General features: G+C 50.0%; 8 protein-coding genes across 8 annotated transcripts in view; 6 read left to right on the top strand and 2 right to left on the bottom strand.

Moving 5' to 3' along the window:
* Positions 1-4,410: 4,410 nt before the first annotated feature.
* Positions 4,411-6,405, top strand: ETH_00009930 (uncharacterized protein; the record flags this gene model as incomplete). The annotated part of the gene is made up of 1 exon (XM_013377063.1): positions 4,411-6,405. One exon carries the CDS (start codon positions 4,411-4,413, stop codon positions 6,403-6,405), a length of 1,995 nt encoding a protein of 664 aa, XP_013232517.1.
* A 3,435-nt stretch (positions 6,406-9,840) lies between these two features.
* ETH_00009925 (uncharacterized protein) lies at positions 9,841-11,868 on the top strand (the record flags this gene model as incomplete). The annotated part of the gene is made up of 1 exon (XM_013377062.1): positions 9,841-11,868. The coding sequence occupies one exon, from the start codon at positions 9,841-9,843 to the stop codon at positions 11,866-11,868; it is 2,028 nt and encodes a 675-aa protein (XP_013232516.1).
* A 4,290-nt stretch (positions 11,869-16,158) lies between these two features.
* ETH_00009920 (uncharacterized protein) lies at positions 16,159-18,168 on the top strand (the record flags this gene model as incomplete). The annotated part of the gene is made up of 1 exon (XM_013377061.1): positions 16,159-18,168. One exon carries the CDS (start codon positions 16,159-16,161, stop codon positions 18,166-18,168), a length of 2,010 nt encoding a protein of 669 aa, XP_013232515.1.
* Positions 18,169-21,120: 2,952 nt separating this feature from the next.
* Positions 21,121-26,468, top strand: ETH_00009915 (RNA recognition motif. family protein, related; the record flags this gene model as incomplete). The annotated part of the gene is made up of 9 exons (XM_013377060.1): positions 21,121-21,822; positions 22,203-22,397; positions 22,763-22,848; positions 23,031-23,117; positions 23,440-23,600; positions 23,787-23,964; positions 24,069-25,727; positions 25,824-26,078; positions 26,207-26,468. The coding sequence occupies 9 exons, from the start codon at positions 21,121-21,123 to the stop codon at positions 26,466-26,468; spliced, it is 3,585 nt and encodes a 1,194-aa protein (XP_013232514.1).
* A 1,096-nt stretch (positions 26,469-27,564) lies between these two features.
* ETH_00009910 (uncharacterized protein) lies at positions 27,565-29,481 on the bottom strand (the record flags this gene model as incomplete). Its single annotated transcript, XM_013377059.1, has 1 exon — positions 27,565-29,481. The coding sequence occupies one exon, from the start codon at positions 29,479-29,481 to the stop codon at positions 27,565-27,567; it is 1,917 nt and encodes a 638-aa protein (XP_013232513.1).
* Positions 29,482-32,323: 2,842 nt separating this feature from the next.
* On the bottom strand, positions 32,324-34,014 carry ETH_00009905 (zinc finger (CCCH type) protein, putative; the record flags this gene model as incomplete). The annotated part of the gene is made up of 2 exons (XM_013377058.1): positions 32,324-33,295; positions 33,616-34,014. 2 exons carry the CDS (start codon positions 34,012-34,014, stop codon positions 32,324-32,326), a joined length of 1,371 nt encoding a protein of 456 aa, XP_013232512.1.
* Positions 34,015-48,850: 14,836 nt separating this feature from the next.
* Positions 48,851-52,140, top strand: ETH_00009900 (uncharacterized protein; the record flags this gene model as incomplete). Its single annotated transcript, XM_013377057.1, has 6 exons — positions 48,851-49,031; positions 49,221-49,283; positions 49,766-49,851; positions 50,090-50,160; positions 50,323-50,422; positions 50,611-52,140. 6 exons carry the CDS (start codon positions 48,851-48,853, stop codon positions 52,138-52,140), a joined length of 2,031 nt encoding a protein of 676 aa, XP_013232511.1.
* Positions 52,141-62,213: 10,073 nt separating this feature from the next.
* Positions 62,214-63,302, top strand: part of ETH_00009895 (folate/methotrexate transporter FT1, putative) — a gene marked incomplete at both ends in the record, with an annotated part of 2,646 nt that continues 1,557 nt past the window's right edge. Inside the window, 2 exons of the mRNA XM_013377056.1 lie at positions 62,214-62,290; positions 62,491-63,292. Coding sequence (XP_013232510.1) covers positions 62,214-62,290; positions 62,491-63,292 — 879 coding nt within the window. The remainder of the gene's footprint in view (positions 62,291-62,490; positions 63,293-63,302) is intronic.

Here is a 63,302-nt window from a genome sequence, read left to right as displayed (position 1 = left end):
CTGCTGCTGCTGCTGCTGCTGCTGCTGCTGTCAGCCAAAAGGGGCCCATAGGGGCCCCCCCACTTACACAGCCGCCTTAGTGGGGACGCTGAGTAGAGCTAGCTGTAGGGCTTGCTGCGCTTTATTACCTTTTGGCCATGCGTGCGGCCAAAAGGTAATATATTTGAGTAATAAAACATATTTATAAATTCTGAAGGCCACGGGCCCCAAGAAGTGCAGCATAGGCGCAGCTAGAAAGAACTTGCTAGGAGCACCGGAGTGGCCGCTGGCGGGGTTATTGGCACGAAATGGGGGTTTTGAGGTGGCACAAATAAAGAGAAGAATAAAAAAGGAAGTCAAGAAAGAAGATGCTTTGGAGGCTTCGCCGCTTCTCTGAGCATGCAGGGCTCAGCTGTTGACTCTCTGGAAAGATATAAAAGACTTTAATGAAAATGGAGAAACACATTTTGGCTTCATTTGGCTACCCAGTGTGACCGGGCTGCTCGCTGTGGCGGCAATCTGATCTATGGAGTTATTCTACATTTCAACATTTCCTGTTTTTTGGACTGAAGAGGCGCTAACGGCTTCTCAAATTTCTTCGAAATCCCGTTTGCCAAAGCAGGCCAAAAGACCCATTCTGAGCTTCTAATAAAGTCGCTTTAGTTATGTGTTGCTAGCTTCGTTTTTTCCTGCCATGCCTAGAAGGCCTGGCCAGTGGGACCTTACCCCATTATCAACTAAATGCAGATCGAAGGCTTTTCCTCCCAGAATGTGTTTATGTACATATATAGACTCAGACATTCTCGAACACCCTTGGGCCAAAGAATGTTGCTTTACTACTTGGCTACGCATGCAACAGGTCGCCGGAACCAGTGCTCACATATAGTACTGTCTAGGGCTATTAACTGAGGGGGAGAATACAGCAGTTGCGAGCTGGACACGAAGCACCAGGCACCAGTGGTCATGGGACTGTAGACTGACTGGCCCGGAGAAGATGTACACAAGAGCACAGAGATCCCACGAAGACCGATAAAATTTGGCTGTCTGCATGCAGGCACAGGGATGATTTCCTCAATGCTTAAGATCAAGATTGGGATACTGGTAGGGAGCCATACACTGGGAGGCCTGACTGGCTTCGGGAGCAGGAGATGCTAACTCACCCGAAAAAAGACAAGCTTGGTAAAGATAGGCAAGCTCACATCAACTGTAAGCTCCGTCATTTTTTGCCAGCTTGAAGCAAGCTTTTTTCTCCTTTGTCCAGCATGCGGCTACTGCGACGACTCCGGAAGCACAGAGGCTTTCATTTTGTGCGTAGCACTACAATGTGTGACCAGTACAGCACCACAAGGTTGTCAAGTTTATTAGCCTACGTATAAAGCACTATTAGAGAGGCTGTAGCTACCGAAAGCTGGCTACTGCCGCAGACTTAGCCTTGTATGTTCAGTTGGAGGTCCAGGGGCTGCAGCTAGCCGAATTACCGCTGCAGTGTGCGGCATACATCCATGCAGAGGAACACGAAAACGTCGAAGATGCCTAATAGAAACACTCTTGAAACCTCATGCTTCTAATGATCTACTTGAGCTTCTTTGACCTTATTGGGCCCCTACGTACCTACGTAATGAAAAGGAAAACCCATGGAAGAGTGAGGACAGGCAACACTTGCTACACCTCGTGCCGCTCCCTAGTGACAAGCCACGCAGGCAGTTCCATCACCTTAAACATTCGCAGACCTAGCATTTGTTTTGAGGGCGTCGCCCCACTTAGGACTTTGCGACTTTGAAAATAAACAGGTCTAATTCTACGTGAGCGGGTCTGAAGCGGCGTTGGAATATCCTGCGAGCTAATGGATGCCGGGCCAGCTTGGCAGCCCCTACGCTGTTTTATAGCCTTTATGCTGGGCGTAAACTGCCATGGGCTGTGCAATATGTCAAAATGCATTGCAGCAAAAAATGTACATACGGAGAAGGCCCAGACTCAGTTGGCATGCACGCCGCCCACCCAGCAGAAGCGCAGCGCCCTCTGGTAATTTGCTGGCTTGATTAAACTACGCCTGAAATGCGCTGCAAAAGCAGTCTGCAGACTTTTTCTCTGCTAGCTAGTTCGTCCGAATTTTTGAATAGCTACGCTGTGCGTTACCTGTATAATGTGGTGTGGAGTTGAAGAAGATCTTGAAGCACGCTAAAACTCAGTCGGATGGACTATGGCAAATTTCCCGCAGCAGCCAAAGCTCGGCAGAAGTATACGTCCATGTAGAGCTTCCGCAGAACACGGGGGCTAGTCTTCTGCTGGAGAAAAGCGTTCGACCAAATAAGTTACCTCTACGCAGACTCTGGAAGTTTGAGACCCGCTTAAAACAAGAGCATGCCGGTTACACAGCAGCATGAGTTAGTACCCCTTGACACTCTGTAGACACTGGAATACGATATCAAAGATGTCTTGGAAAGAAGACTTTATAACTCATGCTACTGAGGAGCTAAACTGCTAGTATTCGGGGCCTGTAACTTGCTGGAGCCAGGTCCGGTATACAGCGAGCTGCGGGCAGGCATCAGTAGCTTGGGAATGACCCGACCCCGCCGTTCATTGCAAAGCCTTTGCTTCAGGCTCCTAGCTAGGGAAGCCTTCTATAGAGTCAAGAGAAAGTGTAAGCCAAAGGACCGACAGGTTCTAGCGGTATTGTAGGGAGTTTTGTTCTCGGGAACAGCAGATGCATTGTGAGTGGATGTGGCTAATGGCCGGAGCTTTACGAGCTTTACGGAGTAATGGCGCTTTAGGCTCTTCCCAAATATTTGTTAGAGCACTTCAGTTACTTCCTCTACTGATTAGGTAATTCTTTGGAAGAATCAGACCCGGCCAACTGCTGCAGTGTCTCTAGACCATTTCATTCTTTACGTGTATCCGCAGTAACGGCTCGCTGAAACTCTACAACGCCAAACAAAGTAGTATTTGCATTTTTAAAGTCCAAATACTTAAGCTTAGAGGCACCGGGAGCCTTAAGGGGACGATGCATAAGAGTGCTCGCCAAGTATCTTCTTACTCCTTGGCTCACAGAGAGCAAGAGAGTTGTTGCTGGCCCCAGATCGCTTGGGGACGCATCTCTCAGGCTGTAGCCGCCACCTCTGCCATTCAGGACAGCTTTGGGCTAGTTTGTGCAATGGATGCGACTTGCCGTGTGCCCTGTGCTGCCCCTAACGGCTATTTTTGACCTCCACTGTAGCTTGCACCACCGCTATAGAGGCATTGATTCCTAGCCTTTGCCTTGTTCCTCTCTGCTACCTCTCCACGAAGAGGCAATAAGAGGCGTAGTGCCTGAGTTTAGCATGCTCCTGTCCTCACGATCAACTTGCAGTCCCATGGGTCAGCTGCTCTTTCAGGTATGCTGTGTACGCCACTGCACTTAGTTTATCTGGGATAAGTTCTAGGTGTTCCGTTTATTAAATGCTTCTCAGCTTTCGGAAAATCACTTAACAAACGCTATCGAGGTTGGCACCAAGCGGTTCCTCCGTTAAGCAGAACTTCAAGGACTGAAGGTTCTATTGTGTGTGGCGGGGCCGGTTGCGAGCAAAGCCACAAACAAAATCCAGAATCACCCAAAAAACATTAAATGCATCAGTTTCAATGGCATACTTCCAAATCATCAGTGGAAGACATGTGTAGCAAAGCGCTACAGAGGCGCTACAGCATGAGCCTTCAGCGCAAGACACAGGAGTTGCTAAAAATTGGCATATTCCTGTGAACTTCTTCAGGAATATTATCAGAAGGATGATCTCATCATATAGGAGTAACACAGATTATGAAAGTGTCCAACACCCACAATGCGTTGTCCAACGGACACAAGACATTCTCATGCTTCAAAGAGACTCTGCTGTCCGTTTTTGCTCAAGCAGCATGCGTTTCTTGATAGAAAGAGAACATTAAGTAGCAGAAGAATACATTATGGGCCCTTGGCTTTTGCCAAAATGTGCCAATAGTGCATTGGACACCGCTCTGTGTTTGAGACATGATCGAGCAAGGGCTGAACAAGTTGCCACTGGCGTGCTAAAAGTGCAGATTAGCCTTTTGTTTTTTGCATTTTGTGTTTTTTAAAGAAGGACATTTTTGATACAGAAGCCGTCTATGCAACGATGTGTCTACGGAGTCCTTTTTTGTGAATCTGGAAACTGTTGTGTGGACGGTGTGCGCGGGGCGATTACAATCCCGCAGTGCTGAGCTCAGCAACGCAGAATCTCCTTACTAAGCGATTTAAGTTATGTGCCCAATCATAACTATGAGCTCTAGAAGGCTGCCGGCATGAGTAGGCTGGATTTCTGTTCACATTTGCTGTGAAACGGGGTCGTGCTGTTATCGCCGGGACACGGGGTGCTCCCAGGTTCTGTCCTGTCAAGGCGCTCCGATGCAACTCCGGTGGAGAAAATCCAGGAAAGTACTATAAAGATGACAACATGGACGAAGTCACTGCCTGATGAGGATCTACAGTCGTTGGACACTGCAGCCTACAGTGACAGCGTCCACACAGACAATGGAGCAGTCGAGCCGGGAGCCCTTGATAACCTTCAGCTGCAGCTCCAAAGTGCTGAAGCATCTCAAAAGGCCAAAGTCAAAACGAGTGTAGGCGTCGTGCTGCTGTTGCTGCTCGCTAGCGGATTGCTTGCTGGCAAGGCGATCTTTTGTCCACTGCCGGGGAAATATGTCTTGGGAGAAAACGAGCCGCCTCTGCACCCTTCGGTGGAGAGTCGAGAAGCATGCCAGGCGCTCAATGCAGTGGGAGCAAGAGAGGAGGAGCAGCGGAAACCTAGCGATCGAGCTCGAGAAGAAGCTGCTGCAAAGGATGCACTGGCACCAGAGAAAGCTCTAATGCAGCTGAAGCTGGAGAAAATCCAGGAACTTTTTGCATATGCAGAAAGTTTCGTGTATGTGATTGGTACAGAAGAAGCTGAGAAGCTGGCAGACAACGTGGAGCAGCAGCTTGGGAAAGCGCAGTCGTTGAGCAAAGAGCCAGGAAAACTGGAGGCCATAGAAGAATGCCTCCAAGACGCAGTAAAAAACTTGCGCAATTTGGATCGCCTCGCAGGAAAGCACTGTGAATTCCTTATTTCGGTAGAAGGAAAGTCGGGGGAGTTTCCCTCTCTCTGGGACACAGAGCCTGCAGCAGATTTTGCGTCTTTTGAGGACGGCGGCCTTGACCCAGTAGACACAGTGCACCGCATGGTGATCATGTTCAACTCAATGCAGCAAGCATTTCAAAAAGTGGGCGAAAGTTTCGAGAAAGTTAGTCGGGTTTTGTTGGCCAAGAAGCATTTCAACACTGAAGAAGACACCCAATTGGTGGAGGACAAACTGGACGATTTGCACTTTCTGAACAGCAGCATCAAATCCAAAAACGGTTTCCACGAGCTTGCGAGGAAACTGAAAGCGGATATTCATGAGGGCATCAGGGCCAAGGAGTTGAGGTCGCTGGAAGAAGAGATGCTGCTGCTGCTGAGGGATTTCACTCCAATACAGTTATCTGCGAAGCTTGCCCGAAAGGCGAACGAAATGAAAGTGAAAGCTTCCCTTGTCGAGGCCTTTGAACTTAGTTTCGTGGAGGAGAAAGCCAAAGAGGTGAATGGCTTGCTGGCTACTCTGCACCAGCAGGTCACTCAAGTTGAAACTACTTCGGGGGAAAATATGTTTTACGCTGTCAACAAAGCTCAGGAAACAGCCCAAGAGGCCCGAGAACTTCTGCACGCCTTGCGCGAACAAGCCAAGACACTGCTGCCCGTGCTGCCGAGCAGCCTCTTCAGCCTCAGAAAGCTCATGTTTGTTGAGGAAACTGAGCGCATTCATGATCTATGCATCTTGGAAGGCAAGGTAATACTCAGCATTTTGGAAGATGCAAGATTCAGGGCCCAGAAATGGCTAGATCCTGAAGACTATTCTCCAGGTCACTTCCACCAGCTAGGGAGTGAAATCTTCGAGGGGCTCTTGTCAAACATAAGACAGCTCAAAGGCGAAGTTGGAACTCGCGTCAGTCGATCCCGAATGGCCTTTATAGAGTCTCAGGAAGCAGAAAACCCAGACGCTGCTTTGACTGCTATGAAGTCGCAGGCAAGATATTTAGTCCAGCTGGTCAAAGTTAAGGAGGAGGCGCGTCTAGTTCTCCTTGACATCAAGTCTTTGGAGCTGCTTAGGAAGGACATAGATCTGCTTCAAGCAGCGGGTTTAATTGCGAGGTTATGCAAAGTTTCAAATACTTTTGCTGCAATGAAACTACTGAGTTCTGTTGCCAAAGACTACAGCAAAGCCCACAAGTCCGTCATGGACGCAAAGACACTTGTCGAAGTGTCAGACAACATGGTCAGGTTGCGGTCTGCAGTGACTGCAATGTACAGCGCCGTCGCCGCGCACAAAACTGGTGAAGATTTCGAAGAAGCACCGAGCCCACTTTGAGGTGGTTTATGCCCCGCTGGTGAACTGCTTCATTGACAGATTATGTTTCGGAACTGCGAGGCTAATCAGCATTCTTTTGTATTCGCTGCGCACAAGACAACTGTGTGCAGCTCTTTTGTCGGTTCTGAAGCCTCCATTTTCTCCGACAATTACACAAACGGCATAATGCTGTTTCCTGGATTAGTCCCCAGGGAAAGAAACAACGTTCAGTTGTTCAGAATCTTCTGACCCTGCTGCATCGTCGACGCAAAGGCGCCCCGGTTTTCTACTTTTTTTGTTGGGAGAAGCGCAGGTAAATAATCTGTGCGGATTCACTGACGAATCTCGAGAGGAATTTGGTGCCTTTCCAGAGGGATCGTACCGCCTTGCAACAAAGTACCAACCGATCAATTTGCCAGGGAGAACAAGGTTATTTATTCTGTCTTCTCAATTTTTCCGGGGTCGTGCCCGAGCTGCACAGGAAAAATAATATTTACCATGGCGACGCCCATGAAAAGCTTTGGAGCTTACAATTTCATAGCTGATGCAGAATGCAAACATCATCGGTGCAATCAGTGGGTATATCCTGATGATCCTGCCTCGTGTCGTGCAGCCACAGCAACATAGTAACGGCCAGTGGCGCCACAGTAACGAGGCTCAAGATCAAATTGGGAAGGTTTCAACAATGTTGCTCGATTTGGCCGCTTTGTTTACCATCGACGCACGGAGCTTTGTGTGACAGAGCTGGATTTTCTTGCTTCCCGCTGCTACGGCTGCTATGAGGCGTCGGCGGATTTGGCCTGATAAACTTTTTGTTTTTAACACGTTTTTATCTTTCGGTTACCAAAAGTGTTGCTGTAAGCTCAAATACAAATATTTCGGACACATACACAATGTGCCTTTGACAGAAGGCCTGTTCTAGGTTTTTCGATTCTGCGGCCAAGTTTTAATTTGTGACATCAAAGGAGAGAAAGGTATATGATTTTTCAATTTGCAAAATGCTGCTGCAGCCGACAAATTTGCTCTCTAAAGGTGAAGGGAACAACTTGATCTTACACCTGCAAAAACAGGCTTTCTTTAGCTAAGAAGCGTAATGCACTATCTGTTCCGAGACCCGCCTGCACCACTTCATCTGCCAATTAAGCCTAGCTAATTCGCATTTTTGGGTCCTTTACTCCAAGCCAATCGCATGCACTATCTGCAGAGGCGGTCATTGGCCGCCTTACCTCGGTGCGCCCTGATAGATAAGCCCGTCCTCCACAACGGATAAATATTCGACTTTTACGGCGCATGGGCACAGCCATTTCCACATTCACTTTTTCTTTCCTTATGCCATATTGCATGCGGACTTCGAGCTCACGGGGAGCAGCGAAGAGTGCGTGCTGGAGGCAGGTGGATCCTAGTAAGCATAAGACAAGCCTTCTGCTGTTCAAGAAGATGACGCCGCGTTCAACTGAAGAACTTTTCCAGACACAAAGGGAAAAGAAATGCTGTGGAGGACAAAAAATTCATGATGATATTCTTAGCATCATTTCCCGGCGCGCTTGTTCAGATATGAAGACCCGCAGCAAATTTGTGAATTCCAGGCAACGGGTTCTGCGCGAATGGATGCTGAACCTGCCTTTGTGGCTGTTCTTGTGCGGTGTTGCTTACTTGTGATAATTGTGATGGCTTGTTTAATAAATAATAATACAACCGCAGCTTTACTGGGCGAGATTCCTAATGAGGCTGAGACAATAGCAGCATGTGAGGAAAGGTGTATTTGGATCAAACCCGCCAATGACGGGGCTGTAGTTTCTACACTTTCGGCCCGTGCGTAGTGTCAGCTGCAGCAAAAGTGGCAACATTATGATTATAGCAGCATCGCCAGCAGCATTCATCTCCGGAATGAATGATGAGCAATGCTTTCTAGAAGTTGCTGTAGCAAGAGTGCACGACTAACTGGAGTTGAGCAGAAGCAGCAGCCTATTAGGAGCCAGCTGCTTTGCTTGGTTTTATCGGAACGACAAACAATTTTTAGACCTAATTAGGTCGAGCTAAACTCCTAGAGATTTTACGCACATGTCTGCACAGCTGGAAATATGACAAATGACGAACTTAGTTTGCCGCCCAATCTCCTGTGGGGATATAGAAAAGGCCCTTTTACAGATATTGCCATGAGCCCTACGATAGACCCCGACATAAGTATTGCAATCCAGTAGGAATACTGCATGTAGGTGGGCATTTTATGAGTATTGGTATTTCTGCAAGACCCTGGCTCTCGCGTTATCCAACACAGTTGTCCTTGGGCGCTCGCTTGAGGTCCCGCCTTCGAGGTTTCTGTTTCCAACCTGGGGAAGCGCACTGGACACGGTAAAAGAACAATTTATGTAGAGTCCTTTTGGGCTCTGTTACGGCAAGAATGTACTTGGGTTCTTAGATACTGCCCATCTGGTTACACACGCCGTGAAATTCATTGCCCGTTGATGACGGCTACCACCCTTAAAATCTAGCTATAAATGGTCTATATGGTACACTCCACACTAGCTGCACGTGTAGTTTAATGACTTTTAGTACCTCTGGGACGGTCAAGCTGCACAGAACAGCTGCATTCTCTAGAGTGCTACGGTACTGAGCTGGCGTCGCTCAATCTAGTTCGCGGTTGTACTTATTTTGAAAAGTTGACATCCTATTCCCTTTCCCTGAGGTCTCCGGTTGAAAGTACTTGGAAAATTAGCAGGTAAACTCATCCCAGGATGCCACACTAGCTTCTGTGTGGCCAATACTCGATGCCAAGACCCTCATACTGCGGGGTGGTGCACTGGGGTAGCGTATATGTAGAAGAATGCTGCATCGATACAAAAATTTGGGGTGAAACCAAATAAAAAATTATGTACTTCTAGCAGAGTACATCCTTCTTCTAGTTTTCAAACTTTCGCCAAATTGGATTTATTGTGTAAGCCTGCAACGTCATGTTCGAAATTAAAGAGATCACGTGAAGGCCCCAGACAAGCCTCACAGACTGGCAAAACGGCACGAAAATCACACAGTGTCCAGGACCATCACTGCTTCTTCCCCCGAATTTCCAATTTTGCGATTTGAAGAGAAAGCTTTATTTGTACATTCTCTGTGGGTCAATAACTACCCGGAGGCTTTGCGACCACGGGTCTTCTGGCGGGCGCCACACAAATCGTCCCCATGCTAAAATATGACTGTTTGGTGCGCTGTAGACGGTTTTTAGTTGCAAAAACGCGAAAAGGTACCCTTTATTCGTCTCTTATGGTTTTCTAAGGAGGCAAGTTTCGCTTAGCTGCATTTCTTCGCTCCCGTTTCACCGAGCGGTTGCGATACCGCTTGCTTGCCAGGCACCCCAGGGGCCCCGGCACACTCTTCGTGCGCCATAAACCCTGAATTTGTGCCCGCGAATACAGCTCGAATGCATGTGCCCTGAGCACATTCGTGAAAAGCGCAGAAAAGATGATTCCATGGACGAGTTCTCTTCCCGAAGATGACCTCCAGTCATTCGAAAACAATACGGATGATGGAGGACCGCCGTTAAGCACCGAAGAAGAAAAGGAAGCAACTCTCACCGCCGAGTCTTCGCAGCTGCAAACTGCTCCACCTCCACGTAAAACCGGGTCCAAAGTGGGTGCGGGCCTTGCGGTGCTGCTGCTGGTGGTGATGGGCGCGCTTGCTGGCGCAGCAGTGCTTCCTGCAGCGCGAGAAAAGGGTTTGTTAGGAAAAATAGCGCAGCCGCTGCACCCCCCGGGAGAGCTGCAACGTGTAGCAGAGGCGAAGAGAAGGGAGGAGCGGCCGGGCGCGCAGGTGGGGAGAAAACCTGGAGAGCGGTCTCGAGAAGAAAGTGCGAAAGCTGCACAAAAAGCGAAGGCCCCGAAGCCAGTAGTCACGGCTGAAGAAAGGGCTCTAATCCAGGCGAAGCTGAAGAAGATGCTGGAACTCTCTTCAGCTGCCGAAGGCCTGGCTTGCGCAATTCAGACACAAAAGGCCGAGAAAGTTGCAGACGCCGTGGAGAAGCAAGTCAAGAAGGCAGAGGAACTCAGCAAAAAACCAGGAAGAGAAGACAGCGTTGAAAAGCGCTTGCAGGAGGCTTTGAAGCAGCTGCGCTCCTTGGATCTCATGGCCTTGGGAAGAGGGGAATCCCTCGCGGCTGCAGCTGCGAAACTGCCACAGTTCCCCACTGTGTGGGACGCCAGATCTGATATTGGCCAGCACATCTCCCCTACCGGTATGCTTGATCATGAAGACACGCTTCACCGGCTGTTGATCATGTTCAACTCCATGAGTTCTGCTTCTGTGGAGATGCGCCAGTACTTCGAACAGACGAAGGAGGCGTTCCTGAGCAGGAAGCGATTTGAAGGTGAAGACGACGCCGAGTTGCTGACAGAAAACACAGAAAACATCTATTTCATGGACACCTTCATAGAGTCGGAGAGGAAGTTTTGCGCACTTGCTGGAAAGCTGAAAGATTGCATATATGAGGGTCTCAGGGCAAAGGGGTTGAAAGAGCTCGAAGACCGACTATTGCCACTTCAGGAAGACTTCACAAACACCCAGATACTCCTGGAAATGGCTAAAAACAAATATAACGCGGGAGATGAGATTTCACTCGAAACGGAATCGTCACTGCGATCCGCAGAAACGAAAGTTGAGATGGCGCATGACTTGATAATTGCACTGCGCGAACAGGTCGATCTGGTTGAGACCAAATCGCACGCGGAAGCTTTGAATGCTTATCAGGCTGCTCAAGAAATGGCCGAAAAGGCCCGCGCACTTGTGGACGACCTAAAAGCTGTAGCTGACGCTGTAGACGGGCTCTCAGGTGACCCCGAAAGCCTTAGCAAAGATACGCTTATAGGCATGGCCAAACACATTCATGACGCATGCATTATCGAGAGTGATGCAGCGAGCCGTTTCCTGGAAAGCGTAAGATGCAGGGCCGCGAGAGGCGTGTACGTCGGCAACCAGTCCTTGACAGAAATGTTTCACGTGCTCCAAGCGGAAGTTTTCGACGAGGTGCTAAGCCAAATGCGGTCAATCAAAAGCAAAGTGGGAACAATCGTGAGCCAGTCTTGGGCTGCTTTCCATCAGTCCCAGGGAGCAAAAGACTCAACAGCTGCTCTGGATGCTCTGAAAACACAGGCAAAAGTTCTGGCACAGTTAGTGAACGCAAAAGCAGAGGCCCGTTTGCTTGTGCTCGATAGCAAGTTATTGGACTTGTTGGAGGAGGATATGGACTTACTCCAAAAAGCGAGCAACTATGCCAGAGTACGCGAATTCCCTAATCAATCTCGTGTTGCAGAGCTCATGGAATTCTACGATGCAGACTTCGAGAATGCAAACACCGCTGCAGTTGAGGCGAAGACAATAGCAGGAGTAACGAGAGGGATGGTCAAAATGCGAATGGCGATGATTGCATTGTACAGAACCATCACCGCCCAGAGCATGGGTTTGCAGATTAGTGATAATCATGGCATTTTGTTCTGAGCGGATGAAACCTTGAAAACAGCGGCTGCTTCTTGGCGCATCTTGCTGAAACGGTGAACTGCAATGCGAGAGAGAAGTGCATACTTCAGAACGGCGTTCGTGCCTCTATTTTTGTCGGCAATCGCATAAGCGGTATGGCACTGTCTTCTCAAAAGGGTAAAACATCTTCTGATTCATTCACGATGGCGCCTTTGCACACGAGAACGAGATCCACGTGTGAAGGCTTACCGTGTTCTATTCTCCTTCCTTGAGATAAATCTGTAATTCCTACGGCTGCATCCGGGTCTGCCAAAAAAAGTGAGCTTGCCAACGCAAATCACATGAAGCTGGCAGCTGCCTACTTCCCTAAAGGGGACAGCTATCCAATTTTCAAAGGTCTTGTGAAGGAGGCATTCAACATGCACAATATGGCCAAAAGAATTGCCTAGAGAAGCTTTGTTGCGGACAAGCTTGAGTCTGCAGATCAAGCTGGGATTTCATTCTGCTGTTCACAAGTGAAGCCCTGGGATGTCCTCTTTCACGTAATTGGAAACTAACTTCAGGCTTTCTTGTAGTTTCATTATATTTGCATGTCCTATTGGCCTAGCAGCCGCTTGTGCGCTGCTCTTGGCCTGAATAAAACCTTTGTTCTCCGATGTTCCACTTCATTGTGCTCGAGCTGAATGGTATCCGTATAATTCGGCTATGGCTGCGGTCTATTCATGGCATTCAATTTGTTTTTCCTGTACGATATGTTTTCGGTGACAATAATGCTATACGTGATTTTTTAGAACAAGGTGCATCGAAAAGGCATGGGTTGCAGAGATCACGTTGAAAATGAATTATATAGGTCCTTAGTTGAGGGTCACGGTACTACAGAAACCCGTAGCTCGGCAAATACCGACCACTTGTGCTGGGTGGGTATTTGCTCCTCATTTGCCTTCCGTGAAAGTAAAAGTACGATGCTCGTTTCCAGCCTTTCCATGCTGCTCAAGCACACGAAATCGTTGCTTCTCTGCAAAGCAAGGGCCATGGAGTCTCTGCTGCACAAAGGCAGAAATGCAATTCTCTAGTTGCTTCTGCCTGGAAGAAAAAGTCTTCCTTGGGGTTTACGTATTCAAGACTACCCCTCAAGAAAACGAGCACATCTAACTTCGCTACTTTTGGTTTCCTTCAGGTGAAAGCCTCGAACGTAGTCCAAGCAGTGCTATGTCACTTGAGTGTACAGTATTACTTTGAGGAAAAACGGAACGCAATGGTTCCTATTCGAATTTGGAGTAGAGTCTCTGTGTTAGATAAGAAGCATGTTGTACAATCTCTTACTAGCCTTAGCTAAACTATTTGGCCTGCCTACACGAGGGTGCAGTGTTGCATGAATTCTTTTGGTGGCTTTTGAAACTGTTTCGGTGAACGCACGTTTGGCAAACGCGCTCAACCTTATACTTTCGCAGAGTGACATAATGATGGCCGTAGTGAGCCTGCGTGATTAAATGCAAATCAGCGCATTCCGCAGAAGCATTTCCATGATAAGATGCCCCTGCCAACGGGAAATGGAAAGAGGCAGAATACCAAACTTCATTTTATGCTGAAAGCAGGGCACTGTGCAACAATTCGCTGACAAGGCTTCTGCCAATGCAGCTTGCGCTGTTAGATACTTTGCCACTTTTCAGCACAGCCAACAGTACCAAGAACTTCAGCAGAGCCACCACCAGCATTCAACTCAACAACAAGGAAGGCTTGCATGCATCATAATTCGAGCAAATATCTGCGCAGCGGAGTTCTGCAGTGGAATGCTAATGAACCTAGAAACCTGGCGAAGTTGCTGCTTGCTTTTTGCTTGGCACAAACTCTTGGATACCAGGACTGCGTTGAAGTTGCCGCCAACTCTTCACCAAAAGCGACGAAGTTTCACTTAAGAAATGCTTCGCTTGCTGCTGCTGCTTGCCTAGTGGGCCCGAAATGCTTATGCTATGTGAATCTGCTCGATTGTTATTTAAAGCCGTCGTAGGTCACACCGGCGCTCAGCTGCGGCACTGTAACGTAACGGATGACCCATAAGGATAAACTCCCTACAGGCCTGCTGCAGCTGCAGGCTAGCGGGAGGCTTTTGGTACTGAAACTGTTCCAATATGCGCTGGCAGGCGGACAAGACGCTGCAGTGACTAGGAAGGGCTACAGGCGGCGTCTAGAACATGCTATGGCATGGCTCTGACCGAGCGAGCCACAGTCGACGTCGAAAGGCTCAGTCAGCGGTCAAAGACACACTTATTTTTGTTGAATGCTCTCACCAAGTAAGGCAGCTAAGCAAATTCATGACTGGTTCAATATCCGATAGACCAAACACCAGCTGCTGCGTGGATCCTCCCCTTTGAACAACGCCTGCACTAAGGGGTCGGCCCCGTGAGCCTCGATCCCATCACGGAAATTGCGCAATAATGGTAATGGAATGTGCCTTTTATGTTTCCGTCTTAATATATAGTGTTCAGATGCTAGGGTTTGCAGTGGAACAGCCAAATTCCCTTCTTGAACTCTGCACCTCTGTGCTATTCCTGCTGCTATCCCCTGTTCACATATTAGCCACATCCAGCGTGGCTGAAGAGAAACAATTAAAGGCTTTCCAGCCCCTCCATGAGCCATTACACCAGGAAGTAATGAAAACTCTAGGGAAATTAGTCTTTTAAAAGGAAGCCTTGGCGACGGTGACCTGTTGCGGGACATGAGAAAGCGCGGCCACGGTCTCGACGAGGCGGTGCCAGAGGGACTCAAGGGATCAGTCCAGTGCCCTAACACCACTGTAACCTCAATACGCTCTTCAAAGGGGTTGGTTCGCGTTTTGTGTAAGTATTAAGGGCTTTTTGCTCCAAGATAGGCCGGCAAAGGGAATCGCAATGAGGGTCCCGCCCCTGGCCACGGAAAACAAGTTGTTATTCCCCACAGTGTGCTGAATGGGGCGGGCTACGCAGTGCCTTATAAACCAACGAGACTGCTTAAACAGCACCAGAAAACATATGCAAGCGACTCTTAAGCCCCAAATATCGCCTGTTTTTCGTTACAGTGTCGGGTCCAGCTATCCGAATCCTGCGTGTACGTACAACCCTATCCCCTTGCAGTTTTAGACACAAATTTCGCGCTTCTTTAGTTGATACACTTCACTCTAGAAGCTCTTGAGGAGGGCTGCACTGGTTTGCGTATTGGTTTGAGCGGGTGGGCTTGTTGCTGACCTCCACGCGAAAGTGAATATCAAATTTTCTGCCCCGCAGGCCCTGTTCCGCCACTCAACACTAAATAAGCCTAGTTACGGCCAAAAGGACCTTAACTATTTATTTATTTAATTGTTTTTTGCTCACATTTTTTAGAGAAACATGTTCTAGCAGTTCTTGAATTATGCCCGTGCTGCAGCCCAACGTGTTCGAACTCCGGCGGGTCCTGGCGCTAGAGCGAGAGCCACCTCAAGGGCGGAAACTGGAGTGTGGTATATGTTGTTTGAAAACACATAATTATTTCATGGAATTGGAGCACATAGGTGGAGGTTTAGGTCATCCCAGGTAGCGAACCTTACAAAGGTACTCTGGAGAAACAGCGCGGTCGTCGCCTAAAGGGACCGCCCTGTTCTGCAGAAACAAACCCGACTCCAGATTTTTCTGCAAAGCTTCATTATATTTATCCTACTGCAAAGAAAATTCTCGGATCAAAAGGTAGACAACGCGTGGGCGTGCCCTGCGTAAACATTCGGTAGCGAGGGGACGCCACGAAATTGTTGTAGTTGGCCCACCAGCGAAGTTATATTTCGGGGCCTGAGCCTCTGTTTTCTGAATTTGCTAATAAGCATCCTACAGAAGATCGTTGCAGCCCTTCAAGACGCCTTACCTTTTCCTGCGGGATGCCATCTGGGCCTTCCAGCGCTGGTGAAGTGACTAGGATCGACAGCGCCGGGTGGTGCAGCGGAAAAGCTTTTTATTCAAAACGATAAAATTGGCCTCTGTCTTTTTGCTTGATACAACTCGAATGCTCTGAGTTATGTTTCGTGGTTTTTTGCCACTCCCATTTCACGGAGGCACTGCCGTTTCTCCCACTGTCTTTATTACGGCCTTGGGGTCTCTGTTGCATTTCATTTCCTCTTTTCCATAGTTTTCAAGACCCGATTCGTACAAACTCTAAAAGGGGTATATATTTTTCGTGTCGAATTGTGGATTTTCGATTCTGTGAGTGAGGAGCTTTCGCCGTGGTCTGCGTCAGACTGGGCGTGAGCTGTTGCCCGTGGGAACGCTCGAATGACTGTGCTCTTCCCCAACTTGTGCAAAGTACAAAAGGATGATCCCATGGACCAATCCTTTTCGAGAGGAAGACCTACAGACATTTGAGTCCCTGGCAGAGAATGGCGGGCCACAGCCCGGTGACGAAGTGTCCGAGTATGAAGCCGTCGAAGTAGTTTCCGTGCAGCAGCAAGCCCTGGAGGCGCCGGCTAAGTCCAAGTCCAAAACAGGTGTGGGCCTCATGCTGCTACTGTTGATGGTGAGTGGCGTGGTTAGTGGCACAGTGTTGTTTACTGCAAAGACAGGAAAGAATGCGCTGGAAGGAGAGCTCGAGCCTTTCCACCCTCCCCTAGAGCCCCACTGTGTACCAGAGGGGAAAAGTGCGGAGGAAAAGCAAGTCAAAAAGCAGGAAGCATCTTATGAAAAAGAGAAACCCGGCGAAGTTGCCGAAGTGCCCGAAAGTGCACAGCCACCGCCTGTGCAACATGCAGCAGCAAAGCAGCCTTCGATGGAGGAAAACCTCGAGAAAGCGCAAGAAATTCTCCTAGTAGCAGAAACTGTTGCTGAACAGCTAGACTCAGTGGAGGCCCAGGAGCTTCTAGATAGCGTGCAAGAACAAGTGCGCGAAGCCAACTCGCTGGGCGTCGAGCCACGTTTTGCAAATGTCGTGGGGGACCATCTTCAGGCGTCACTGAAGCATCTCCGCCGCCTGCACAGCCTTGCCGTGCAGCGGGGAAAGCTCTTGATGGATGAAGAGGCAGAGGCGGATGATTTTCCTGAGTTGTGGGAGCCCCAGGCGGGGATAGATCTGTCGCCTTTTGAAAGGGAAAAGCACGATCCTACATCTCCAGTGCACCACATGGTGATCGCTTTCGAGTCAATTGAGAAAATGTCTTGTGGTCTGCTCGAGTGTTTTGGCAATGTCAGCCAAGCCTTGCTGAACAGCAGGCCATTCGGTGATGAAAGAGATATCACGTTGGTGACGCAGACTGCAGAGGACCTCCAGTACCTCAGCCACAACATCAAGTCACAGAGTGCCCTCATCTACCTTGCTACAAGCATAAAACACTGTATTAGTGAGTACCTCAAGGTTAAAGATTCAAAGAAGCTTGAGGATTTGCTGCTGGCCTCAGAAATCGAAATGATGCAACTACGGGTCCCCGTGAAATTGGCTCTAATCGCATCTAAATTGAAATGGCACGTCCCGCCCGAAGAAGCAAATCGAATCAAGTCCGCGAAAGAGAAAATTGCAGAGCTTGATAGCGCCATCACGGTGCTGCGCGAGTATGCCCATGAGGAGACCAACTCGTGGATAGATACATCTCAGATTGTCAGTAAAGCTCAGGATCATGCCGAAACGGTCGAAGCACTGATAGGCGCTCTGAAGGAACAGACAAAGGATATTCTAGATGGCCAAGAAAGCTTTAGTAAAGGTCCCGTTGCAAAGGAAGCCGAGAGGATCCAACTTGCCTGCATCTTAGAGAGCGAGAAAGTGCAAAATCTCCTAGAAAATGCAAGATGGAAGGTCGAGAGGTGCTTTGACGGTAGCCACAACCTCCTAGTGAGCCGCACACACGAGCTTAACATGGAAGTGTATGAGCAACTGATATCGAAAATACAGCAGGTCAAAAGCGAGGTTGAGATTGAAATGACCCATTTTCAAATTTCATTTCGAAATTCCCAATATGAGGATGATCCCAAAGCTGCTTTGGATAACCTTAGGTTTCACGCAGAAACTCTGATAAAGCTGGCGACTGCTAAGGGAAAGGCACGTCTATTCCTGCTTCAGAGCACGATATTGGGGTTGTTTGAGGAGGAGATAGGCCTGCTGCAAGCATCAAGTGATTACGCAAGGCTTTGCGAATTCCGCAGTCTCACTGCTACGGAGCAGATGACAATCAGCGGAAAGGAATACGACAAAGCATATAAGGCTGTCGCAGAAGCGACCACACTAGTAGAAGTGTCAAAAGGTTTGGTCAATTTGTGCTCTGCTGTGACTTCAATGCACCGCGTCATCGCTGAGCACAGGATGGGTCAGGAGCTTGAAGCGCTGAAGCGTTCGCCCTAAGCTGTTGGATCTTCTTTAATGAATTCATTTACTGTTGCCTCAAACATTTGAAGCGCGACTTAGAAGACGTAGCTCCGTGCAGTCGAATGCAGTCGGATGGAGGGGCCAGCATTATCGGTATTCAAGCTTCTTTCCCGTCCGTGAACAAGGAAGCGACGAGGTTCAGTCCTCGCTAACGACTACCACTTCAGCATATTAAAGTTTACCCACAGAGGACTGAATGTTTTATTTTTTCCTTCGCAAAGCAAAGGGCGCTTGGAGAGTTTTGTGCGGCTGCGCCTGACGTGAGCCAAATCAAGTAAGGCATCTACTTGGGTCCATGCCAGCAGCACCCATTTGTTTCCTTCCACAAAGCAATAGCATCACTTCTGAGAAGCTTTTGGGACTTATCCTGCAGCCACAGCGAAGGCAAAACGTTTGTTATGGGATCTTCAGAACGATGCATACGCTGCACACAGGATATTGAGGTGAAGTGACGCTTCAGTACAGAGATGCAGGGCCACCCAGCATCGTAACTGAGCATAGGTGGATTGATTTCATTAAGTTGTTTCTCGCTGCGTATTCCAGGAGGCACGGCGACGCTGTGACACAGTTTCGGCTACATGTTATGTTTTTGCTGCACTCTTCATTCAGGGCCTTCTTAGACAGTAACAGAGCTATTGTTTTTCTTGTTTATAGTTACGGTGCCTCATGGTATACTTGGAAGAATCGCTTGCGACTCTGCATTATCCTCTTGAATGTAATACACTGCTTTTTGTTTTAGTTAAGGCTTTTTCTTTTGGAAGCCACTCCGGGAAACTGACGAACTGAGCCTTTAAATAAATTGGAAGGAAAGCGCTTGATACTGCACAGCTGCGCGACCGTGTAGTTGCCAACTCTGGCATCGAAACTCCTCCACCCATTTAGGCAGCACCCCTTCTGTGCCCTACTAGAGCAGCTCTAACATCTTAGCTTATGATTTAGTCGGCTGATGATGCACGAACGATTGCAGAAATAGCCGGCACCCCGTGTGAGCCGTTTCAGTCAGTTATGTTGTTGCAATTTTTTCGTACGTAGCTTCGCTCCATAGAGGTGGGGCCTACAAAAGCAAACCTTTTGAAATCAAAAGTAATGCAAGTAGCCTCGCTGAAATGCGTTACTTGTTTTGCACCTGTAGATTGTCGACGCGTAGTTTGCAGCGATTGTTCGCAACACTCCATGGTGAAACTTGAAGGAATTGCAGGCAACAGCATCTGCTGCCTTTATTAATGAAGGAACTTTGGCAATTCTTCTGGAACTCGCAATCTTTCGAGATGCAAACCAGCTTGTGTGGTTCACTTGTAGCTTCTCCTCTCACCCAAACCTAATGTATTCCAACGAAAAGCATGGCGTCTTTCGAACCTATGGCTCTTTGTTTTTTTTTCCAGCGCAATTCACAGGATGCCACTAGCCTTCGCGCACAATTAATGATGAGCTGCTGGGATATGCTAGTCTTTTGTCACTCAAGTCGTCATTTTGGTTGAAGAAGCAGCAGTTTATTTCGCACATATCTTTCCTATGATTGATGTTTTCGCAGAAAATAAGTCCACAGAAGCAAACACCAAACTTCGCATAAAATAGAGCGAGTCAGGGAGAGCCACAAGCACTCCAGTGGACGTCGATGATCCTTAAAACGACTGGCAAGGTGTCAATAATCGAAAAGGCGCAAAGTGGGTAGGGAGCGACCTGCGCGCCGATACAGGCGAGCTTTCAGCAGCCAGGATGCAGGGATCCAAAGTGAAGTTAGCATTTCTACAAAAAAGAAAAAATGGTTCAACATGACTGAAAAGGGAGTTGCCATTGGGGGTTCGAACTGTAACAAAGCTATCGCAACGAGCTGATCGTCGGTTCAGATTGGAGCGCATGGGCCCAAAGTAGCGGCTGAGCTGCTTCAGGCTATGAGTCTTGTTGAAGGGTTTGTGTAACTACTTGAAAAAAATCCGAGAACTGCAGTTAAGTAGAGTTCGTTCTCAACTTTTAGAGGCATTCCTATAGCTCACTCACTCGGCTACTTGCCACCTGCAGCCGAATGTACTTCAGGTCTTCAAGCAGACCTAGTTGCAAAGCTCGCATGAATAGAGATATAATGAACACTAGCTGGCGCCCAAATGCTCCTTCGAACTTTACATTCCGTACATATTGCAGCACCAGCTTTTGGGGGGATTTGCAAAGTAATGCATCTTAGTTGCGCGCCCGTAATCATAACAATTGTACAACGCGTTAAACAGGTAGTTGCATGAAAATGTGAATAATGCATGCAAACGAAGCCGCATACTTCTGGTCTGTTCACTGAGCGTTTTGACTAGAGATGTTAACGGCCGTGTCTGTGCGTTTTGTGGGGACTTGGCGCGGCGCCGGCACTCCCCTTATTAATCCACATAGCCTAAATAAAGCATACTGCGAGTGCAAAAATCAAAAATTATTATATTCCAAGCAAAAATGTGGCGAATTGCTTTCTTTATTGCTTCCCCGCACTCCAGAAGGGCTGGGCTGCGGGGCTGCGGGAGTGTCACTGGACATGCGCGAAGGTGGAGAAGTCTTGTGAGGGCCGCGTCAGATCTGTTCTTTCTGTCCGTTTATCACTAAATTAATTGAAGCGAGGCGTAAAAAACAAAAGGTGGATTGTTTCAACCCAGCACCTCTCTTCGCGGCGGGGGCAGCTCCACCCCCGCGGTCTCTGTCCTTCTCTGTCCTTCCCAACCTGTCCAAACCCCGAGCCTAGACGCCGAGGGTTTCCTTAACCTGTAGTGAAATTTGTGTTTTTCTCGTTTGGTGCCGCTGAGGTTCTTTCCCCGTTTGTCCACTCTGCAGGGGCCCCCATTTAAGGCTACCCCCCTCTTTCCTTAGGGAAAAGGCTGTCGTTAGTCCCTTCCTGCATGCATTGTGTAGGTCTTCCCTTCCGCACTTGTTGTCTTTGCACCCTTCACTTTTCCGATGCTTTCAACGCCGGGGGCCCCTTCGGCCCCTGTTGCTGCTCCGGCCCCCTGGGGGGCCCCTGCAGGCCCCCTGGGCCGTGTCTACGGCCCCCGCAACGTCTTGTACGTGCGCAATCTGTCCCCCCTGGTTACAGAGGAACATTTGAAGGCAATTTTTTCGCACTGTTCGGAGCTGCTGCGCGTGGAGTTTAAGGCGCTGCCGGGGGCCTCCGGTCGGTACTGCGAATTGGAGTTTGCAGACAGCGCTGGAGTCACTGCAGCTTCCCAGCTAAACGGCACGGAGCTTCTTGGCCTGCCCATGCAGGTTTCTGTGCTCAACCCTGTGGGCCCAGCAGCTGCAGGGGCTCCGGGGCCGCCCGGGCCTGCAGAGAACCTCATGCGGCTTGCGACGCCCTTGCCCGCGCCCCCTGTTGCTGCTGCTCCCGTCGTGATTCCTCCTCCCGTGCAGCCGATAGGGGGGATGGCAGCAGCAGCAGCGGCGGCTGCTGCTGCTGCTGCTGCAGGAGTGGCGGGAGCTCCCAACCCCTTGCTGGGGGCCCCGGCGGCCTTGGGGCTCGCAGCGGCAAATCCTGCTCTCGCTGCTGCTGCTGCTGCTGCACTCCCCGGAGCTGCTGCCTCGCTGCTGCCTGTCGCTATGGGAGCGGCTGCTCCCGTCACTGCTGTTGAGATCGCCATGCAAAACCACCTAGCGAACCTGCAGGTGAGCCTCTGCTGCTGCTCTTGCTGCTGCACAGAAGTTGCTGCTGCTGCTGCTGCTGCACAAGGTATATGCGTTTTGGCTTATTTTTGCTGTGGCTTTGCTTTTTGCCTGCTGCCTGGCCCACTCTGGGACATCTACCCTTCTGTTCCCGGGCAGATGAGCAGTTCCCGCTTATTCAAAGTTTGCTGCCTCGCTCTTCACTGCGAAGGAACAGAATGTCTTTGCAGAAGTCTATTTATCTCAGCAAACGCCTGTTCACTGAGCTTTCAATGGCACTTAGTGGCGAGTTTTCACTCGTTTTCATGCTTGCTCCTGTTTTGTTGCTTGTCTTCATGTGTTTCCGAAAATCCTCCCCGCTCCCTGTGCTCTTTACGTCTCAGGCAGTTCAGGCAGCTGCAGCACAGGCGAAGCAGCTGGCAGCTCGTAAGAAAAGTGAATTGGGAATTGGAGTTGCAGTGACGGCGGTGGACGGCCGGCTTCCTCCCGCCCAGTCTCTCGTTTCGGGGGTGTTGGTTGCGGAGCCCGAGGCTGACCAGTTAGAGAGGACTTGCTTTCTGCAGGGATTTCCTGATGAAGTGAGCGACACCTCAAATGAAACTAAACTCTAATCTTTTGAAATTAGGTGAAGGAATGGAGCTGCGCTTCACACTGGCCGCTGCAGCCTCGAGTTGACTTTGCTTGTCAATGTGTTGCTTCCCGTAGTTGTTTCCCTTCGTCTAGCTTTTTAATTTCATTTCTGCCTTGGCGTAGCTAAAGCTCCCTTATTCTTTTCCTTCTTTACTGAATTTGTCTGACTCTCTATCGTGTCGCCTGGTTTCTGAAAGTATTGAATTTTCAGCTGTGCAGGTTTCGTGAACGGCGCACACTCAAGCCGTAACCCTCTAAGCTGCAGCTGGCTAAGCCAATGCATTGCGGGATTTTCTGATTTTGTATTGTGCAGTACGACGAAAATGAACTCAAAATGCTGCTGGCTGACCTTGCTAAAGTCGTCTCCATTAGGCTTTCAACGGACCGCAAGAAACCAAAGTAATCCCTGACACAAACTCGAGCTCTTATTTCAATTCTTGCACCCTCACACCCGATTTCATATTCAAACAGCATCCGCAGCCTTTTCTTACGAGATTGCTTATTAGTGCTTCCCGTGGAAGACCTTTCTTTAATCAGCTTGTCAAATTTCTGCTGAGTAAAGGTCGAATTTGTTTGCTCAGGTTTGCGATCGTTGAATTTGAAAATGCACAAGAGGCGACGGGGATGCTGGCGCTAGATGGGAAGAGCATTGGGCCATCTGTTCTCAAGTACGACCTTAAACTGCAATTCAATGGGTCAACTTCTTTTCAGTTTTGTTTGATACCAAAGCATTACCTGCTATTGGCCATCTTCTCTGATATTCATCAAGTTTTCTACTCCTCCGCGTGCCTTAGCTCCTCGGCATTTCATGTGTTATTTCCTTCATGTAATAACTCTTGTTTGGCCTACCTTTTGGCGTCGCTGGCCTTTGTGCGCCCATGCTCGTCTTTGCGTTGCACTTCATCCGTTGTGATTGATCCCTTTTTTTCTTGTTCCTTTGGTCTGATTTGTCTGATTTCTTGTTGATATGTAATGTGCTGTTTCCTTCAGGGTGAAGAAGTCATCTACTCTAGTTGAGTTCAGAGACCCCGACGGCGTTTTGTTCGAAGTGCCCGCTCCTCCAATCCTCGCCCAGATAAAGCAGCAGCAGCAGTTGCTGCAGTCGCCTGAGCAGCAAAAAGAGCAAATAGAAATACGAGACAAAAGAATAGGTACGACGCTATAGGGTATTTTCTGCGTCTTTCTTTTTCTGTAGTCATCTCTCACCATCCGTTTGTCTATTTGCTTTTGTCTTACCGTGTTTCCCTTGCTTTCCTTCCGCTTTTCAGTCTCCATGTGTTCATCTTTCTATTTCTCCAAACTCTCTACCATCATTTGCCTGTCTCGTGCGTTTGCAGCGGCTGCAAAGGAACAAATAGAACGGAGGCTGCGTCGGGAGCGGGGCGAGCTGGAGACGGAAAGGGCTCGAGAACGGTCCGCCGAAAGGCAGCGGCAAAAGCAAAGGACTAGCCGAAGCAGCAGCAGGCACACCTCCAGAGGCAAAGAAAGAGACAGAGGAGCGAGCGAAAGAAAAGCGTAAGTGGAGTTCGAACGCCGCAGCACAGGAGAGAGCGAGCAGCAGCAGCAGCGCAGCGCTGTGCTGCATTTTCTTATTTCCTTTTTTGCCCTTTTCGATGCAGACGCCTCTCGCGCTCGCCGAGCGCGCCCAGTCGCTCTTTGTCTCCTGTTGGAGGCGCTTCGAGGAGTTCATCCGCTGCTGGGGGCCGCAGGGGCTCTGGGGATGGAGGGGCTGAGGAAGAAAGGAGGCCACTGTTGAGGTCCATTGGGGCTCAAGGAGCTGCAGCAGCACTTAAAGAGAAGCTGCGGAATGCTGCAGAGGCAGAGGCGAAGGAGGGGGGGGAGATGCAGAGGGCAGATCGCTCAGCCTCACCACAAACGCGGTCTTCAGTGCAGCGGAAACGATCCCGCAGCATCCGAAGCCGATCCCAAAGTCCCGGAAGACGATCCCATAGCACCAAGGGGCGCTCCATGAGCCCTAAAAGGCGGCCACAAAGCCCCAAAAGAAGATCAGAGAGCCTCAAAAGACGTTCACAATCTCGGAGAAGATCTCCAGAAGACAGAAACATTTCCCCTTCACCCAGAGGCCGATCGCCAGTCCCGAGGCGGCGGCTGTCTTCCGAGAGGCGCTCCTTTTCGCCGGGGCCGAGGCGATCCCCAGTGCAGCAGAGGCGATCCCCGATGCAGCAGAGGCGATCCCAGTCCCCACGCCGGCGATCCCCGGTGCAGCAAAGGCGATCCCAGTCGCTCCGGAGACGATCCCCCGCGCAGCAAAGGACTTCGCAGTCTCCGCGGAGACGATCCCCGCTGCAGCCGAAGGATCGATCCCCGTCTCCCAGGAGGCGATCCTCGCTGCAAGAGAGGCGATCCCCGTCCCCACGGCGTCGCTCGCAGTCCCCGAGGAGGCGATCCCCGGCGCAGGCAAGGCGATCCCGATCCCCCCGGCGCAGCTCCTTGCCAAGGCGATCCCCAGTGTCTCCCAGAGACAGACGGGGCAGGTCTCGAAGCCGATCCCTTCCCCGGGGGGGCCCCTCGGGATTGGGAACGGGAGTGGGGAAGGCGACGGGGGGCCCCCGATCCCGGTCCAGGTCGCGCAGCAGCGGGGGGCCCCGTGAAAAGGACTACCCAGCTGCAGCAGTAAGAGCAGCTTCCGGCGGAGGAAGCAGAAGAGGCAGCAGCACTTCTCCCCACAAAAGGCACAATGATGCTTCAGTGTCTCCGTCGCCCCGGAGGAGGGGACGATCCCGATCTTCGTGGAGTCAGGGGAGACGATCCCCGTCGGAGAAGAGACAGTCTTATTCTTCCTCTTCAAGAAGGAGGCCCCCGATCTCCAAGAGGGGCCGGGGGGGCCCCCGAGGCAGCAGCAGCCTCTCCCACTCCCCTGTGTACAGACACAGCAACGCGTCCCCCTCGCCCCCCAGAAAGAGAAGGTCCAGGTCACCTGGGGGGCCCCCCAGGGGAATGCCTCGCCTGTCCCCCGAGTGGGGACCCCCTGGGGCCTCCCCGTCTTCAAGGGCCCACAGGGTACCCCCTTACTTGCGGGGCCCTTCCCCGCGAAGAGGCGGCCACTTGCCCCACCCATACTCGGGCAGCAGGGACCGCTCTCTCTCCCCCTCAGAGAGGATTGGGGGGCCCCCCATGGGGAGCATGTCCTCCTTTAAGAGGGGCCGGAGTCCTTCTCTTAGTTTGAGGAGGAGGTCGCCTTCGCCGAGAAGAGGGGAGCTCAGGTCTTGGAGGCGATCCCCGGGATCGTCTTCCCGATCCCCCCCCAGACGATTCCCGTAAGTTCATGAATAGTTCTTTTGTAATAAGTTCGCTGCTGCCTGTAGAATGCAGCTAAGAGAACTCAGAAACATTTATTGCTCTGTTTGCTGCAGCCGCCGCATGTCCCCCGGAGGCATGGGGCCCTACCCCAGGGGCCCTCCTGTTGCAAACATTCCCTTCAGAGACAGGGAACCTGACTGGCGGGCCAGGGGTTTAATGCCAGTGGGGGCCCCCCGTCCGTACCCTAGGGACCTGCGGCAAATCCGCAAAGGCCTTCACCCAGTGCGGGACGAGGGCCCCCCAAGGAGGCTGCAGAAGTCGAGGGGGCCCCCAGCCCCAACTGTGGATCGCTACAAGAGCCAGAGCAGGTAAGCAATAAATACCAAAGGGAAACAAAGCCTTTTAAGAACCCTTTCCAACTTCCAAGGCTTCCAGACATTTGCAAAGGAGGAGGCCTAGCTGCAGCGCATTTCGCTTGCTGCTGTTGCTGCTGCAGGTCTTTAAGCGAGGAGTGCGCAGCTGACCGTGCAAGCTCTGTGGGCTCTTCGCATCCTGCGGCGACAGCAGGGACAGAGAAAGCAGCAGCAGAGGACGCGGAAGAAAGAAGCTCCACTGCAGGGGGCCCCCGTGCAGAGGGGGCCCCCTCGGCATCACCGGAGAGGGGCCCGCCTTCCTCGCTGCCGCTGCATTCGAGGTTGGGCGACTTGAGACGTAGGCTACAGAGTAAACGTGGGGAGCCTTCTACACAGCAGTCGTAAATGATGGCATAAGTAGCACAAAAGGACGTTTACAATATCCATCTTCCCCGTTTTCTTCGCTTTCTCCGTGTTTTTCTCCTCTGTCGCTGCGGCTGAACACCTCTGCCACCCGTTCCTCATGTGCTGCTGAGCTTTGAATTTGACTGTGGTCTTCTCTGCGGGTCAACGTAAGGCTTCTGTGGTGCTGCCACTTGCACGGGCAGTGGTGCTTCTACGTACCGCAAGTGCAGCAAGAGGCGGTAGCCGCAGCAGCAGCAGCAGCAGCAGCAGCAGCTGTTGACAGTGTGTACGGTGGACAGGCGAAATGCCTATGGGGGCCAGACAGTTCGTTCCAAAGACTGTGGAGCCCACTCCCGGACCCCAAGGGATGACCTCGGGGAGCAGGCTTCCGCCTTCCGGTAATCTCCCCCGTAAGTTGCACTAAGCCCTAGTGCTCAGCCGCCCAGGTCCGCTACAGTACTCTCACCACGCCGCCGCAGCAGCAGAGGGACCAGCAGCGAGCTGCTGCTTGCCAGATGCGCTGTGCACGAATGGGTGATTGGAGCTTCACTTTTGGGGGCTCTAGGGGCTCCCCCTAGAGCCCCGAGGTGCTTTCTTTTGTAGGCCGCCCTCTGTACTATAATTAGTAAGTCTACGGACTGTGCTACCAAGGAGGACCGCCGGACGAACCTAAATTTCTTTTGCTTTGCAAACAACTAGAATACTAGTTTTAGATGTCCTCTTCGGCGTATTCTGGGGGTCTGTAGTGTTTAGTTGCCCCAAAAGAGTGTATTAGTTCGCCTCTACTACAGTGTGGCGTGCTGCTGCCGGCAGTGTGATACGAGGATTCCACTGCTGCAGCAGCTGCATACAGACCAACGGTACGAAATCAAGCAATACTTAAAAAACAAGTCTGTTATTCTACATTTTGCAGTTTCATAGAGCCGATTCGCTCCACGCACTGCATTTTATTCTGTACGTAACTGGCGCTCTCCAGTGCCCACAGCTGTGCGGCGAGGGTTTCCTGAAATTTCCAGCTTGCTGCTGTCTATGAAGTCCTCCGAAGGCCACAATCTGCTGCAGCTTGCGGCATCGGCTGACCCCCCAATTGCTGCAGTTATGGGCCCCAGGGGGCGCATGGATTGTTTGCGCTGGCCCCCGGGGCTTGCTGGTCGCTTGAAGTGCACCCCTGCAGCCTTGCAACGGGAGGCCACTCTTTGCTGCTGTTCTTTTCTGGGTTTTGTGGGGCATGTCTGCTGCTGCACTGCACATTATCGGAGAGTCTGCGGTAACAGCACGCCAAGGGGAGGGTGACCTGCTGCTGCTCGTTTTGCTCCTGCGGCTGCTGCATCTGGGCCGTGGATGTGTCTGTTAGGAAAAGACCACTCTTAATTCTCCGCGGCTGATGCCTGCAGGTGACTGGGCTGAGCAGCAGGTCTTCCTGCAGTTTGCTGCAGCTGGTTCTGCGTTTTCTGCTGCTGCTGCCGCTGCTTTTGCTGCTGCAGTTGCTGCAGTTGCTATCCCTGTTCGAAAGTAAACTGCTCCGGCGTTGGGCAAGAGGAGTTGCTGCTGCCTTCCCCAGTGCATGCTGTCGGCTTAGAACCTTCCATACACTCAAGCCGCCGCAGCAGCTGCTGCTGTTGCTGCTGCGCCTGTGGCTGCCCCTGCTGCTGTTGTTTTGAGACTGTAGATCATTGACATCACTTTCGATATCATCAAATGACCATACGTCAGCATTGCACCCTTCCCCTGCGTCTGCGGCTGCATCTGCTGTTGCTGCGGCTGCTGCATCTGCTGTTGCTGCGGCTGCTGCATCTGCTGTTGCTGCGGCTGCTGCTTCTGCCTCCGCAGTGGCAGTCTCCTGCAATAAATTGGGGGAACCAGGAGAGGGAAAACAGGAGGCAGCAGCTGCGACGTCCTCTTTGGCAGTGTCAAAATCGGCTTCCTGCTGCGCTGCTGCTATTGCTGCTGCGGCGGCGGTGGTGGGAGGCCACTCTCGCGATGCGAAGTCATTGGATGCCTCCACTTCTGAAGCTGCAGCGGCAGCAGTGGCTGCTGCTGCTGCTACAGCTGCACTTGTGTTCCCTACAGCGCACAATGTTGCTTCCCGTACAAATGCTGCCGCGGCTGTTGCTGCTGCTGCCGTCCCCGCTGTAGGTGCAGCAGCTGCGGGTACCACGGCCTCACTTACCCTCAGAGTTTGTTCATCAGAATGGAAATAAAAGGGCTCTATTCCCGTTTCTCGAAGCAGGGGCTGCGTCGGGGGCAGTGTTGATCCTAAAGGGGAGCCAAAGGCTTGTGCTGCAGCAGCCTGAGTGGACTCAGCAGCAGGTGCTGCTGTTGCACCGGAATGTGCAGCAGAAACACTTGCAGCAGCAATGGCAATGGCCCGGCTAGCTTCTACATTGGTGCAAGATAGCAGCAGCAACAACGCCGCCACATGGTGGCAAATGCCAAAAGACCTGTGCAGCCCGCAGCAGCAGCCATGCTGCAAGGCTTGCTGCTGCGGGCTTTGCTGCTGATGCGGCAGAAAACGAAGGTAAACTGCATGCAGGTGGCTTCCCTCCGAAGCACTTGGAATGCAAGATCCTACCTCCACCGCTGCCTCTCGCACAACTGTAAACAAATGTATTACTCGGAAACTCAAAGAACCTTTAGAAGTTCCTGCACAAGTTCTTGCTGGGGATTCTTCGGCAATTTTTCTAGATGCCTTCTCAAGGAAAGCCTCAAGATGGCCTTCAAGCGGAACCCATTCAGCACGCAAGTTTGCGGCTATCTTTTTGCCCTCCCTTTCTAAAGCGGGCCAGGCCCGATACGGCTGACAGTCAGATTGTGCTGCTGTTTCTGCTGCTGCTGCAGCAGCAGAATTGCCATCCACGGGAGAAGTTGGCGGCTGGAGCCTTACTGATACTGCACGAAGAGCAGCTGCAACCGCACTTTCATATGCTGGACATGTTGCCAGCGAGTTCAGTTTCTTTTGTTCTTTCTTGCTGTCTAGCTCACTCTGTGGACCTCCCCTTGTAGGCAAATACATTACAACTTCAACCTCTGACGAGTAGTGGCACGAAGAGCCGCTGTCTCCAGTTGCTATCAATCTCAAAGGTTTGGCATTCCGTTTGCATCAGGAAGAGGAAGCAGTGCAGGACAGAAGCAATGAAACTGAATGCTGCTGCAGTCGCTGCTGCCGCTGCCGCCGCAGATCAAGTTAAATCCTTACGCGCTCGGCGACGCCCAAGGGACGATTGGGAAACCCCCTGAGTAGCTCACTATGCATGAAACGCTAGTTCATGCAAGGAGAAGAAGTAAATGAATGATTTTTCTCCTAGATGTCCGCGCCTGTTGTTGGACTCACCAACGCCCTTTTGCTCTTCCCGTTGAACCACCAAGGCGACTGGTCTCCTTTTCCCTAACGCATTGAAGAGCCGAGATGATTAATCATGAGCTGAGTTCAAGTACTATAAACCCCACATCTGAAAAGGAAAAATAACTGGACGAAATATACACCGTCACATGTTCCACGCGTTGTCAAACCTCCAAAACAGCCACTGCGGAAAGGGGGAAGGAAACGGAGAACTGAGGCATTAAGCGCATTTATTAAATTAAAACATTTAAATTTTATTGCCGTGTGCGCAGAAATCCTGCAGAAGAGAGCATTTCAGGCCTGCCGTGGCTAGGATGGGGCCCCCCAACAGGGGTCACGAGTTCCTCAGTGAGCCTCACTGTGTCATCGACACCGCACAACGAAAGAGCCTCTAACTAGATTCTATATTGAAGAAATAATGTACTTCTAAAGAAGAGCAAATAGTTACGAATTTTAGAGGTAGAATTTGGGACAGCGTCGTTCGGGGAATTTCGGAGCAGCTTTGCGCGTATGCCCGTTGGACTTGTCAGGAAAGGACCTCGACCGAAAGACCGTATTTGGATATTTGGTATTCACATTGAAGCACGCCTGTTGTTCCAGCTCTACTCCTGTTGTATGGCGCCCCTCAACCTCAGCGCTTAGTAGTCCCCAACTACCTCACTACAACTTGAATACTCTTTACGTGTAACCGTAGAGAATCTCTCCAGCATGATGTGCGTTCCTGTAGTGTTAACTTATGCTAAGCCCCCTTGTGCGCAGCCTCTGCGGCTCGCCTCATTGACTAATTCATAGCCTCGCCTAAACCTGTAGACCGCAGCGTACAGAGCGCCCCGCATCACGGTTTGCTCAAAGGAATAAAAAAGGGGTATTATGCATTTGAGTTCGGCGCGGCAAACCTGCACGCAGAAACAAGACTTGGGAAACCCCAGGCCCCCAGGAGGCCAAATACCATTAATGAAAAGCCCCACTGCGGCTGTTACGCAGCAGTGGTTCGTTTGCATGCATGTGGATGGCTTTTACATGTCCCATGCATGCTGCTTCACTTCAGTTGTGTGCTTCCAAGCCACGCAGCCCTACAAACAAATCAGGAGCTGCGAACAGCCTTTCGCGTTTCTCTGCATGCATTCACATGTTTTAACTTCCGATGCTGGACGTTTCAATTCACAGTTAAACACCGTCACCACTACCGACCACCGACTCCAAACATCACAGCTTGCCGAGCAAATGGCAAGCCAAACCGTGACTACTTCAAACGCAGAATAAAACAGGCAGTTCTCCAACAAAACAACACTCTAAAATTCAAACTGTAAGCATGTACTAATCCAGCAAATACGATACCTCCGCTGCACCACCACCGCTTTCTCTCCGCACGATGATGTCAAAGACACATCGTGCGGCCACACCCAACTTTTGCAAGTACAAAAGACAATTACTTTGAGAAATTCAACAAAATGGTCGCCAGCTTTTCGCCACAAATCGACATCACGGGCGCCATCATGGTATCTGTACACCTGGGCAGAGCTCATCACCCCCAAAGGGACAGTGACCCATCCTCATCAGCTAATTTATATCTTTGCATGATTGAATTTGTTTCTTCTCCACGCCTTCTCCCCTCGTCTGCAGCCACACCCACTGGGCCAGCAGCCGCTCCCTGAAGCTGAACTCCACCGGGACTTAGCAAAAGTCAATTAAGGCTTCGCCGAAAATTACTTTTAAATTCCGTTGACCTCCGCACAAATGCAGAGATTTGAAATCCATGAATGTCCGCCGAGAACTGATGGCCATTTTCGAGATTCCATCTTCCACAATCTCGCCAATCCAGATCCACTCATCTTTTCAATTTCCAATCTTTCAAGCAATTAGGCAGAAGGGAGAAGCCGTTCGAGAAGCAACGAAGCCGCTCCCTTCTTTCTGCCTCACCTCCCCACAGAGGAGGAGCACAACAAAAAGACATGCACCAAGAGGCCCAATAAGGCTAACAATGTGGGGTTCTCCGTTCAGTGAGATCCGCATTCTAATATGACAACCATCACAAGAATAAGCGAGATTTACATGAACAGGGGCTCAGCTGTCCAACCACCCGTTCTGTCTCTCTGTCTTCCCAGCCTTTACATCATTGTTATAAAACCACCGGGGGAGCGAACCCTGACCCTCCTCTCCCCCATAATCCTCCATCGCTAAAGATTAAGATGCAAAGTAAAGCACACTTAGGGAAAACGAACAAACGGAAACGGACGCTGCACGCCTTGGTGAGCGTCCCCAGGTCCCGACATCGCAGACCAGCAAACCGTTAACATCGAGGCCACTAAAGCGAAAAAAAAGGAAACAAAGTGAGAAGTAATTCACTATAAAGAAATTTAAAGGATAAGACAAGAGCAAACTATACTTCTTCTTCTTGAAATAAAGATATGCATACGGTCCCAGATGGGCCACTAATTAAATAACATACAACAATGAAAACTTGGACTAAAACAAGAACTCCCGACACATCATTCGGATATGGCATGGCAACAGGTCAGTCCAAACCATCAGCTGTCGCAAGACGGTCCAAATCCACAACCGCATGCTGCTGCTGCTGCTGCTGCTGCTGTGGCTGCTGCTGCAGATGTTCGAATCCTGGTGGAGGTTCTGTGTAGTAGTGAGGCTTTCCAGTCATGTCCGCCAAGCACAGCCTCGTAAGGCTTTCCTCCAGCTGCCTTAGGTTATCTTGTTCAGCAGTAAGACCCCCTGTGTTGCTGCAGACGGAAGCCCCCGCAGAAATTGCATTGGTGTCTTCCTGCTGTTCGCATGGTCCCACGAGGAGGCCCCCGGTATCCCCTGCGATGGCCCTCAGCAGCAGCAACTGGCTGACGTCCCACTTGAAGTCGCCGGTGCTGCTGCTGCTGTTCAGTGTCTTTGTAGGCGTTGCTGCACAGGAGGGGGACCCCAGCTGAAACATATCCGATGCCGAAGCACGCAAGGGCCCCCCGCAGGAACTGAAGCTGCTGCTCGAAGGTCTCAAAGCATCGGAAATGCCTCTGGAGGAGAAGGAGGAGAAGTCCGAAAGCTCATCCGTGGCTGTGGTGCTGTCGTCTTGATAATTAGCTCCAACTCCCCCCGAGCTGCAGCTGCCTTCCCTCCTGCTGGTGCCTTTGAACAGTTCTTCATACAAGACAGCGAGCGCGGCGTTGACGGACGCGCAGCTGCTGCTCCTGGGCTGCTGCTGCTGCTGCTGCTGCCTGCTGCTGGAGCCGTTGCGGGAGGAGCGATGAAATCCCGGCCCACGGTGGCTACCTGTTCCTGTCTCCTTCCAACCCGGCAGAGAGAATGTGCTGCCCCCTCCCCCGCTGGCTGCTGCGGGGGCTGCTATTTGGCTGTGCTGTTTCCGGCGGCGCGTGAGAGTGGCTTCGCTCTCCCGGGCGAAGTCGCGAGAGCCGCTAGCCATTGCAAGCGATCTGTAGTACTTCAGCTCTTGGTACCCGTGGGCGTGGTTGCACTGGGCTTCTTTCTGCGCGCGCATGCACAAGACAAGCCCCGCGCACTTGCACATGAACAGCAGCCCGAAACCAACAACAGCTGTGGGGAAAGCCAATTCCGCACACTTTTAATTCTACACACCAACCATTAAAACTGCCTCATATCACTGTGCTCAGGGACAGCCACGCAGCGCGGGTATGTTCATCTATGAACACTTCTTCTGCACGGCTCTCCCGACGCAAACCCCAAACACGAAAAGACACCTCGATGTTTCAAAAATTTGGCCCAGCCCCAAAAAATGCCCAACTGTTCGAAACGGCAAAAAAAATAAACATGAAATTGGAGACTCACCTTGCATTTTCCACGAATCCATTTTAGACACATGTTGGTTTTGAACATGTTGGAGGTGTGTCGGATCTCTGCTTTGCTGTGGGCGAATCTGCAGTTCTCGCCTTTGGCTTTGGCGGAGCACGGAGTCCCCGGGTGGATTACTGAAGGGCATAGTTTCGTCTTGTCAAGGTTGGGAGCAGGCCGCAGCTCTTCTATAGAGTGGGCGAAATTGCAGCGCGAACCCAAGTGGCAAGAACCAAGACTAAGACGCGGGCAAATGCGGGTCTTGTGGAATATAGTCTTTCGATTAGCAAGAATGACACCCTTCATTGGGACACCCGTGACGCGCAAAGGCGTTTGCACAATAGCAGAGGAAGGTCGAGATGCTGTTTGCACCTCTTGCCACATTTGGGACTCCATCTCTGAATACTTACCGCGCGTGATCGTCTAAAAAACCAGAAACCAGCAGATCAAATAACAAATACTGCCGCTTTGTGATCAATATTTCCAAGCTGGTCCCAACTGAGGGCCAGAAATGGCGCCGAAATCCCGCGGGCGGTGCGGTGGGAAGCCTGGCGCTCTGCTGCAAGTTGGTTCGGAGCAGCAGAGCAAACAAGGAAAATTATGTCAAAGAAGCTTTAAAAGAAAAGTGCAAACAAGGCCGAAGAAAACCAAGGAAGGAGAAATAGTTGAAAACGGCAACTACCCCGCGAAGTGGACTACCCGCAACACGGCAGAAACGGAACGTTGCACGTACACCCAACTAAAAGGAGGGCAAACAAAATACCTCGGTGAAGGGGGCCTATTTATTGCGATTATATTTCAAAACCCAAGCGACATTGGCAACAGAAAAGCCGGACAGCAGCAACCGATCAAATGGGCAGGCAAGCAACGCGCCAACGAAAGACCCATGCATTTCCAATCGTTCAAACACGGGAAACACACAGGACTCGTGTTCTGTGACATAGGTGCATATATTTAGACTGTCTAAAGCAAGTATTTCAGACTCTTGCCGCCGAACTGAACCCCGAAAGCTGAAAACACGCACTTGAACACCCGCAGACCCAATGCAAGAATCGAGAGAGAGTGGAGTTGTGCTGATGCGGGCAACGCCTGGCGGCCCCGCCTTCGGAGTGCGGAACCCACCGTTAAATAGACTTAATTAAAGCAGCACCGCTAGGTTAATCCATCAATTCTGTATTATTACAATGTTGTTTGCAACTTCATAAAAGTATTTTATTCACAACACCACTTCTAATCATGCTTTTCCCTTGTCTGTGGGGGATTGTGCGCAGCAGCAGAATCACGCTGCAACCGCCTGACAGGCAGTGCAGCCCCTGTCTTCACCATATCTGGTGAGTGTTTACCTCATTTTTCTGATATTTAAGCCTTTTGTACCAATATTTATTTTATTTTTGGCGTATACAAAATGGAAACGCCGCCTGCAGCACCTCTTCCACTCATAAATTGCTGTCTTCTACACCACTCTCTGCAGACACCATGAAAAATACAATGCACCAGCTGCATGGCAAGAAACTTAATCCACGGCCCACATTCCTGTGAGATTGCCACCCTCTTTCAGAGTGCGGAACCGGTGTAGGTGCCGAGACACATTTCGCACAGTGCTATTGCTACGATTCGTCTCAATAGTATAGTATTTCGATGCGAGTACCCAGACAGTTGGCTTGTTCGGCGACGCACCGAACCAAATGCAACTGCAATTTTCCGAATTTTCGACATGGATCCATTTTGGCTTCAATCACGGAGATTGAAATAGAAGAAACACCCTAGAGAGCTGTGCACCCGCAATGGTGAGCCTCCCCGTTCTACAGGTGTGTTTACCTGCTGCAGCTAGAGAACAGAGTCGCAATCTGAGGAGTCCTATGCTTTCGAAGAATATTGCCCTGAACTACTTGATGAATATTCAGGGCTGTATTACGCCACCACACAGGTTTGATCGTCGTAGACATAGGGCTGCTGCGGGTGTAGGATAGCATGGTGTTTTAGCTTGCAAGACTGCTGCAGCACATGTTATCTGGGTTCTCTCCTGGCCAAGCCTTGGGTGAAATGCTGAGGTTGCGTTTTACTCGATATGTGTCTCTCGTCCTTGTCGCAGCTGCGGGTCCTTCTATAGGCCAAAAACGGAAATGAATGCAGAGCTGAAGAGGCGTAATGCATTTTTTGCACGGCACACTATCTGCGCATCCAAAGATTAAACCGCAGACCGGACAGCGCTCCAACCGGAAACGCCCGTAACATACTTCTTGCACGATGTTCATTCGTCACGCCTGCCCATATCACCAATTCAACACGCTCTTTCAGACAGTGTCCATGAGGCCATCAGAAAAGAAATGGCAACAGGCAGTGCCTGTGATGGTCTCTCCTACAGCTTGTAACTTTTGCTTAATTGAAAGTTGTGATTCAGAGATAACAGAATCTGAGGAAAATCGCCAGTCAAGAACTGAAATCAGTGAGCTCTGAATTACATTTCGCACCAACGACATGCTTCCCGAAACTGTCACAGACCTCAATAGTAACCCTTCCACAAGGCAAACCCCCGCTTAGATCTTCAAGCTATAAAATGTGTCGTGCCCTCCAAGAGGATGGAGTGGGGAAGCTCATGATGCTCATGGGTTCTAGTGATGTGAGATCGTTTGCCGCTTTGGCCTTCGAAAAATGAATATGGAATCAGCCAAAGCATTCGCGCAGCACCTTAATAGCATTCCTTACATGGGCGAAGATTTGTATTAATAACAAGGACACCTGGTAAGCTCCATGAGAGTCTTTATAGGCTACAGATTTCCGTGTTCTCTGTCGAAATTTTGAATTATCATTTATCTATTCCTCCCAGCAGTAATGCTGCATTCTGGCAACCCAACTCTCGAGCCAGAAACGCTACTGTTCCCGTGAGTGGACTGGCGATACCCATTCAATAAGTTGACACAGATGCATACATCGCATGCCATTGATTTTGGCTTTTCTCAATGATGCCTGCGGTCAAAAGTTCCAGAACAAGCTTATGAAGAGAGCGGGAAAACACTCAGGAGATCCTTGCACTTGCTCGAATGCGGTGTTGGCTCCCACGCTGTGGCACTCAATGAATGGCCCTTCTGTTCCGCCTAAAAATGTAAATATTTTACTCTACAGTCGTCACCCGACTCTACAGGCGTCATGGGGCCCTAGAGTTATTGGTTCCTATTTCGTTAGCTGTTGTATCTTTCCTTGTTGCGTTTTATCTTCAACCAAGAAAGATGTAAGGGAAATGGCCTGCTGGATCATGGCCCTTGATAGACCAATATTTCAAAAAACGCTAACAGCGCATTAAATGGAGATACAAGGTCTGGCAACGAAAGGTCAGCACTTCTCGCGCCAACGTTTTGCTTCATACACGCCTATACAACGCTTCCCAGCCTAAATAGGTAGATCATGCATTCCGCGTAGCGCCTTTGTGCTGATTGTGCCTCTAGAATGTATTTTGCTGGGTAGTGGGCTACTTGCCCAAATGCCCTGTCAATAGAAGGGACACCGCTGGTCCAAGAACTACCGGAGGCCCAATTTCTGCTGAGCAGAATAAAATCTACTCATTTACAATCATAAACAAAGTGCGTCCCACTGAATTCTACATTTTGTTCGTGTAGGCTAACGTGTTTCTAAGCAGCAGTCTTTCGCACATTGTCCCTCCTATCAGCATATTCGTGCACCTGCTGATGTAAACGCTCCCTGCGGGTACCTTGAAGTATTGGAAGTCTAGGACAAAACGCAAATATCGGTTGACTAGTGGCTCTGTTTATTTAGTTGTTTATAGCTGCGTTAGTTGATCCCGATCTCAGTGGTCAATAGACGCTCTCACAACAAATACAACGTGTGAGATAGTCCATCAGCGGAAATCTTGGCCACTTCCTTAGAGCAGTCAGCCACAGCGAGTAACTTTGGGTATTAGGCAGCGTGAAATTGCTTTGCGAAAACCATCTTTCAAAGAATACAGCCAAGCGGGTACTCCTTTTGCTCGGGAGCTGTCGCCCCAGCAAAGCGAGATGCAAGAGGTCCATAGGATGAGAGGCTGCCAAGATTTTGAGTTTGGAGTTTCAAAAAACTACTGACAGGCTACTCTTGCATTTTATCAGTTGATGTGTATTTTTTTGGTGTGGCGAAAATTCGGCCTTTTGCCGCTTTCTCAACTAGTGGAGTCATTATATTTGCAAATGGTGGACGCACAAAAGGTTTTAGTAGTGAACGCTTCCCAGGTTCTGGTCGAACATTGCGCTGGCGATTCTTTAGCGCAGATGGCTACCATCAGTAGCTACCTATTTGCAGGCGCAGCCCTGTGCCTGGATGTGTCGTCGTTTCAAAACATGGTTGAGAAGCTGGTGCTATGACGCTTCTTGAGCTTGCGCCGCATGAGCCGATTGTAGGGACAAGGATTTGTGATGCCAGCCTGTGTAGTGCACAGGCACTACAATGGGGATGGCTTGTGTCCTAGAGATGATAGCTAGCTAGCGACCTACAAGGGGTCGCAACACTGGAGGAGGACAGAACCCTCCCAAAGGGGATAAAAAAATAGGAGAAACCGTCTATTAGTTCTAATGAATACGTGAAATGTGCGGAAATTGTGTGGAGACTGGGGCTGGCGAAAACGCCGGCACCAATCCGGACCTCCTCCCCATAGGGCCTAGGAGGTGAGCTCCGAGAAGGGGGCGAATCGAAGAGAAAGATTTAAAAACACTTTTAGAATTGTCGTATTTTGATCGAATGAGGCATTAGAGACCGAGAAATGGGGCTATACTAAGCGTAGTATGTAGACCTGTTAGAGGGGCAGGAGGTAGCGTAGTCGCAGCAGTAGGCGCCGCGCACTACAGCCTGTCTGTAATGGTGCGCCCATTTGTACGGCAGATCGTCAAGGCATCCACGCGAACCTGTTTTGGTGTAGAATATATGATCCATTACTTCGTAGAATATCCCTGGAGCAACTCGCACTCAAAATGCCGTCAATGTGTACACTGCCTCTTACATTTTCGCAATACCGTTCTGTATGTTGCAGGCGCCGTACGAGCCTGATAAAAGCCCTGCTCTGTGTTAATAGTCGTAATTGGCCGCATAAAGTATATCTTCTACACGATGACTGGCCGGCAGTAGATAATCCACCGAAAAGAGAGCAGTTAATTTTCGACAGTAGTCCGTCGAACAGAACTGTCCCTTGCCGGGTGTGGGTTTCTTGGTTCTGACAATCAATGCTCGCGGAGTTAGTGGTTATGGCTTCAACCCAGGACATTCACGGATTTTAAGGCTTTGAAGAGCATTTTGCTGGCATCTTCTTTCCCATTCGCGCGCTATTGTGACTAGTGGCCGTCTCTGAAGATAATTCGAATCCATATGCTCATCTACAATTCATTTTTCCGCTTTTTCAACAGAGTGTAGAAAATGCCGTAGGCTACTGCTGCCCACCCGCAAGTAATGTTTTTAAAAAGGCTCATGATTATTCTCGCCTGCTGGCCTCGCTGTGGCGAATGCTGGGTTGTCATGCTGTATTCTACACTCTTCCATTCCACCGTAAGCCAAAACGTCGTCGCCAGTGAGTGCGGCTTTTACTTGCGTGATATCGAGTTCACGCATGAGAGTCATCTGCCGAAGGACAACTGTCAGTGCCCTACGCCGGTGCTCTCATATCTTTCTCTTCTTCAGCAGCTATTTTCCCTTGAAATTTAGAGCTTTTCCCACACTAAAGCGCCCAACATAATCGTAGCCAAAGGTTACATGAAGGTAAACCGGCTCTGGCATCTCGTTGTTGTGCAGCGCCACTTCAAATGCGCTGGGAAAGACGAAGAGTCTTCTGGAGCTAAGGTTTATCAAAGCTTTGGCCTCTTAATATCGGCCGTTTCCACGGAATACCCACTCTCTACCGTTACTGCGGAATGCATCCTAGAGCCAACAGACGAGCTCAGGCTAAGCTCCAGCATCACGTGAATAAGCGTGAAGCACCTCTCTGGATTCCGTACGCTTTTATTTTTTTATGGCTAGCTGGTGCTTCGCCCAATAACTTTGGGTCTGTGGCGCACCAACCTCCTGGAGCATTCAAAATGCGGCGATCTTCAACTCCAAGGCCAGCTGAACACAAATTAAGGAGCACTCTTTGCTCCTCAGAGCCACGAATTCCACGTCTTTCATTCTCTTTCGTAATAACGTTCCCTCGCGGAACGTCTGCGCCGCATACCTCTCAATCTTTTGCTTTTGGAGTGATTATTATTATGCAGATTTGAACGCTCTGCATTGACAACGATAAAAAATTCCTGGCAAAACTGAGATGTAGGACTTTCTGTCCAAAAACTATTTACGCGATATTCAGCGCCGTATTGCCTTCGAGGAGAGGTTGACTGACCCTGGTGAAAGGGAGCGTTCATGCATCGCTGATGGCACCGTTGCACGCTGGTGGGCCGTGGTGAAGCCTCGCACGAAACACCTCGTCGACTGCATATTCTTTTCCTATATTTATTTTTAATGCTGAGTGATAATTGAAAGCGTCAAACGCATTTTACTTGCGTCTGCAAGCGTGCCATCTCTTCGGAAAACAACATAGCAAGTTCCCAGCATAGCACTTTTTGGAAGTTCACAGCACAGACAGCCAAGCGACGCACATCGGCTTGTATATAACAACGTTCATAAAACAATATGCATATGATTTAATCCCTGGGCTGGTAGCGTTATGGTATTCTGAACGGGAGTGGCAGCGGCGGGCCGACCATTTCCTGCGCGCAACCTGCAAAACTAGACGCTGGAGTGAAACGCCCAAGTTGCTTTGGAAAGGAAAATAAGAATGCTGAATTGCACCTCAGAAATAAATTCATGATAGTAGATAGAAGAGACATCAACATGAGGTTGGCTAGACATTGTGTGGCTTCCTTAAGTCCCGGATTTGTTGTTGACAAGGGCTCCTCAAGTTGTGTCTTGAAAAACGCCAAGCTGTGCATGATTTCTAGGTTCTTCCTACGGACAATCTATCCAGAATATAGCTCTAACCCCACGCATAAATAGTACGCAAGCATGGGCAAAGCTAAGCGCATAATACGGGAAGCAGGAAGCTCTAAAATGCGCCAAAGTGCAACTGGGTCCCGTTATAGATACGAGCCCCGAAGCTTTCACAAAGTCCTTACTCTCAGTAGGGTTACTGCAAACAACAGTTGTGGGCCATGTAAAAGAGCTCAAAATACCTTCAGAGCTCCATCTTTTGCACGTAATGCACTTGATTTACACCTTCGACGGTTTTTCTCACTTTTCGTCACATTCCAAGATAACCTCTGTGCCACACTGCAAACTTCAATTTTACAGCACCTCCTCACCAGTAATTTGGTGCCTCTTCCGAGTTTCTGATCTTCAACTTCCTCTCCACATTTGTCTGTTGCTTTTAGGACGTCTGTTTTCTGTGCCTCCTGTATAAGGTGTTCCAGGTTTCGTCCTCCCGATATTTCGTGAGGCTAGCCACTGTCCTCTCGTAGTGGGCTTAACTAGACGCGTTGGCCAGATTCACCATGGCATACATCTACCTTTGGGCTGCACTTCCAGCTGGTAGTGCTAAGCCTGCAGGTTACGCTACCGCTACTTTGACTGGACCCTGTTGTTGTTGCTGCGGCTGCAGCTTCTCTTGTCGCCGCAGCAGCTTTTGCCGCTGCTCTTTTTTTGCTGCATCTGAGACCGCTACTGCAGCTCCAGTTGCAGCTATTTGTGATTTCGTGGTTGCTGCATCTATTGCTGCTGCAATTCTTACTGCTTCTCTCTTTCCCGCCGCAGTTGCCGTTACCGCCAGTGTTTCTAATGTGATTGCTGCTGATACTGCCGCTGCACCTCCGACTCTTGATACCGCAGGCTTCGCTGCTACAGTGCCTACGGCTTCTTCTGCAGCTGTGGGTGTCGTTTCCGTTGCCGTTGCTGTTGCTTTTGCTGCTGCAACTGCTGCGCTGGCTTCAGCAGCTGCTTTCGCTCATCCTTTTGTAGCTGTAGCAGCGCCAAATTAATGGCTGTTGGCGCGCCTGCTGTATATACGCTGCGTTCGTTCTGATTGCTAGTCCTCGTGCTTTAGTTGCTGCCACTGCATGTGCTATGGTTGCATTGCTCCTTCAGCTGCAGCAATTGTCTCCAGCTGAATTTGCCGCTGTTGTGGCTAGTGCTTTTGTTGTGGAGGCGACGTTGCTTTTTCTGTCCCACGCTCAGTTGTGTTTGTTTTTGCTGCTGCTTAGAATCTTTTGCTTCGTCGTGCGTAGTGCTTGTGCTCCAGTTGTGACTGCTGCCGTTGCAGCTGTCGCTGCAGCTGTCGTTTTTGTTGATTTTTCTGCAGTAGATGTTGCTGTTGCTGCCTCGCCCGCTGCTGCAACGTCAGCTGCTCCCGTCACGTCTCTTCACCCCTCAAGTGGGCTAACGTATAGAGTATGCGGACCTGTCAAAGTACTTTTAAGTAGCATTCCTGTTTAGCCACTCTGCTCTACAATTAGTAATTCTAGTCGCCAATGAGGCTTAGAATCAAGTGCGTCTCACACGCTGAATGCGCGTATTGCACTGAATGTACTCATATTTAACTGCTATGTTCTCCAAACAGTAACTCTCGCCACGTGTGCAGCCTACTCTCCTGCACTCGTGACGTGCTAGTGTCAGCTGTCTCTTTCACTCTACCGAGTTGCTGCCTGTCCACTTCTCTCAATCTTGCTTATTTGCTCGACGCTTCCTCTCCGTTGCATTCCCGCCTCCAGTTGAAGGCAGGACGCTAGTTCGGGGCGGCCTTGATGGCCTTGGGCCCTGTTGTCACTTTACCCATGGGGAACGGGATATATATCTTCTGTTCAGCGGTTCCTTCTCTCACAAGACCTAGGCCTGCATGCCGAAACATTCACATGTGTCTGGCTTTATATTTGTCTTAGTCATCTCCCAGTCCTCCATGCTGACTTTAGAGATAAGGAGGTGGAAGCTGTGGGCTAGCGCCATCCCCATGTGTGCCGTTGTGTATCCACTCCCGAGCGATGGATAGGAATCCTCACCTGAATGGACCCATTATGCACCGACAGTATAAATGTCTGCATTGCGTTACTGGTCTAAGAAACCACATCAGCCGTTTGGCTCCGATGTTCAGATCCAGTTGAGAAAGAATGATACCTCACTTTCCCATTTCGGCCTCACATGCGGCTTCTGCAACCTTCGATGCCGTCGTTTTGGTGCCAATTAAAAATAGTTCGCTTCATTCTTCAGGTGTTCCTTTATGTCCCTCCAAACACAGACGGTAAGGCTGAATAAGCCTGTTACATGTGTCACCACACTGCGCTTCGTCTGCCAGCGCGATGTATCGTAGCCCCACACGTGATGCCTTCAGTTACGCAGGGACACGGGTGTGTCCGGCCCAGAACCCCGCTAGTCACGTTCCTCAAACTGTCCAGTAAGGTAGCTCAGCGCACATTCAGCATTCAGAGGCACCTATTGGAGTAGCCATTATTTGTAGCCCACCAATCCGCTGTCTACATGGCAATTGTAAGTTCAGTGCTAACTTGCTGTAACAAATGCATAATTAAGGCGATCCACCTAAATAAGAAGTACCAGAACTCTGGAATGGCTCTAAAGGTGGACTGAAATCTGCTGTTGACGCGGACCCAGCAGCTGCCGTAAGCATCCCAGCTGCTTCAGGGCCTCTACTAGCAAGAAAGCCAGGCCGTGAGGCAGATACCCACAGAACGCTACTCGCTAGACCTAATAAGCATAATGTGTATCTTGGGTCGGTTTATTCCGTCACCTCCCAAGACCATTTTTGCACTGTACCGTGGTGGGCAGTATATCCATGCCGATTCCTGTTCAGCAGGGTGCAATAGCAACATTATTCGATTAACGGACGGCCAAATGAATTAACATGAGATTTCGGAGTGGCTTTTAATCATAACCATAGCCTCGTGATCGGGGAAGGTGAATGCCTGCGATACGCATCTAAGCAACCATCCCTGACTGACCTTCGACCTGAAAAACTAAGGCGAGCAGTTGTGACTGTTGAGACCCCTAAGTTGCATCCCCTAGTGAACAATCTCATAAGTCTCACTCATCTTAAGTTTGTTACTAATCCACGTCCGACACGAAAGGGGAGGATATGGGGCGGATGTGGGCCACCTTCCGTTTCCCGCCTGTGTTGCATCAATCGAAAATTGAAGTGCCACGACGGCGATTTATGAGCTACTCCTTCCCCCTATTTCCCCCCAAAGAACGCGTGTGTCAAATGTAAAAGTAAAAATGTGGCTCATGGCTTTTCTAGACGGAAACTGTCCTTCGAGCAGCAGGTGGTGGCACTGACCTAGCCAGCACAGCTCACAGGAGCGCTTTGCCCCGTATCGATGTAGTTGGAATCCCCCAGTCTCCCTCATCTTCTTCTGTATATCTAGCTGACTCTGGTGACTTATGGGTCTTATATCTTAATGTCAACTCAATGAAAACGAGATTAGTATGTCTGTTTGTACGAGGAGAGGAGCATGCATGCGTGTGTGCACGATCAGCCTCTTGCTTTGAGCGCAGCGAGGCACACCACTGGTCCCCCACATTTTCCCACTTCAGGTATTTTCCTTTGTAACATCACATTTTTACTGTAATTTGCTGGTAGAAGCCTCGCGAAGTGGCTCTTATTAGTAGAAGGGCAGCCTCAACGCTAGTTAGGCAGCCTCTTCTCCGATCTTCTCCTCCAATTGGTCATCTCGGCGCGGTATCTTTTTTCAGTCCGTATTAGATCTCTTTGGAAGCCGTAGCTCTTACTTTCACGTTTCCTGCTTGCTAAGGACCTTTATCACTTTTTTTTGCCCCATTGGCCCTGCACCTACTACTCCCCCAAGTTGTTTTAACTCGCTCCCCTTTCGTTCGAAAATGGCATACGCAACTTGCCCGTATTATTCACCTTGTGTCCATTGGAACCTTGTGGTCCCGCAGTCGTCACCTCAAGTGTATTGCTACTACGTCCCCACTACGTGGACTTGCGTTTCTTCAGTGCCGAAGTGCTGTTGTGTGGGCTGTTGCTGCTGCTGCTGTCGCTGCAGCAGCGGCGCAGCTGCTCCTGCCCAGGCCGTAGAGGCGTCCCCCGCTGTGGCGTTCCCTCCGCGGTCCGGCACTGTCCAGTTGGAGGGTCAGGTGCAGATCAAGCCGCAAGATACCTCAAAAGTTGCTGAAAGCAGCAGGAAAAAAAGTGCTGACGACGCGGTAAAAGGCTGGCGGAGGGTCAGCAGCCTTCCGCGCATGCGCGCTGAAAAAGAACCTAGCGAGTACTCCACAAGCAGCAGCAGCTACTCCCGGGATAGTAGAAGAAGAGAAAGAGACTACGGCTCCCGCAGACGGCCCAGCCCAGATAGCCGTGGCCGTTGTGAAGGAGTGCTGATAATTAAGGGGCTGCCAAGGATGGACAGAGGCGATGACAGAAGAAGACGTTCTGAAAGCAGCAGGGAGAGGGGCTGCATGCTGAAGGGCACGCTTAGATTCAATGCTGAATAAGCTCCCGCAGCTTGGCGTAGGGCCAGGCGGAGACGGTGCAGCTGTAGCGACACTGCTGCAGCAATTACTGCTGCTGCAGCTTTTTGAGCTGGTGCAGTGGAATGCATTCTGTCACAGTGCACCTCAAGGCGGCCGCGGACGGGCGTCGCCAGTGTCCTCATTTCTCATGTGGAGAAGTTTGCGGGGCCTTATTGTTCTTGCTGAACGGAGGCAGTGCTGGTTGCGAGCAGCGGCTAAGACAACGCGATGCTTCTCTAGATTGACGATTAGGCCATCTCAGCATCGTCTTCAATGGAAACGCAGCTCGTCAACGAAAAGACTAGCGTTGCCGTCTCTTTCATTTCAACGCCCTTAGCTGTAAATAAGCCTGTTAAAGCAGAATATTGTTTGTGAGCTTCCGGTTCTGTTAGTTTGACACTCGTGTCCAACGAGACATTTTCGGTGCCTTCGTTTGGTTGTTTTGCTCCTGTACGCATTGTCACCGGACTGCGCCCAATTTGAAATCCTTACTAGTGCAGCAGATGAAAGCTGATGGAGGATAGCAGCAGTAGCTTTTGTCTCCCTGAGTTATTGGAGATGGCTATTGGAAGTGCTTAAAGTAGAGGCAGACAGTGTGTAGGCAGCTACGTCAAAAATTGCGTATGGTTGCCGAGCTATTAGAGCGGGGACAGATACACTGACAACCAATGTGAGGTTACGCCACTTATTTAGGTGTAGGTGACCAGCGGACATCAATAGTGCAAGCCTTATGGCGTGCTTGCCAAGCTGTTCGGTGGTTTGCATTGGTTTTGAGGAATGTAGATGCAGTAAGGAATGGATCAGGAAGGAAAGAGATCAAGGCCCAGAGGCCTGCAGACTACGTAAATTAGAAGAGCAATTGAGCTTGGTCAACTCCGTACTGAGACATTACAGAGAAAATTGGGGGAGACACACGTATATGAAGGAACCAGCAAATACCACAGAAACACGGCGCATTACATTACACTGAGCCCGGAAAAGGACAGAAGAAGCAAACTTCCATAGAGAAAAACAAACGAGAAGAAGGGCGGCTTCTAAGCGAGGCAGAACGTTAGGGAGACACATTTAACATCTTCTACTGCATGGACAGACGGGCGAGGGAGATACAGACGCGCACATTTACAAGAATGACGACAGGAAGAAGCGGTGGAGGAAACATGGTGAGGCGTACGGAGGCAGGTGCAGGACAACACTGTTGTTGGCTGTACGAGCGCATGTCAGTAGAATTCTGAGAGAACTCTAAGCTTTTATTGCTTTCCCCGCCCATATTGGGGAGTTATTTAAATGTCTGGACGGTATGAAGTGGAGTAAGTACACAGTTTGCAGCACAATGCCTTGGGATGCCCACATGTTTGCGGAACAGCTTCCACCAGACATTTTTTGTCGAAATTTGTGGTTTTGTCAGTTTCTCTCTGGTTTGCTTGTGGCTTGTCCAAGGTCTGGCATAAAAGTAAGGCTAACCGTACTGTAACTCCAAACCTTGCCACGATTTGTGGTTTCTTTCCCCTCTGTGTGGATGATGGTTTGTGCATGGACTGAGCGTTACCTCAGTTCCAAGTAAATGCTCAGGGCGCTGGACCCTCTTGCCAAAGTAGTTCCCCTGATCTTGACCCCCAAGAGCTGAGGCATCTCTGTGGAGATACTGGTGGGTAAAGAAGCTGTGACTATGAGTGTGGAAAGTGAGTTTGACACTCTCTAAATTCTGACATCCATTCCTTGGCCCGAGAAGACGACTAAAAGAGAGGGCCTCGCAAGGAAGCACCAGACACTTGAGTAACTGTTAAAGCGATTTCCTGGTTAGGCGTTAAGGGCTTTGGGTTAGGACGGCTTCAGGGGAGTGGCGTGAACAAGCGGTGGTGCTGCCATCCTAACTGTTTTAAGCGCACGAGTCAAGCCCACATTGTAGTTGATATACAGAAGACCATGCCTGCTTTGTGTTGACGACGTGATATGTTATGTTGCATAAGGAGACCTCGTGCCTCCACCAACTGTACTTCTGGTGGGAGCCGTAACAGCAGAATGTGCAGGACTTGGAGCTAGAGAGGCCAAGGATAAGCAAAGCTGGGGCCACGGCCGCAACTACGAAGAGATGCCAAGAATTTGCCCTTAAGTACTCCAAATTTGAGCCTTTAATGTTGTCACAACGCAAGAAGATTGTATCATTAGGCTGAATGCTACTGCGCTCTGAGCAACACCCAATGGCGGAAACGGCAGGCAGAGGCTAAACAGGCACAGGGATCTCGGTAAAGGATGGCATTATCTATAAAACTTTGAACAAAATTGGCCCAAAATATTTCAACAGCAAATTGCAGTTGCAGTTATGCAGAGATTAAATTCCAGTCAGCCGAACGACATTCAGAATGGTCGGTGACCTGGGCGTTGCGTCCAAATCTGGGTGTGCCACTGGAGTGGGATTTTAGATGAAATATTTCCAAAGTTGGTCATCTAATTACTTGCATATTTTGAGGGAATGAAAAATTTTGCTAATGGGACTAAAAAGCCCTGTGAAAGTGTTTGCCTATTCTTCCTGTGTGGTGGGCTCAGATAAGCAGTGGTCCGTTGAAAGTTCCGTGCTTTGTGGGGCTGCGGGCTCCTTCCAATTCGTTTCTTTCCGCAAGAAATCGTCCTAAATTTCCCGCGCTGTCACATTGATCATTTGTTCCTACCTTGAGCGGATAGACAAGCATCCACGGAATTCGTGGTGTTGCGCGGAGCGAGTATCCGGTCACAGACCCCTTCGGCGACGTCTCGTAGCTACGAGAGCAGCGCCAGAACAAATGCAATTTCTGGGCATCCACCGCCTAGCTCACTTCCCAGGCATTTGTCAAACTGTTTTCAAGGCTACTTCATAAAGATTATTTGAAAAATTTCCCCAAGGACGGTCGTAAAACGCAGTTTGGTGGTTCTCTTCTTGTCCGTCTGGCGAGTCTGGGAACCCTATACCCCGAATTCGAAGCTCCAAACTCCAAACAATAAATGCCAAATTTCGTGACAGCCATGCCTGTTTTGTGCATGCGAGCCTGGAGTCGCCGACGCTTCTTAGCGCCGTCACTTCTGTCGTTGGCGGTGAAGCTAGCATGCTTGGGCAGCTGCATTTTTCAAGCTAAAGAGTAGACAGACACCCCAACAAATTCTTTGATTACAGTCTCAGCATTTGAGGTGTGGGGAACTTCCATTCTCGGGTCCAGGGGCTTCTGAAGTTCGGGGAAACCTTTTTTGACCGGATACCCTCGGTTCAGAAAATCAAAACATAACGTGCTGAACACAACAGCTATTCCTGCGTAACGGAGATGGACTTAGGGAAAGTTGCTGCTCCCCAAGAAGGTACCTTCAGGCCTAAGGCCTAGAGCTGGGACGGGGCAGAGAATAGCAGTCTTTTGCCGGAAGAAGCCTTATGGTGTTGCCTTGCGTTGTGGCAATGTCTTGTGGTTTGTCAATTCCGTATCAGTTTGGGCACAGATTGATATGTATGTCTAGTTTTAGAGGTTTGCACCAATATATAGAAGTGGACTATATCCAGAGGAAATCATCAACCGCAATTTCGAAGCTTTGGTACAAAATAAAACCCTAGCGAGTTCAAAGAGACTCGGAAGGATCAGGAATAACAATTATTGCCACCGCCGTTTCCAGCTGCGATTCGAAGGGTTTGGTTGTTGGGGCACCTCGTATGTCCAGCACGGTTAGTGAGAGGGACGCAACGCTGTGCAACTCCAAACCCAGTAGAAGTGGTTGACTGCAGCGAAACTTTTACCAAATGAACACCGGCAGCATGGATAAGGGCTGGCAGGACAATGGGACCGAGAAGGCAATCATGACAGATGCAACATCAGTACTGGCCGCCGCTGCGGCCATTGAATCGTCTGTAATGCAGCGACTGAGAACGCAACGCTGTGGAAAGCCATTACCTCCCATGAGCCCCACTCAGGCTTGCGTAAGTCCGAACTAGAAAAAGGGGTAGCATTCCTTGGCGTTGAATTCGTGATTCCCAGCATCATAAGAAACAAAATCCCGAGAATACTGTTTCGGTGCTTGTACGAGTTAGGGGAAGCTGCTGAAGTATGTAAAATTGCTGAAGCCTCCTTCGTACTCCGTCCTTTGCATTATGTGCTTGATTTGTTCATCAGGCAATCATAAGCAACGCGTGGCTAAGGCGGCTCGAAAGGGAAAGAAGGCTGCTACAGGAGCTCGTAAGACGAGGCTCCCCTAGTTCGGTCTTTACACTTAATGGTGATATTACTGCTCGTGCTTGATCAATATGTGATTTTGTGGGCTTGCAAATTGCAGTGGAATGGTGAACGCTTACAAGAAAGTACTTAGTTTGCATGTGCTTTAAGGCCCGAAGCAGGCTGGCATTTTGACTAGGGCTTGATGTTTAGGGCTCAATGCTTGTATTTTGTGAACACTAGAAAGACGCAACGAGCGCGCTGAGAAACGAGGCAGCACGTGTAGTGCAGAGGTGCTTCAGAGGTAAGCCCGGAGGCCTCAACCGTGATCTCTGACACGCACACACTACACTCTGGGTTATGTATTCGCACGCTGCCAAATCTGTTGGGTTGGCACTTTTATCCGATGCTGAAGCTCATGTCTGTTTAGCCTCCCAGCTGCTGGCTAAGAGTCTCGTTGGTAGGTTACAAAATATCGTGAGAAGATGCGAGTCTGCTTGTTTCAGGGTTCCTCTTGCGAAAGGCTCTAGGAGAGGAGCTGCAAACGACTGTGATTCGGTGGAAAAATCCGCCCAAAGGGCAGAAGCACGAGGTCTGGTGATATACATGAGTCGACGCCACCGCTGAAGCAATTACAGCAGCTGCTTCAACGACACGTGCTGTTCGTAGAGCCATTCTTCAACATGGTCGTATTTCAGGCTGCATGGCGACACTGTAGCTGAGAGAAAATCCTGTTGCTTGGGTTCAGCGTGCAGAAGTTAGACTGCTCCTTTGGCACTCACGCAAGTGAGTGCCAAAAGAGAAGTCTAACTTATGTGTGCTTGTCTCAGGCTGAGGTATCCATTCCGGATCCGCCAAGATGGGAGCGTAAAATACCCATGCACTTTTGCCCACTAAGGAGGTCAGTCTTCATCTTTTGCCAGCATCTAGAACCCGTTTACTTCCTCCCAGGCGGCATTCTGCACGGTGCCCCAAATCCTTCGCCTTTCACTATAATCCGCAGTCGATGCTGAACCCTGCTAACGTTCAACAGCTAAAAGTTTGTGCTTTTGTCATATCTCAGGGCCTATGTATGCCCTGTTCCAGTGGTCAAAGGCCGCCTACTGGTGCGGTTCCTTGTAGATGGTCGCGCTTACGCCCCCCACCAATTGACAAAGCATGAAGTAAACCCCAAGTCGACACTAAGAGTTTGGCGCTGCTGAGGGTGCATGTACTTTCTGTGTGGAAGCTGACTCTGCCGTAGCAAACCTTTGGCACACCATCATCCTGCTGCTGCTTGTGAGGTGCAGAAGTGTTGCTGCCCATCAAAGATGTAAGTGATATGCTTTGTATTTTGCTGCTCCCGCTGCAGGCAGACATAGGTGAGACGCATGGGCTTCTGCTGCTTCCTGGATCGTCTTTGGGGGATCGCGTGGCTCCTCGGTACCCTTGGAAGGCAGCAAGGCAGTGGCAACAACAGCAGAAAGTGCTGCTTCTGCAGCAACTGGATCAGGAGCAGTTCCAGAATGAGGGAGTACAGCTGAAAGAGCAGCCGCAGCCGCAAGAGCGGCAGCCGGAGCACCCGCAGCAGCAACAAGAGCAAAAAGAACAGGATTCATCAGACCTTGGCCAAGGCGTGCAATCATTCCTAGAGAGTGGAGTACTTGAAGCCCCTCTGCGCCCCCCTCGACACTTCAGCATGGGCCTATTGGGGTCGCCAGACTCACTGAGCTCCTCCTGGGACTGCAGTCAAGAGGAACCTGGTGCGTACTCATGGGGTCCACCCTGCAGGCCCTATCGTGACCACAGCCGCAGCAGCAACGAAGACGAGGACCTATCGCCGCTACAAAAAAGGCCCTCGTGGGCGTGTGGAAGTCGGATGCATCAAGGGAGGCAGCGCCACATTCCACCAAGGTGGCAACAGCACCAGGAACAACAACGCCCGCAGCACCAGCAGCACCAACAGCAGCAACAGCTGGAGAATGCTCTAAAAATGCAAGAACAGGAGCAGCATAGTCACAAGGAGCGCCGCAACCACGGCCATCACTCAGCGAACCATCAGCACAAGCATGGAGGGATGGGTGAGTACAAAAGTCTCAGCACCTCCGACTCAGACGGACCCGAGCATCCTTACTGCCCAGATGACAGTGCAGGCGAATTAGCAGCAATAGAAATTGTAACAACCGCAACTGGGGTAACGGCAGGCTCCGTTTTTACTTCAAATGGCAATGAAGAAGCATCGAGAGGCTTCTGCAGCCCGAAGCCGCCACCGCCACCCAGTACCTGGGTTTTCCGTGGTTCGTTCACTGATTCACCAAGAGGCCTTTCTCCCGGAAGAACCCCTGAAGTGGCCATTCCGAACGTTCGAATAACAGCTGAAGGGCCCCAGCAGAAACTTGAGATATCTCCGGGTAGCTGCGAGTCAGGTCTGCAGCTCAGTAGCATCAGGGCGCCTCAGGATACCCCCTGTAAGGGGCTAGACTGGCGCGAGTCAACAGATGACGAGTACCCTGGGAGTTCCTGGCCTTGGGGCCTCTCTAAGAGACCCCTAAGTAGTACAACAGGTGCAGCCCAGAGAAGCTCATCCAACGTCAAGCATGCTCACCTCAGGGAGAGCTGCACAAACCTTGCAAGGGCGATGCACGCAGAAGAATCTGACAGCTACACCTGCAGGAGCAACAGCAGCAGCAACACCAGCACACTGTCGATGCATTCAAGCGGGATTCGGCAGCCACCTGGGTCCCTCCGCAAATGTCGTGACGTCCTTATAGACAGCGCAGACTTGACAGGTGGACTTTTGTGGGCCCACAGGAGGAGCCACAGCTACTGGGACCTTAGAAGACCCCTATCAACAAGCCCTTTGCTGCTAAGGTACACGAGAAGTCTTTCGCTGCAGTGGTAGCAGCACAGCGGCAGAAAAGATTACTGTGGCAGCAGGAGATAGGAGCTGAATTGTGAGCAGCAGGTGCTCCAGTAGCCAAAAATGCGAGTAAAAGCCAAAACTAAGAGCTCTTCTTTGAAAATTGCCCTCTGCAGCACCTGGAGGAGGGCACCGGGATTCATCGTTCGGTCAAAATGGCATGCATAAAATGAAGATATACAGTGGTTGTAGCAGCTGCTGCTCCCATGAGCTCTTCTGTTTTGATAGGAATCATAGCCCTGCGAAGCCCCAAGAAAAAGCCTGCCCTACGCAGCGTCAACGCCTTTGGGCTGCGTCTAGTGATCTTCATGACCCTGTTTGGACGAGGTGAAACTTTGTTATTTTCATACGTGGAGGACATTTGATAATTTAGCAGAGCGCCAAAATCTGCCTTATGCGTTTGGGCTCTCAGCTGTGCATCTGGCTGCACAGTGCAATAGACAAGGCGGAAAACTCTATGGACAGCTCCCGTTGCATTCAGTGCCTCTTTGGAGGCCACTGAATGCTGCGTAGAGAGGGAGGCAAAGTCGTTCGACTTTTGCTGTTGCATTTGGTTGTTGTCAGGATGGGGCAGGCTGCAAAGTGCTTCACTTTGCTACGGCAACTCTTAAGCTCAAACCTGCGTACTACCGCTCATTCAGTTGCACGGGTTCCACGTTTTGTCGCTTCTGTCACTGTACTAAGACGGCTGCGAAATAGACTCAAAAAGTGGGGACAACTAGTTATGCAAATAGCCAAACATGACTCAACCGAGTAACATACGTAGAAAGACGCTCCCGGGCGCGCATTCAAGCAGCACTGGCTAATTAGCCTAAGCTTGGCTCTTATGATACCTTATCTCCGTAAGTGCGTATCATTAGCATCTTTGAGAAAAGAGGATTTTTGGGCCGGATATGACACGAAATTGTTTACCCAACTGCATATAACAAACCAAGTAATTGTCTGATTTTTGTACAAATGAGTGACGGGCTGCACTTGTCATGGAGAACATAGCTGAGTGCTGTTGTGGGGAACACGGTTGAATGCTGTAGCAGTCACAAACAGACACTTGTTGCCAATGCAGAAGAGAAACAGGCGACTGCTGCGTCTTTGCCACACAATACCCCCGACTTGTCATGTTTCAGTTGAATGTGTAAAGCGCGGGTGAGATAACAGATCAGCGAAGCCATGAAGGTCCGATTATATCTGTATATGGCGTCAGAATATTGACTGGGCAACGCAACGCACACGGAAGAGCCAGGTCTCGCTGGTAAGTCATGCCGGTACGACAACCTAGACAAAAAACTCCCAGAGGAACGTTGGCGTTTCAATGGGATGCCGGTTAGCTAGCAAATGAGCTACCCTTGAGCATACACGCTGCGTGTGCGTTGGTGTTATGCTGAGGCACTATGCAGCTGTGCACTGGGCGGTGCACAGGCATGCGTGTTGTATCAAACTGTTCATTTTAAGGCCGGTAGACCAATAAATTTGGAATACCCAAAAATGATTCCGGAGCAACCGAGAACTGGCTTGCACGGTTCCCTGCCGTGAACCGGCAACTTCTAGTGCAATTATTACTATTACCACCACGTCTTCATAGCCTGACACGTTTCTTCATGTAGAATACCAGCGGCTGCTCTGGTTTTAGAGAGACGGCAGTACACCACTTAACTCTAAGCAAGTTACTCTGACAAAACTGTGCGCACTCTGCACCAAAAAAGCGTTTGACAGCATGTGGCGTTGGCTGGAACTATAAACTTCGTGGGACTACATCCACATTTTTTTTGCTACATAAAAGGGGCCTAAAACCGTTTGTTAAGCGTTGACTCAGCGCAAAAAAGTTTAGCAAAATTTGAATGCAGAGAAAAGCTTATGGCTATAGCTCAGTGCAGCTTTTGAAAGAAAGAGCAATTTTGCGGAACCTGCATCCACTCTTGGTGGCCGTGAAGCTCACAGAAACATGGCTGTTTTAGTTCCAGGGAGTGTGTCTCCAATATCCAAACGGGAAGCGAAGTGGACTACGGAGCAGTAGTTCAGCGGAAGCATGACTTCTGAAGGCAATGCTTCAACAGGAAATACCTCAAGACTACTCAGGGCGGATTCTGCACTTTGCAGCACCGGCTATTCGAAAGGAAAGCGAATTTGTTGCTAGACGGAGGCTTGTCCGCCGAACCTCCTGACAGTAGTCTTACACCAGATGAAATCCGTACGGTGGCCCATGCCTGCAATTCGACGCATTTTCTCAGCATTTCCGTCAATGCGTTATCTCTGCCACTACTCTAAAGTAACTCGGGTGTTCTGGATATTGTTCTTACATTCAATACTTGTCCAAAATAAACGTCTTCGCTTTGCGCCCTATCGAACATTTCTCTGGCTATGTTGCAGTCATCATGAGAACACCAGCTAAAGGAATGCACAGGCATTGTCTCCTGAAGCTCGCAAATTTTTCACAATCATCTGGAGCATCCAAAAAGAAAAATGAATATTGCCATCCAGAATGAACCGTGGACAGGCCATCCCGCCTCTTGCTACAGCATCATGAAGGTTTACAAGAGCTTCATTGTCTGTAGATGCAGGATCACAGGCACTCATGATTGTCATTAAATATTCGTTTAGCCAAAGAATTAACTATACAGTAAACAGGCAGCAAAGTATCATCAGTTTTCGCTGCCCGGACAAGCGGGTTCAGTACACCATCAACAGACAGCATACTGTCCTCAGCTTTCTTTCGTCTAGAAGGACAGGAAAGCTCCTTCATTTCTGTGGATAGCGCAGCCTTCATCACTATGCATAAACAACACCTTTCGCAAAGCGTCGTCTGCCGCAAACCGATATTCCTACGAGCAAGACGCATGGAGACAAGATCATCGGAGTACTTGACCTCAGCAGCGGTGTCTACCGTGTTCTCATGAGCACACTCAACACGCCACAGGCCTCGTACGTTAGCCTACCATGCCTCTATGAATGGGCTGCATTGCTTATTTTTCTCAGTTGCGCTTCCATATGCCTTTGGTGGGCGCATATCATCGTCTGTGAAGGCCTTGGCCTTCTCTTAAAAAATAGTGCATATCTCACACTGCCTCTAGCAAAAGCAGCATGTCCACGTGCTGGCCCTCTGTAGCGGTTGCTCATGTGTTGCTCTAAGTGTAGGGGTAGAGCATGTACACACAACACTTGACGTGATTTTCCAACGCAAGGGAAAGTAAAATGAAACTGTACATAAAACTGCTGGTCAACTGAGCTCGGTAGTTCAAGAAAGGAGGGAGGTCCCTGACGGGAAGCCAGGATGAGCCTATATTGAAGGTGCCGTAGGATGATAAGGGGCACATCTCCACTGAGGTACTAGGCTGCTTTTGTCCACGTTCTGAGGCAGGGACCCATTCAAAATTCACAATATCATATCAAAATGCCTAATTTTGAGATGCACGGATGCAAGATAAGTAAGCTTCCCCGAGAGAGTTATTTTGTTTGAAAATGAGCCTCCTTAAAGTCGGCATCTTCGGTTTTTTCACGTAAGTATGTAGATGCACACCCCATGCAGGGGCCTACGCTTCTGTCAGGCGTTGTTCCGCTTAACCGGTCACCTTAGTGACCCGGAATAGTCTGTTGAAGCCTGTTGTATGAAGTTAGCTAAATTCTCTGTGAATATACTGGGCAGGGCCACCTCAACTGGGATTTTTGGCCAGAGCGACAAATCGCGTAGCAGGCAACCGAAGACGAGCTCGCGAAAGCCGCAACTGGTTACTGAAAAGCACTGCTATACAAAGCAGCAAGCTCTTGATTAGGTTTGCGTTGTGAGACGGGTCATTGGAAATTATGCATCCGCCGTCATATTCAATGAAATAAAGGATCAGTTGGTTGTAATAGCTACAGTATTGGGCAAGGTAAAAAATCCCACTAGCCCGGCTCCCCGAGCCGGAAGGGGCTTGCCCACTTTGGAAACCGACTGAAAAAGAATGAATTTGGGACAGTCATAAGGCAACAGAGAAATACAGCAACAACTGGGGGAGCTCTATCGTATGGCTTGCGGCCTAGCTGCACAGAGGCAAAGGGGTGAAACAGTTCCTGTTTGCCTACCTCACCACTCGACTACATTTACTTCCAAGTATCGTACAAAAGTGCTATGACTTAGTTCATAAACGCAGAACACGCTTTTTAGGATAGCGGGCAGCTCTAACAAGTCAAAGGGGAACTGCAAGTGTTCTCCGCGCCTGAGGGCACAGTTCACAGAAACTAGCCATGTAGTGTTGAGCACTGCAGTAAACCAAGTACGTGGTCTTCGAGGGCGACAGAAGTAAATGAAGTGCATGACATTGGTGAGCTTAGATTTGCTTGAGAGACTGAACTTTTAAGCACAGCAGCGCCTTACGTGCAGAGCACGCATGGTGCTGCAACGCCCAGAGTGGGCTCCGGCAAGAATCCCGTAGCGTGCAGCGACTCTGTGTAGCGAGCCCTTACAGAGGTACTACTGACTATTTGCATAAATAAATACTCGTGTATTACCATTAAAAACATTAAATAAACACATAAATGAGCATATGTGTCATTATTAGTGTTCGGAACGACCAGCGCCGTTTCGCGGTGTTCATTCCATTGCTGGATGGATGTACCAACACTGCGAGCCCCCTGCCCTGGCCCGTCTGTAGAGAAGTACGCCTACTCTGCAGCAACTATCAGGTTTCCTTATCGAATAATTCTTTACTAACATTTTTAAGTCATAGTTGTGAATGTTTCAGCCTCTTGAGCTTGTTCCTGCGCAATGTTGTGCTGACATGCACTACACTGCGCCCCACATCCTCAGGGCGAAGAACAGTTCGTTCTATCTTTAAGTTGAATCTGAGTTTTCAGATTTCCTATCTAACTGAACCGCTTTTTCCTGAACAGTTTCTTCTGGCTTGTTAGAGCTAAAACCAAGAAAGTTTGGTACAGAGATAGCGTTAACACCGAGCCAGGTTCGGTGCACCCACAAAATTGTCTGCAGCCCAGAGCAGTGCAATCTGTCTTAGGAGCAGCGCTCTCTCGCTATACAAGAAAACAAAATGCCAAGCGTTGTGCTTATATTCAACGATTCTCCACGTACTACTACCGGTCTCGATGCTGGGCTTTTTACCTTGCTAGAAGGCCGCTGACGAGATAGCGCACAGCTGATGATTGCAACAGGTTAGGCTCAAGCTAGTGGAACATAAACTGTGCTCACTAAATTGGGATGAAGGATTGAAATCATGTTTCGTATCTTTGTGGAAGAACGAAGAGTGACAGCAAGTCGGTAGCTGTGGCGCAGAACTGGCTGGCCCAACCTTCGCCTTCCATTTTCGTCTAAAAGGTGCACTGCTGACTGAACGAGTAATCGAAAGAAAACGTAGATATGCTCGAGGGAATATCTTAAGCACTAGGCGCTCATTCAAGGAAGAAAATGCATTCGAGAAATCCCAATTACTGCAGGTCGTTCAAGGTACAGTTGTGCCTTGACCCGCTACATTCTCTTCTCTTTTCTACAGGGATAATTGCTTGTGCTTCAGTGTGGGTGCGTCGAACTAATGTACCTAGGCGTTCTATTATGTAGCTCCACGTTTTCGAGCCTCGGTAATCTATTCCTCGCCGCTTTATGAGTTGAGGCCACGAGCCAAATCATCCTATATAAGTCAAATCGGGTGTTGAGTCGCTGCCATGGCTGTAAAGCAGTTGATTGCTCTAAGTACGGAGGGCAGGGGCGTCTTTGAAAGAGAGTCAGACACGACTGCAGGTGCCGAGGCGCTCTAAGGAGTTATTGATGAAGAGCAGGCTAGCGAGCGCCAGAGTTTACTCTGTTGCACGGGTACGACAGTAGTTGCATGATTTGATCTTCTTGAGCCCAAATGTGAAGCAATACTGGACGCTGGCATTCCGCATGGCTTATTTAGCTTGTTTATTCCAGGGCAGCTTCAGTTTGGAGTGCATTGTCTTGCAAACATATGGGTTCATTCTGAGCAGCACTCAGGCTTTGTATTTAGAGCGTTGTATCGCAACTGGGGATGCGGCGCTGGAGCTAATACTTTAAGGGCGGCATGTTCATGAAACCTAAACATAGCAGCCCTTTTCTGAGATTAGAGTGGATCTTGAGCCACGAGCTGAGCTGGTAATTCCAGTCTTTAAAACTGGTGGCCTTCATGAATAGGACCTGCCTAACATAAAAGCCATGCGCTAACGCAGTAACCCTAGTCTGTAAAAATAAGAGTCTCGGTGAATGTCGAAGGGTGTGATATGCTAGTAGTACGAACTAGCAGAAAAGGTGCGTCCATAGACTGCAGCTAAGCGCCCATATGATGCGCAACAGGCAGTACGCGTGACACAGAAGAAGAGACTGCAACAATGACGTTCACCTACTTGCACGATAAAGATCACGTATGCAAACGTGCGAATGCGTAAACCAACGGGCTACTACAAGTAGCATGTGCGAGCAGCAGCCAGCTCCATGGCCTACTGCATGGCCTGTATTTTGTTCATGCATCACCGAGTTAACCGCAATAGCCAGCTGAAAGCTTTGCCAGAAGCGGTCATGTCCCTTTGTATGCATGCTCATTGAGTATGAAGGTGAGTATGAAGGCAAGGCTGCTGGGCAGCAGCACAGCCACATTCTCGCTGTGGATACCGCGCTGGGGATACATAATCAGGATTCTTCACGGGTCTCTTATATTATTAAATGCACGCAGCTTAGCTACTGAGGGGAGGCAAACGAAAACCAGAGCATGCCCACTGTGGTGCTCGACGTGCTAACGATCCTTTGTTTCATGATTCCCCAGCCACCAGGCCCCCGCCAAAAACCCTCACGACAAGCACATCATACTATTGCCTGGCAAATCTGGCAAAATCATTTACTCAATGCACAGCACCTCGTAAGCTAGCTCTATGTAAAAGGTAGGCATCAGTTGCAGGCAAACAGATTCGTTAGGCCAGTGTGCGTGCTGTGGCCCCACAGTGGTGGTTGGGGAACATGATGACTATTCAGCAGAGTGCTCACGGTAGTCGGATAGAAAGTTTAATCCATTTTAAAATGTCTCTGACTTTTTGGTGCTTTCTGTGCAGGCTTTGTGAGGGGTGCAAAGTAGTGTTCCACTCTGGACCAGGGAGCAGGTTTCCAACGTCAGTGTGGCAGTGGCAGAGCGAGCCTATTTGAAGCCACTGCTCTGCTCAAAGTAAAGTACTTATAACAATTTAATGATTTCTTTAACATCACCTTTGTTCGAGTTCTCCACAAATGCGGCAGCTGGACTCCCAGCCTGCGAAGTGCGCGGCAGCCCCGTTTCCTTGGCGTCCCTAACAACAGGAAGGCTTGTACAGTATGTACAGATCTTGGTAGCCGAAGAGATCTATTTGCAGCTTTAGTGGTTGCTCGTTCGAACTTCAGTAAATAACAATAACTCGCACGGATTCACAGGAGCTCTCTAGAGGGATTGAACCGCCCCTCAGAGCCTGCTCAAGCTGTTTGACAACCTGCTAGACCTATGTAGTGAACTCCGCTTATGACGGCCCACACAGCACTGTATTAATACTGAAACATGCATAAGAAGATCCAGGTGGAGATGCCACTGAGTTTCTATCTCTAGAAGGACGTACAAGCAGGAAGCCGCTTGAACGACCCATAACAGCATTCACAGAGTTGCGTAAAACTCTACAGAGCTGTTGAAGGCTAGCGAAACACGTGGCAAGATACGCTACCCACAGGGAGAAACAGGGACTGGTGATTGAGTGCCTAGCGGATGCCTGGAAAAATAAACACTGCTTTTCTGACATTCAGCTCTCAAGGGTACGGAGGACCCCACGAACACGAATATGTTGAAAATGTATCTACAGAAAATGTTCCTGGAGATACTCAGAAGCTTCAAAGTCTTTAATGAAAGAGAAAATAGCGTAGTTCTGCAAACACCGCAATCCCATTTGCTCGCCTAATTGCGAAAGGCAAGTATTACTCAGTGACAGTAGCTACGAGACGCCTTGGTAGCCTCAGATAAGTAGCTCTGAAGCTACATCTATACTGTGCTCTTAGGTCTGAATTTACCATAGTTACTCAGTGTTCACTGCGGCCTAGTGCAGTGCACCGGTTTGACAAATCGAGCAAACTGGGCTTTTGTAGCTGCAGGCTCGCCTTGGCTTTCCTGTCCGTATATCCTTGTCTCTGTGCGTCGCTTTCGATGCATTAGCGTATCACATTCCACTCAGTTCCTCTTTCCTGTGTTCTAAATAAGCCACGGCCAAATGTGTGCGGGATATGCAAGCCTGAAGACGGCATTTCTGGCTCTGAGCAGACACTCAAAGCCGTTATCTTCTGTCCAGCTTGCTTCCCTGCACAGCAATGTACCTGAGTTATCGCAATGTGCTGCATCAGCTGCCCAAGATATAGCCTGGCTGTAGGAGGTTTGCTGAGCTGTGGTGCGCCAAGTCAATCCAGCTCGTGAACTTAAGTGGAATACCAAAAAGGACGTTTCACCTATTGTTGTACACTTCCCTTTTACGTAGACTCACGCAGCCCCAAAAGCGAGGCTAGAATTACAACCAAGCTTTCTTGTTTCCGTATTTTTTCTGCGATTTGGCCATAATCTTTCGTCTTTTTCTATTTAGTTTTAGGGTGAATGTGACAGTTTCACTCGCTAGGTACACTGTACATTCCGTTTCTTCTCACACGATGTGCATACTGCATGCAATGACGCTCTTACCTACAAATTCATGTTTTCTCAGTATTGCTGCATCGTTAGCAAGAGCACAGATTCCAATACCTGTATGCGATGCATGCATTGCCACCGGTTACTACGCTGCACAGGCAAGCGATAGATCCAATTCGTAGACGAGTTATTTGACACATCACCGAACGAACCTCAGGAGTGACGGTAAAGTGGAACTCCGCACTGGCTGCCGTGCTGAACAGCCTTATTTACTACCCTTGGAGTGCGAGATCTGTGCAATGAAGCTCCAGTTAGGAGCTGCCTTCTTTCGGGACCCCCGTCCCTTTAGAGCAGACCCGCAGGATTAGGGGGCTTCAGTGACAAGACAGGAGACTTGTACGTGGCTACAGAACCTTCCACAATTGTCGTTCCAGCACAAGTTACGTGTATCGCATGCAGAAGGATGCCAACTTAATACAAGCTCTTGTCATGAAGTATTCAGGCGGTAGGTGGTGGCCGGGTTGACATGGTGCAATAAGTACGAGCCTGCACTGTGTAGGTGCCGTTTCAGGCACACAATGGTAGATGGCTGGTGTCTCATTAGTCACGCACAGAGCTCATGCAAACAGATGGACACCGATTCAGAAGTTGGAATCTTGCTGGCCAATGAACTGAGCCAGAACAAAGGATTATACGGCGCTTTTATTTGTATTATATAAACCAAGAAGTGCGGCCTTTGTTCCCGAAATAATTATGAAGAAGGCCAAATCGCCGCTGGCGCGCCCCACCCACCAGCGGTCCCAGCCGCTGCAGCTCACAGCCACGGCTCACCCTCTAGCTGGAGCAGCTGCTACCCTTCTTTTCCCACATCTCATTGTCATTGCTGATTCTCGTAGACGAATACATTGGGTGAGAAGCTCTTCTTCATGCTTATCACTAGTTCCCGTCTCGCATTGTCACACACTAAGCCTCTCGCTCATCTTCGCGGGGCCACTTCAGTCGCAGTAACGCTGCGAATGGGCTTTGAGCATTAAGATCCTCTTTTATGATCCTAGATTCAGATTGTTACTTCATTGTGCAGCTAAGATAAGCATTTATACGTGTCTTTCGCTCGCCAGACCCGTGAGATTCCGCAGGCTGCTGCTGTTTCCATTGCTGTTCTCCTTCGTTCTCTTCGCCATTGCGGAAGGCGGTCATATTATCTGTTTCCCCTGCTCTTTTTCTTTAATTTCCAGAAGCTTCGCTCTGTTTTGACCCGCGAAAGACGCTGAAACGGCAGCGGCTGCCGAGCTCACCGCAGCGCTGTCCATGAAGTAGCGGCGGAAACAGCTGCAGCTACTATTGCGTTTCGCGGGACCGAAACAGAGATTTGTGGAAATGTAAAGAACCGAACAAAGAAAACAATAACTGTCAAACAATTCTTCAACAACAAAATTCAAAATGAATGCAGCCGCACTGCCGGCACCAGATCTGTCTGATGCCGTACTTGAGCTGGCGGCACTAGAGGACCTGGCAAAGTAAGACCCAAGGACCCTCAAATTGTAGCTTACAGCATCTCCTATAGACATAGAGGTGTTCTGCTACATTATTTTGCCCACTTCTGTTCATAGTCTTCTATCTCGAGCTCCCATTCAGCGCATTTTGCAACTAGCTGGCTAGCGATTCGCAGTACAGTATCCGGCTCGTTGTGCTGAGCTGTCGGAGTTTTCTGCTGCAGAAATGAAGCGGAGTTGCCCACGGTGGCTCCAGTGCCGCCAAAGTCCTCTTCAGAGGCTGGCGAGGCGGAAGGCCCTGCTTCTTCGCAGAGCCTCTGTGGGCGTTTGTTCCTGCGCCCGTGTCGCTCGCCGGCGCTGTATTTCCGCCGTTTGCACATGGAGTTTGGGGTATCTTTGTTGCTGTGCCTGATGTCGAACTACTTATTCCTGAAGGGGGCAGCTTACCACATGGCGATCGCCGCTTCGACTCCTGTATTTCGGGAGGTGCTGAAGCTGCCAGCGGAGCAGCACAGCGTGGCGACGGCGCTGTTCATGATTCCCTGGAGCGTGAAGGGGATTGTGGGCTCGGTTTCGGATTTGTTTGCACTTGGGGGTTACCACAAGCGTTCGTACATGCTGCTGGCGTCGGGGAGCGGCGTGGTGGGTTCGATCTTGTTGATAGCGTCTGCAGGGCGGCTGACGATGGGCATCGCAGTTGCGGGTTTCTTTTTAATAATGGTGCAGGCGAGCTTCAACGACTTGCTGTGCGAGGGTTCGTACACGCGGAAGATGGCGGAGAAGCCGCACACGGGGGCGGCCTTGACTTCATTTGTGTGGCTGTGCTCCTCCGTGGGCACGTTTGCCCAGGCCGTGTGGGTGGGTCCCGTGGTGGATCATCTTCCTTTCCAGGTGGTGTTGGCTCCGTTCATGCCTCTCTGTGCGCAGCAGCTGATCCTGCTGGTGTGGCCGTGGCCGTTTCGGCCGTGGAAGTCGCACGCGGGGGTGGTGGGCGAGACGTACACCCCGAAAGCGGAGCGTTTCAAGGTGCGTTTGG

The sequence above is a fragment of the Eimeria tenella genome, genomic scaffold, assembly GCF_000499545.2.
Source record: "Eimeria tenella Houghton genomic scaffold, Eth_scaff45, whole genome shotgun sequence".
Lineage (NCBI taxonomy): Eukaryota > Apicomplexa > Conoidasida > Eucoccidiorida > Eimeriidae > Eimeria > Eimeria tenella.
Note: the sequence above shows the minus strand (reverse complement) of the source record. Positions and strands in the feature narration are given on the sequence as shown.